Source organism: Enhydra lutris, unplaced genomic scaffold (genome assembly GCF_002288905.1).
Source record: "Enhydra lutris kenyoni isolate GAN:26980312 unplaced genomic scaffold, ASM228890v2 scaffoldscaffold20, whole genome shotgun sequence".
Classification (NCBI taxonomy): Eukaryota; Metazoa; Chordata; class Mammalia; order Carnivora; family Mustelidae; genus Enhydra; species Enhydra lutris.
Genome location: NW_019154104.1, coordinates 7,583,054 through 7,655,142, shown reverse-complemented (window position 1 = coordinate 7,655,142; position 72,089 = coordinate 7,583,054).

Below are 72,089 nucleotides of genomic sequence, written 5' to 3'. Positions count from 1 at the left end.
GCAAAGAGACATACCGTCTCCCGAAGTTCCAGGAGTGGAGCTCTGCTAAGACCTTGATGGTAGCCTCCTAAGTCTCCGTTTAGATGTCTAACCTTCGGATATGTAAAGAATACATTTGTGTCATTTGAAGCCACTAAGTCCATTCTGGCAGCACCAGGAAAAACCACAGGTAGGGAGCCCAAGGAGCTGGCTTGGCTGGAGTGGCACAGAGGTAAGCCAAGGAAGCTGGAGGCCCAGGAATTGACCTTGGTGTAGATGAAGAACTGTATTTGTGACATCACTCAGATAGTCCTCCTACACTATCCTTCAACTCCAGGTGGTGAGACTGAAACTAAGTGGAACAACTCATAAGGAAATAAACTTTGAATTTCAAGGCAAAACAGTAACAGACATTTTCCACTTAGTTTACTTAGGTAGAATGTAGCAACTTGCCAGGGAGGCAGGATATTATAATTAAACGCTAAATTAAACGGTGGCATCACTTCATTCCTGAAAGCTTGATAAAGCCACACTTATCTCGTTGCTAAATATACCAGGGAGCTACAGAGGATAAAAATTTGGCCCAATCTCCCAACTAGAAAGACAGACAGCACAGGGCAGATGCTACAAGGTAGATTTATTAGAATTTATACATAAATATGAGAAAGTCTAGAGTCTGAAATGTCAAAAGTTCCACCAAAAATCTGCCAGCGAACCTTACACTTTCATCAGTAAAAGACCTCTTGCCTATAGGCTGCACTTCTAGCAGACCACCATAATCACACACATTACACTGGACATCAATGGGCCCCAGGTAGGTTGTGAGGTAGGAATCTCATCTGGTAGATTAAAAATTGAGGTCAGAGATAAAGCAATGAACCCAAGGCCACAAGGCTAGTAAGAGACAGAGTGTGATTTCCTGACTCACTTTAGTGTGCTTGCACGTCACGTGCTCTTCCTGGAACAGCCGTCAGAACAAGTTTCACAGTACAGACCTAGCTGCCCTGTAGAAAGTCACAAAGATCCTTGAGTAACAAATTCCTAAACAACTCCTTCTCCTTCACTCCCATCTTGGCTTGCTCTGCAGAACTTCTACCCCTGTTTTCTATTGTGCTAATGGATCAAGGAAGGAAAGGAAGACCTGTCACCATTGCTTGGGGTTCCACGTTCCTATGAGTCACCTTTTAAAAGCCCGAGGGACTGGTTTGCCCCTAGGAGGATTCTTCAGAGGTTTTACTGAAAGTCTGGCTCTATATAAATGTGACGTTTTGTAAAACATGAGGGTCTCTGGCAATTCTTGCTAAAGAACCTCTGTTGAGTTAGAAATTTCCACTGGTAAACAAGAGCCAATGCTCATAAGTAGAAGAATAAGCAAGAAAGACTAAGTCCCCTCCATCATTTACAAAGCAGGGAGCTGTAGCCACATCTCCCACTCTCATGGCTTCCAAGTTGGCCCTTTCAGATTCTGGAGCTTGGAGCTCATAGGAGAGAGGCAGAGGTGGCTAGAAAAGGAGCCATCTGTTTTTCCCTGTAAATGTGGCAGTGGGGAGTAGTGTTGTCCAGGGGTGTCTTTGAAAACAGTAGGGCATATGAACAGTTAATATATTATGCCTGCCTATCCACCCATCAATTCATCAACCCACCCCTCTGTGGTCTGATTTGACTCATCCATAGTATAATAGAGATAGTGATTAAGAGCACAGGCTTTGGAGCCAATTATATTTGAGTTTAAATCTTATCCTTGTCATTTAGGAGTGCTTTGACCATGGATAAATCACCTGATCCCTCTGTGTCTTTATTTCCTTCTCTGCGAAATGGAGATAAGAATGCTCATTTATCAGAGTTGTTGTGAGGATTTGAAATAACAAAGTACTTGAGAGTACATATTCATACTTAGTATTAAATAAATGTTGGATATTATTACTATGAATATTACTTTTACCATTGTGTCCATGGTTTGTAATACTTTTAAATACGGACACATCCATGTATTTGGAACTCAGTACAATCTCCAGTATTACGCAAATATGTGTTTCACATAAAGATAAAACAGAGTTAAAGAAATACTTATACACTTATTTGAGATTAATGAAATCACATAATTTCTCTAGATGGAATGAATCACAGTATTCCTCCCTCAGTAATGTATTATTAATGATGATCTCCTTGAGACACATTAAAAGTAGATTCAGGACAGAGAGAGAGAATGAGAATTTACCCAGTGCTGATGCTTCAATTAATCAACTTCTGTTTCTGTAAATAGCCCTAAGTGAAAGAATCAAACTATTATGTTTTGTAGATGAATGATCAGCAAATGCTCAGAAACTCATCCGTCATGGTCTAGTTTTGCCGCCTGACAAGAATAATGAAGCCAGCATATTCTGAATTCATAAAAAGTCTGGGTTGTGGTTTACATAAAGTCCACATTTAATTAGGGTAGAACCAGCAGAGAGATTGAATGCCTCCCTGGCTTGGCAATGGGGTGGAAGGCTTTCTCATCTGTCCTTCTCAGATGCAGGAACTGAAAACCATGCACGGGGAGGTTTCCAAGCAGAGGCTGATTGTGTAGTTCTTCCTCAGGATTAAAAACTTTTTTTTTTTTTTTTTTTTGCCAGGAGTGGACTGTATTTAGAGAAGTCTGATCTTGTTGCTTACCATTCCAAAGATATGTCGAAAAAGACAAGGTTTAAGAGTTGTTGGGGTTTCTTTTGATTTCTTTTTTAGTGTTCAGTAAGTAGAAACCTAACCCTTAAATATTTTATATATCAAAACTGTATAAGACACAAGTATGTAAAATTTATTCCAGTTCTATAAGGAGATTTGGGGATGGGAAATAACATAGTAGCACTATACTTTTTTTGCAGTTGTATTGAAAGTGACAGTAATGTGGTTTTCTATTGGCAAACATAGTTTTGTTTATCTAAATGCTGAACATCATGTACTAGAGCCCAGAAGGATTTCTTACCTATCTTAAAATAAAAGATATGAAATTACAAGCATAAAGGAAAGAGATTGGTATCGGTGAACATTAATATGGAGCAGGCCACCAAAGCCATAACTGTATTGGTACATGAAGCCCCAGACTGTACAGCATTTCTGCAAAAACTAATGTCAGCCCTGTATTTCTTCAGTGAACACCACAAACTAAAAAGAAGTCTCCATTATAAAGAAGGTTGAGCCAATTCCCATACAGTAATCGCAGATAAATTAAATAGATCAGGAAAGATTGATACAAAGGAAATAACAAAACCCAGTAAATGTGCGTGAATATCTGTATAGACAGCCAAAATACTTGTGAAATGCCATTCATGGCTGTGACATTGAGGGTGGGTGCACTTCCCCCAGGGGAGGCGCCAACAATATGGTCCCCTAGTAAATGCCACTTGTCAATTGATCTATTTACAGAAACTTACTTACTCCTTTTACTTTTCTCCAAATGCACTTTTAACTTTTGATAATATTTAAATGTGTTTTAGAGTTAAGCTAATAATTAAATAACACAGGAAATACATTTTGTGTGAGTCCTAATTCCTGAAAATTCACTGGAAATAAAGCAAACAATTACAAATAACCTACCACCATGGGGTATGTGCTCATTTGTCTTTATAAGGATTCACCCTTGGCAATGAATTGACTCAGGTGAGCTGAGTGGGTTTTCTGGATTTCGTTTTCCATAAAATTCTACAGCAGCCTTGCCAGCAGCAGAACAAAAGAAAAAAGTACAACACCTTTTATTGTTTTTTGTTTAAATTTTGCATATTTCTTTATCACAGAGGGCACAAACATAATATACACTATGATTTGTCTCCTATGTCTTGTTGAGACCTTATTAGCTTTGAGAAATTTGTTTCGTGTCTCCCTCTCCTGCCTACCTCCTGACTTTTCCATGAAGAAGCAAAACACTCATGTTAAGTTCTCTGAATCTGATTAGCACCTGCTGCCATGTGGCCCAGCCCTAGGTGCATCTATGCGAATGGTGGCTCTGGAGTTATGTGGCAGGGAGCTACCACTTGACAACAGAGATTTGGGAAAATCCAATGACAATATAGGCCTCATTCTGCCCATGCTTGATTTCTATAGCTATATGATGGGGCCCTTTCTCTTTTTTCTTAAACCACCTCTGAACTTCAATTGAGCAGAGTCTCCTCTCATAAACTAAAATGAAACACTTTTGAATGGTATCTGGTTTTCATGATCCCCCTGAAATACAGAAACCCAGACTTTGACCAAGTCTCTCTGCTTTTCATGGCAATACACTTATTTGAATAAGTTCAGTATGAATCCATCATCCTTTTTCTGGGACGTAATTGGACAAGTAGATTGTAGAACCAGGCCTTACCTAGAGTGTCATATTTGTGAATGATGCTTTTTTAATCAGAAGTAACAAGCTCAGATTAAGGAACAGTGATTGACTTCCTATGTGGAGTCAATATCTCCCAAGTTCCCAAGAAAACTGGCTCAGAACTTGCATAGAGGGACCTAGTCTCTGAGGGGGTGGGGAAGGTCACTCAGGCAATCCAGAGGCCTTCACAAATTTGCAAGACCTCAAAGAGAGGAATGCCTCCAGATTTATAGTAACTGCTGCTGAAATCTGATGAACGTCTCAGACTTGGTTTTCTAGCTTTGGAGAGAAGACTAAATAATATAGGCCTTTCACAGTTCAACCTGATCAGAGTTAATTCTCAGGCTTTTGTGGATTCTCAGTACCATACAGCTCTGGATTTGAAAAACAAACGTGAGGAGGCCTGTATTGTTAATTAACACTCTTGCTGAATCTTTGTAAATAATCAAGCCAAATATAGGAGAGCAGCCTCTCTGTGTGATCAAGGACACTCTTTGCCGATTACTCATGATCACCACCGACAGACGAGACTCTGAGCAAAAATATCCCAAACTTGGAAATAAACAAGAGATCACTCGCCTTTGCTCTGGGCAGTTCTAAACTCAACTTTCTATTGACTGGGTTAGTTTACAATTCTACAGGGCCAGAAGTTACCTTGCAGAGTCTTGCTGGTAGAGGTGCAAATAATTTCTGGCCAGTGAAACAGAAAAATCCAATGGTTTTATTAATTGTCCTGGGACATATTAATCAGTTTTGACTCTAACTAAGCAATCTTATCCTAAGTTGTTTTATTTATATAAGGTGTTGTCCATGGGTCTACATATAACAAGATATATCCTGTTTTGTATAAGTTTTATTTTCTAATGCATTTTTTATTTCAGAAAAAATTTGGATTCATGAGAAAGTTGCAAAGATTGTACAAAGAGTAACCATATACTCTGCACACAATTTTCCTCATAGATAATCCCTCACATTACCAAGGTACATTCACTACAACTCAGGAGTCAACATTGGTGTATGACCATTAAGTAAATTCCACATTTTACCTAGGTTTTACTGAGGTTTTTTTTTTTTTTTTCCCCCCCTGGTGGCCTTTTCTCATTCCTGGATTCCATCTAGGATACCTCAGTCTTGCCGTCTCAGCCAGTCTGTGACAGTTTCTCAGACTTTCCTGGCATCTGATGACCTTGTCAGTTTGGAGGAATACTGTCTGGTATCTCACAGTACATCTCTTCATTTGAGCATGTTTGATATTTTTCTCAAGATTATACTAGAATTATAGGTTTCAGGTGGACGACCACAGAAAGGAAGTGCCAAGCTCATATCACATCAAGGGTGTATGAAACCAACATGACTAATCAGTGATGATATTCAAACCTTGATATCCTTGCTGAGACTGTGTTCTGTTCTCCTCAGGTTTCTCTGCCCTACAGTTATTTCCCATACTGTCCATACCCTTACTGTGCAGACAGCAGCCATTAAGCACAGTCCACAAGTTTAAGCTGCACTTCCCGTGGGGGATTGTCTATGCAAACTAATTAGAATTCTTCCATATGGGAGATTTATCTCTTCTCTTCCATTTACTTACATATTCAATCATTTATATATCAATTTAGACTCACGAACATTTATTTAGCATTTGGCGCTAGATCTGACACGACGTTATTTATTTCATTGTTGCAATCACCCTTCCTTTTGAGTTGACACTGAGTCCCACTGCCATCACCCCAACCTTTGTTTTGTGACTGCAGCAAGTTTTTAACTCTAAAGCTCAGGTTTCTTATCAGGAGAAGAAGGAATCATAAAGTTGACTTTTCAATGCTGTATGAGAATTTATGACAAACAGGAATGATAATAACAGCTCCATTCCCGGAGCACTGATTACATGGCAGGCATTATTCTACACACTCAAAACGAACTAATTTCAAACAATTAGTTCCTATCGAGTGCCTAGCTTAGTGTCTGGCACTTGTGTTCAAAAACTGAGACCGCTCATCAGGGGTGATTCCAACTAGGCAGCTCCTAAGGTAACACACAGAGTGCCTCCCTGGGTGGTTCATGCCAGGTGGCAAACCACAAATGACACAGAGAAGGTGGTGTCCATGTCACATACTCTCGCTGATTATTCAGGCTGTACTCAGAGGTCTGCCTTCTCGTTGACAGTTTCATTAGGTGAGATGTCATTATTGGTGTAGTCAGCATCCTCCGAGCACCAAAGCAACTAACCTCAGCAACCTTGAAGCTTTGGTCCTTATTAAAGATTTTGTGTTTAACTGCGGGCTCAGCCTGGAGCTCACAAGCATTTGGAAATCCGAATGTCTGAGAAGTGGGCTGGACTGAGCCAAATGGCTTCTTCCTCCATTTTCTCTGAGACTTTCATTTTTAAAAGACATTTTTCTTTGAAGCTTTTTCTAAGGAAAGTTTGTTTTTATGAGATAACTAACAGCCAGAAATAATATAAAAAAAAAGAAAGCTTGCTCTCATCATGAAAACTTTGATGAATGAAGAGCAAGGGTTCCCATTAATATCATCCATCATCTTTATAAGGGATAAAATTAGAAAAATTAGGCTAATAGGTATAGTGAGAGCCTCATTATTTAAGTACCAAATACTAACAAGAGTGTTTATACCACCTCCTATCTGAGGTGAATAAAATGCAGAATGAACAAGTCTGCTAAGTCCTGCAAAATTCACCTAAAGCAACATGCGCCTTTGGCAGAAAACTTGAAAGCAATGTACAAAAAGAGATAAAATTACATTATTTGCTGCATTCCAATACAGAAATAATGGCCAGGAAGCCGCCAAATAAGAAATGCCAGAGGCTCCCTTTGCTCAGGTGAAGTCGGCAAAATTACACACGAGGTTTCAAAAGAAAACTCAAGGTAACATGCAGACCAAAAATGATTTATTCTTTTCAATAAGCCCTTTGGAGGCAGGGAAATAGGAGTCGGCTCTGGTTTGGCACAAGAGTCTAAAAACACTCACACCTGAGGTCTGCAAAATGAGGAAGATAATCACATAAGAATGAGAAACTGAGAAGTTGCCGAAGACCTAGAGAGACAGGAAAATACAAAGAGGTGATTCTGTAGGATAAGTTTCCTTCCCCCATTTCCATTGCTGCCCGCTCAGTCCCACCCATTCCAGCTGGCTGCTCCCTGCTAGGCCCACAGCAACACATGCACCTGTATCAAGAGCTCTGTTATAAATGACATACTAACTAGTGTTGGCAAAGGAAAGGCCTGCAGTTTCCAGAACCCACTGGAGGAGGATTGTGCTGAATCATTCTGAAGCACCTCAAAGAGGATGGAGAAAGGAGGTGCTTTAACAGAAGGCAGGAAAACTTCCAATTGAATGGGAAAGTCGAAACATCAGAGCATAGGGTTGGGGATAAGGCATGATGGCCGAAAGCTAGGCCTCTCTTGCCCATGTGGCCATAGCCCTGATGGAAGACGTGTTGGAATGCTTGCAAGGGCTGGGATAGGCAGATGAAAACATTAAGGCTATACAGAGGTATTGCTGCATGGGCCTCACTCTCAACAGGAGCCAGGAAGATAAGAAGCAGGGGCAAAGATGATGAGCAACCTAGGCCAAAGACCCAGGAGTCCCCCAGCTCTCAACACTTGATAAGCCTGAGATTATCATCAATCCCACAGAGAAGGAAAGGAAATCCCTAGCATGACTCAGGTTGTTTCCCACCAACCAGGTGACAAAGGGCCAAGAGCAGAATAAAAATGTTTGCAGGGGACGCCTGGGTGGCTCAGTGGGTTAAGCCTCTGTCTTCAGCTTGGGTCATGATCTCAGGGTCCTGGGATCAAGCCCCGCATCAGGCTCTCTGCTCAGTGGGGAGCCTGCTTTCCCTCCCTCTCTGCCTGCCTCTCTGCCTTCTTGTGATCTCCGTCTGTCAAATAAATAAATAAAAATCTTTAAAAAAAATGATTTCAAGAAATAAAGAATGTGACATTCCTTGCACTTTAGTTACGAATTGAAAATTGTAAGGTAAGTTTTTATACAATATACAATTCCCCATTGGGATTATACAATATATAATTCCCCATTTTTGTTTCTGGAAGCAGCCACCTGGAAAACAGGGGAAAGAGAAAAGGGGCTCATGACTCATTCATTGCTCCACCCTCTCCCCTTCTTCTCACGTGGTCTAGCTCTCACTTGGGATCTGCACAGTGGAACCAAACAGCTCAACTATATTCCTGATGGCCCTGTGTTCCGAGCTTCAAACTTTGATGCCAGTCCCAATGTTAAAATGCATAGTCATAATCTTATTCAGACATTCACTCATTGTGTATCTCCAGCATGATGGATGTCACCCTAGATAGTGACATTACACAAACAAGTACTCCCTACATGTCCAGTCCAGTAAGGGCAGACTTTGAAACAGAGATCTCTACTCTAACCACTGTGTACTACCTGTGCAACTGCAAAGCTGTGTGCTGGGGGAAGCTCAGGTTTCCAGGGTCAACAGACTGTGCTTCAAACCTTGGCTTTTCCACTTACCAGTCATTATACCATTAATCAACTCCTTTAGCTTCTCTGGACCTTAGTTTCTGCATCTATAAGATAATAACAATGCCTACTTATAGAGTTGTTGTGATGATTAAATAAAGCAATTATTTATTGAGTGATCATTAAGCACTGCTATAAGAATGATACATTTCTGCAATGCATTTAAACCACACAGTATCCTAGGAGGTACTTACTACTATTACCCTCATTATACAGACAAGGAGCCTTAGGCACAGAGAAGTTAAGCAGTTTATCTAAGGCCAAACAGTTTGGTAAATAATAGAGCCACAAACATTAGAGTTAATGTACCATGAAAAAATTAATTGAAATAAATAGTAAGTAGTTTCATGGACATGGAAACAAAATTTTGTAGCAAGCCAAAGAAAAGAATAACTGGTCTACTAGCTGATTAGGAAGAGGATAACATTTAACCTGGGTCTTGAAGGGTGACTAGGAATTTGTCAAATGAAGATACAGAGGAGAAAAAAATTTAAATATAGATTAGAGTTTTTGCCAGTCATGAGGTATAAACTAGCCTGAAATGGAGCTGTAGATGGGGAACAAGAAGCCAAGTGGGGACAATGGAGAGAGCTTTCTGGGATGAGGGGATAGAACTAGAGAGTGAGGACTTTTAGCTCAAGCCAGGCTCACCTTACATATACACAGCTCAAACTCTATATGCACAGTGAGAGCTCTAGGATCATCCTCTAGGCAATGGGTGGCCATTTGAGTCTGAGCAAACAAGGCGCAAGGGCCTATAGCTTTATAGATGAGCAACTAAGAAGAGAGGGCAGAACAAGTGGAACTTAAGAGACCCTAGCAGTGACAGGAAGACCAGCTAGGAGATCATTGCAATCATCAAAGTGGGATGCGATGATGTCTTCAAAAAATGCAGCAGCAGTAGGAATGCAAAAGAAGCAATAGAGTGAAGAGATCTTATGAGATAGAATTAGAAATTGTTGGTAACAAATTGAATGCATCTATTTACTTACTCAAGAAATAGCAGGTGAGAACCTACTAAGTGCTAGCTACTACGGATAGATCAAGGAACAGCATAGGAACCAATAATTGATGTGTTTAGTCATGGCCTTCTGACATGGAAGACAGCAAAAGCTTTTAACAGACAATGTAAAAATTGAAGGGAAGCAAAGTTGGGAATGGAAAGGCTTCTTTGGGCATGAGTTCAATGTGTCAGCCTAAGCCAAGACTGGAAAGATGAGATTAGGGTCACCTGAGTGGCTCAGTCAGTTAGGCATCAGAATCTTAAGTTTGGGCCCAGATCATGATCTCAGGGGTCATGAGATCAAGACACTCATCTGGTTCCACACTGAGCAGGAAGCCTGCCAAAGATTCTCTCTCTCTTTCTCTCTCCCTCTGATCCTCCCCTCCAAAAAAAAAATAAATAAATAAAATTTTTTTTAGAAGAAAGATGAGTCTAAAACTGAGAAAATAGCTTGAACCCAATAATATAAATTCAGGAGTCCTAGCATTTTCACAAAGAGTGTATCATTTGACTTCAATATTCATTGAGTCATTTGGATTAGGCCAAGACTTGTTATCTCCATTCACAGGGTATGCAGACCTTTCAAGGCAATGCTTCATCTTGGCAATTGGCATCCTTCTTTCAGGGACAGGGCCCATGATATCCAACACTGAGTGACTATTACCACAGGGATTCTTCTCTCAGGGAGAGTGAGGATCTCAGGTTTTGTCCTCCTTCAACCCTCAGCATGCATGATATGCCCTGGAGCAAACATGTCTCAAATGGATGTCTACATACAACAATTTTTTCTTCCAAATTGAACAATTTATTGCTTTCACTATGTGTTTTGACATTTTAGACTTGCTTATTGGGCTTCCCTGACCCCTCTTTATATAACTAGAGCTATTATTATTACAAGGGTGTTCTCTGATAAAATACACAGTAAATCTTGCTTTCTGGAACCCTGCAGTGGAATCTGAACCTGGTAAGGAGCAGCCGGGAGATTTCCCAGGAAATCAAATGCCATTTACACTGAGAGCTGAGAAGTATGTTTGAATCTGACTCTTCTTCTCCATGCCGACCCCAGTGGTTCACTTCACTTGTAAAAATGCATTTCCCTGTCAAATATTCCCAGAACAAACTCAGCTGGTAGATGATGCATCTGTAAAAATGTTTACTCACCCAAAGTCTTTGCTGAGGGCTACAAATATACTTGTTAGCATCTTGGCACACACGTTGGGTCCCTGTGTATACTCGTTCAATCACACCACAAACAAGTATAAAACACCCACTACTTTCAGAGCACGTCTATGTGTTGGGGGGAAATTGTAATAATAATGTCTGATATGGATGGATGGATGGATGGATCACATGTGGCTGAGTACCAAGCACTATGCCACATGAGTCACTTACATATGGCCTTTACCCTCACTGTATCTTTCAGTATCATTTATTTCTGTAGTGTTTAATAGTCTCACTTTTATATCCCCTTGGCACAAGACATGGTATGCACCAAATACTAGGTAAATGATTTCGGAACATACAGGTATCCCCACCTTTTGAACATTTGCGTCAGGCCATCTCACTTTTATGGAAGTCCTACTTAGGGCTCTATTTTCACGACCCAAAGGAAACCCAGAGGATTTTTAGTCTTAAAAAATAAAAAGGTGAAAATAGCATTTATCATTTGCTTTGCAGCAAGTAGAGCCCATGATGGAGGCAGTGTGTACCTCAAGCAGCAAAAATGGCATCCTAAGCTCCTCCCCCAGGAACTAAGCTGGGCAGCTCAGCCTCAAGCCACTAGAGCTCTGAACTGCCGTAAGCATCTGCCTTTGCCTCCATTTATTCTGTGCCTCTGTTAGCAAGATTGTCCCAAGATATCAGAAAAGCCTAAGAGAGGTTATTTTGGGGCTCTGAGAATGCTCAGCAATTTTCCAATGTAATTAAGGGTAACTGCTTCTTCACTTTACACCATTTCTGTTTATGAAAGGTTTATGAAAGGAATGCTCTCCTTTCAGGTAGCAAGGACACCTGTATAGAGTAAATGGAGGAATGGAGCAGAAGAGGAGTCTCTTTTGCACAGAATATTTGCTGGTCGACAGTATCTCTTAGCCTTGGCTCAGAAAGAAGCTGACAATCAGGCTGTAAACACAAAATGAGCACAAATGAAACTTCAAAAACACCCTTACAAAGCAACATGGTACGTACATAAGTGTAGTTGGCAAAGGGTGAAGAGTAATCTAAGGCCCCAGGAGACCAGGAGGACTGAAGAGCTTGGAGCCAGATAAGGACGACCAGAGAAGGTTGCATGGAGCAGACACGAAAAGCCGCCGGATTTGTACAAAGCCTCACGGAAGTGGGAAAAATGACCAGTGACCACAGTCTTATTTCTTGGCTAATGCTTCCATCCCTGTGCCAGCACATACCCTGGAGATCAATAACTCCTTAACTGTTGTTCTCACATAATTGAAAAACTATAGGGGAACTTTTGGCCTACCTTTAAGGACGAGTCATCACTTGACAGCTCTATAGAGAGAGGACTTGAATTTCCTCCAAAAAGCTAGTGCTGACACCCAGCAGCCCAGAGTAAGCCTTTCAGTAAAAACTCAATAACCTCTTTGCTATATACTTCATGAAAGAGGAAAAGTGAACACTTTTTCTGACAGTTACTTAACCTCTTCCAGCCAGAGTTGCTCATCAGTAAAACAGGAATGTCCTCTGTCTCTCAGACGTGCTGTGAGGAGAAACTAAAATAACCAAAGTTTCATAGCTTCCAAGTGAGAGGTATTCCTGATTTTGTATTATCTGTTTTTGGAGAGATTTAGGGTGATTTTCAAGATTAAACGTAGGGCTATGACCAATTCTAAAAGTTGTAAGAATCTATATCAGGGTTTCTCAACCTCCATGCTATTGGTATTTTTAACCAGACAGTTCTTTGTTGTGGAGACTGTCCTGTGCATTGTAGGACTAGTAGTCCCTGGCCTCCACCCACTAGATGACAGTAGCAGTCCCTCAGTCATGACAAATGTCTCCAGACATTTCCACACATTCCCCTGTGGGAGGGCAGGGGGCAGACAAAAGTGTCCCCAGTTGAGAAGAATTAATCTACAATATTATAAAGTGTTAGTCCTTTCTCTAGCTTTTGCTGTAAATGGTAATATAGGACATTTTGTAAAGTCTCAATAAATAGAAACTAAACATGAAAATGACAGATGGATGGATGGACAGATGATGGACAGTTGGATGGATGGATACATCAATATATGGGGGACTGAGGGACTTTGATATTTAAACCAACTGAAAGTAAAATTATGACATAATGCCACACTCCATGCTAGATGATAAGAAAAATAAATGCTGTCCAGGAAATGCCTCAAGGAAAGAAATGAAATGCACTGGGAGAGAGAGAGAGAGAGAGAGAGATCCAGGACAGCCAAAAGCCAAGTCTCACCGTGATGACATGGGAAAATAGTCTAATTAGACTGTATGTTATCATCAAAGTAGACACTATTAGCATTTATCTTTGTCACCTCAATAGCAACTGGCACCTAATAAATGTCTTATTTCTGATAAAGAAACATCAAGGAATTTGTCCAAGAGGTCCATTTGAAGAGTAGGGCCAAAGGAGTGTCCCAAGTGATGAGAACAGCACTCACAACCTGTGGAGGAGGGAACGTGCACATTTCACTTTGACTGCACAATCCTGTGCAGTCTGTAGCTCAGACATCTACAAAAGCACAAAGCTAGTGGTCACGATTTTAAAAGAATGCACTCTGTCTTTATATTTATGTAATGCTCATTAATATGTAATTCAGCATATAGAAGGTATCAATACAATTTTGTTGAACAATAACAAAAAAATGGATACACTGAAACCACAAGACTCTAGAATAAGGAATTTTGTTCAAAGCACAGAGAAGGCACTTAGCTCAGCAGGTAGTTAACTGGCAGTGTTTCCTACCCATAAAAGATAACAAAATCTAAAATTATATGTAAATTAATCAGTTCAAGAACAGTACAGCTATTGGCAGAGTGGCATGTGAGAGTACTCTGAGCAAGATTTGAACCTCACTCTGTTACTTAGAAGCATGGGACTAAATGTGGGCAAACCCTTTATTCCCTCCAGGATGTTCTCTTCTTGTGTGTCAGTGAGAGTACCTTCCTTAAAGATTGCATTGACAGTTGTGATGTCTGCTTATCACTTTGTGCATTCAGTTGTTTGTTTGTTTGGGGGTTTTTTGCCTCTTTTAGAGAACAAATCCTTACTTCCTCCCCAAATGCAGGCTCTTCACCAGCCTCACTGGCCATCACCTCTAGTCATGGGATGGAAACATAACCCACAGGCCCAAGAACTTTCAAATAAGAAGCGAGAATGTACAATTTTAACTATAACAATGTGACACAGCAATGTCCAAAAAATCAACATTATTATTTTGATTATCCATAAATACCAACTATAAAAGTCATATATTTGCACTTGACAAATGTTCATTGAGTGCTAATTCAGTGTGTGGCACAATGTCATGTATTTACACACACTTTCATTAATTTCCAAGACAACCACAAGAGTAAGAAATTATTAACATCTCAATTTTTACAAATAAGGAGATAATTGGAAGGTTGATCAATTTTTCCAACTTCATCCAAGAGAGAGGGAGAAAGAAAGAAAGAAGAAAGGAGGGAAGAAGGGAGAAAGGGAGAAGGGAAGGAAGAAAGGAGGGAAGGAAGGATTGGGTGTTTTCTACTATGTCTGCTGCTAGCACCTAGGATCAGTGACATCCCAGAGGCGATAAGCACACTATGTGCAGAGATCATGGTTTCTAAATATTACTCTCCTTGGAGAAACGGATGATTCCAGGGCTGGGTCTCATTCCAGGCTGAAGCCAGAAAGTACTGAAAGTCTCAAAAAGTGGTGCCAAAGGAACACCGAAGTCAGCTTGACCAGGCTCTCCTAGCCAATCTGAGATATTTTGAGATTAAAAATAAGAAATTAAAGTTGTTGTATATCATGCTTTAAATAAAATAGTCCCCGCTGATATAAATAAATGAGTAAAAAAATTGAGTGGAAGGAAAGCTCTTTCCTACAGCCAACTAATAAATATGAATAAATTAGACAAAACTCCTTTTGGCAGCCATCATAATAATCATTGATTCAAGGAGAAATCATTCAATGAATGCTAAAACTAGCAAATAAAGTCTTAATACAGAAAAGTACGTCTGCACAGTCTTAAAGCATATCTCCCCAAAATACTTTTTACATAGAAAGGGAAAAATAGTTGCTTTACCGTGGAGAGACCTAGCAGATACCACCTTCAGCAAGTGAGCAAGTTAACATCACCTGTAAAGGAATCAAGTGGGATGATGTACCATATTATAGGGACTCCTGAGAAGAATACAGCATCGCTTCTGTGATATTTTTGCCAAAAATGCAAATCTGAATATAATCATGAGGAAATATAAGACAATACCAAATTAAGGGACATTCTACAAAATATTATATTCAAAAAACTGAGAAGGTCAGGAAGACAATATAAGACTGAGGAACACTTCCAGTTCTAAGGAGGCCAAATAGATATGAATACAAATACAATACATGATTCCAAATTGGATCTTTTGCTATAAAGGACACTACTGGGACAATTGGTAAAATTTAAAGTCTATAGATAAGAAAGTTATAATACATCAGTATTAATTTTCAGAATTTGCTGTTTATACTCTGGTGATAAAGTGGTGTCTTCATTTTTAGGAAATATACATGAAAGTATTTAGTATTAATGGGGTACTATGTCTGTAACTTATTCTCAAATGCTCCAGGAAGAAAAATTATCTGTGTGTGTGTGTGTGTGTGTGTGTGTGTGTGTGTGTGTGTGTGTATTTCTAGAGAGAATGAAGAAGAAAGAGAGATCAACAAAGGAGATGTTATAAAATGTTAACAATAAGTGGGGAATCTGAATACAGAATATGCAAAAGTAATCCTGCAAATTCTTTTGTAAAGCTTAAATTTTTTCAAAAAGAATTTTAATTGACATTACTATTAAATCTAAGATGATGGCATATTTTCTGAAATAAAACTTCAATAAGGGATTTCATAATTCTTACTGGAAGCATCACATTTCTAACTGATTATATAAAATATTAAGAATACCTTAAGCAAATACAGTATATTAATAATGATAATAAAGACAGAGAGCATATTTACTTTTAAGACTTCCTTATTTAGACATGAGGGTCACAAAAATATTTTTTTTTATTTTTTTTCATTGTTTATACACCACACCCAGTGTTCCATGCAATACGTGTCCTCCTTAATACCCCCCACCAGGCTCGCCCAACCCCCCATCCTCCTCCCCTCCAGTTTGTTTCTCAGAGTCTACAGTCTCTCATGGTTTGTTTCCCCCTCCAATTTCCCCCAACTCGCTTCTCCTCTCCATCTCCCAATGTTCTCGGTGTTATTCCTTATGCTTCACAAGTAAGTGAAACCATATGATAATTGACTCTCTCTGCTTGACTTATTTCACTCAGCATAAGCTCTTCCAGTCCTGTCCATGTTGATACAAAAGTTGGGTATTCATCCTTTCTGATGGAGACATAATACTCCATAGTGTATATGGACCACATCTTCCTTATCCATTCATCCATTGAAGGGCATCTTGGTTCTTTCCATAGTTTGGCGACTGTGGCCATTGCTACTATGAACATTGGGGTAAAGGTGGCCCTTCTTTTCACTACATCAGTATCTTTGGGGTAAATACCCAGTAGTGGAATTGCAGGCTCATAGGGAAGCTCTATTTTTAATTTCTTGAGGAATCTCCACATTGTTCTCCAAAGTGGCTGCACCAACTTGCATTCCCACCAACAGTGTAAGAGAGTTCCCCTTTCTCCACATCCTCTCCAACACTTGTTGTTTACTATCTTGTTGATTTTGGCCATTCGAAGGTGGTATCTCAATGGTATCTCAATGTGGTTTTGATTTTAATCTCCCTGATGGCTAATGATGATAAACATTTTTTGATGTGTCTGTTAGCCTTTTGTATGTCTTCTTTGGAGAAGAGTCTGTTCATGTCTTCTGCCCATTTCACAAAAATAATTCTTTTTTTTTAAGACTTTATTTATTTGACAGAGATCACAAGGAAGCAGAGAGACAGGCAGAGAGAGGGGAGGAAGCAGGCTCCCTGCTGAGCAGAAAGCCCGATGTGGGGCTCAATCCCAGGACCCTGAGATCACAGCCTGAGCCAAAGGCAGAGGCTTTAACCCACTGAGCCACCCAGGTGCCCCTTACAAAAATAATTCTTAAAGACACTGCAAAAGATAGAGGTGTCTGAAAGTGGTGATGTCTTGCTGGTCATCCATATTTTTCAGCATAAGAGTTGAGAGAAAAATGCATGCAAATTGTACACTTGATTTAAGATATCATTTAAAAAATGAAGTACTTTATAGCAGCAATAATAGGGAAATAGAAAAAGCAATAGGGATGTGGTTGTAACCATTGCCCTCCCAGAAGCTTGCCAACTAACAAAACCCATCTAAGAACCCTAAGGACAGAAAATATCTCCTCATAATAAAGTAGGGTTTCTCAACCTCAGCATATTGACATTTTGGACTGGATCAGTCTTTGTTCTTAGGTGCTATCCTGTGTTCAATAGAATGTTTAGCAGCATCCCTGACCTCTACCAGTAGCACCTCTTAAGCCTTGTCAATCAAAAATGTCTCCAAGCATTGACAAAGGGGCCCTGGATGAAGGAGGTCAAAATCCTCCTTAGTTAAGAACCACAGAAATAAACCAACACATTTTTGTCCAAAGTGTCAGAAAGAACACCCCCCCACACCTCCCTAGGGGATTTGTCCATTCTCACATTCTAGAACGCTCGCTCATGTGTTTCTAGAATGTTCTAAGTGTAACAGAAAAAAGTCATTAAGCCCAGTAAAAGAAAATGTAAGGGGTTCTGGCAGAGTTTCAGCTGAAGTTGTTGCTAAGTGTCTTCTTATCAGAGTTAGAACTGAGATCGGGAATGGACCACAAATAGTGACAATAACCACCTGCATTTCTAAAGCACCAGACATCTGAAAAGTGATTTCCTATGCACTGCTCCCTTGAATTCCAGTGATTTCATGAAAGAGGCTATTATTCCCTCTATTTTACAGATCAGAGTCAGGCTCCCCAGAATGGACAATAAGAAGCAAAACAAGGACTTGGTCCAGATTTTGTACTCCCAGTTCAGTGTTCTCTCCAGAGTGCTGAGCGGCCGTAGGAGGCTAATACGGGTTATTATTGTTATAACAGGCAAGACGAATCCAAACCAGTTCAATGAACTGGTCTTGACAGAAAGCCTGGAAGTTCATGCTTTATTTAGGCCATTAGCAATGCAGCCTGTTTGCTTCCCTCATCAGAAAGAGGTGACCTCCAAAAAATCAACAGTGTGCTTTCCTAGTGCTCCCCAGGCCTCCCTGAGATCATTGCCTTAGACATTAATCCACATCCTCCCCACAACCTAACACAGAGAAATGCAGTATCCCTTTCAGTGTTCGTATTCAGTGCTGTTTTTACTTCTCTTTTTATCAGGAAAACTTATGGTGGAAAATGGGGTGGGAGGGAGTTAGTTCTAAAAGCCCATGAGTGCCAATAACAAGGATTAAATTATGTGCCCTCACCTCCTCTATGATTTTCCCCCTCCCTTGGTTTACCCCTGTCGGATTTCTCAAGGCTGCCCTGTAAAAATAAGTTGTCAACACTTGAGTTTGTGTGATGCTAAACTTACACCCTTAGCTCTCTGATTACCAGTAATAAAGCAAGAGGATATATCCATACACGCATGTGTGTTTTGAGTTTGTTCAAGTGTGACAGAGGTTCTGTAATGCTTGGATGGGAGCCTTATTCCTGTCTGCATGGTTTATTCCTGCTTTTTGATGTATTTGGAAGGTCTGTTTGGCTAAGGGTTTATCCTCCTGCAGTGGTATTTGAGCCTGATTTGCCAAGCTATCACTGCCTGTCAAACTTTCTACCTCACTCCCTCTACCCTCAGATAAATCAAGTGATGTGATAAGCAAACAAAGTGTTAACTGAGTCCTCCACCCAGAAACGTCCTTGTGAGAAATGGCAGACAGTTTTCTCCAACTGAGGCAACAGGGTGATGGATTTAGCATGAACACACAGAATGTGAGAATGTTGAATGACCATCAAATTCCTATCCTGGAGCAATTGTAGGGTTTTTTCTTTTCAATTCTTTGGAAGAGTATTTGATGAGCTCAAAGAAACCCATTTAACAAAATCATGATTCTAAGCCAGCTTGGCCAACATAACATATATAATAACTAAGCCAAATTATAACTTTGAAGGAGATAATATTTGTGATACAGATATTACTAAGTCAGCAACTTAACACTGTGAAGGAAAACATCTGCTATGATCTTTTCCCAAATAATTAGGAATATAAAGCCCACTCTGTGTCAAAATGGTAACAACTGGTTCTCCTCACTACCCATCTCATTCTCTTTCTCTGATAATAGATATGGTCCAAAGAGAGAAACATGTGATCCAACCCTGGCCAATCAGAGGGTTTCATAGTCTTAGCTCCAATGTTTGGTTCAACAGTGAGCACATGACTCAAGCTCAACCAATCAAAGTACCTCCTCCAAATTATTTAAATCAAATCTAGGGGGAAAGATCCCTGAACTCCTGGGAACTAGGAACAGGAAATCTGGAGCTACCAACAAAAATGTTTTTCATTTGGGAAAGATTAGCAATTCTCCAGTCTTCCTTTGATTTTGTGAGTTTCTATAATATCTTTCTAATAAATCTTCCAGTTACCTGTTTGCCTAGCTTGTCTAAAGTGGGTTTCTTTTTTATATTTTTTTAAGATTTTATTTATTTATTTATTTGACAGACAGATATCACAAGGAGGCAGAGAAGTAGGCGGAGTGGGAGGGTGAAGGGGGACAGGCTCCACGCTGAGCAGGAAGCCCGATGTGGGGCTCGATCCCAGGACCCCGAGATCATGAACTGAGCCGAAGGCAGAGGCTTAACACACTGAGCCACCCAGGTGCCCCTAAAGTGGGTTTCTAAGGTGGAATAGGGAGAAGTTGGTAAAGCTGTATGAGGAATAAGATCTCATATAATGTAAACATGGTCACTATAGTTGATAACACTGTACTGTGTAATTGAAATTTGCTGAGAGGCTAAAACTTTTATGTTCACACACACACACACACACACACACACAGCCAAAAGATAAATGTGATAGATAAGCTAATGAACCAGATTGGGAGATTCCTTTCACAATGTATATGTCTATCAAATCACTGTGACATGCGCTTTAAATATCTTATAACTATATACACCAACTATGCCTCCATAAACTTAAAATGAGGGAAAGAAAGTTAGTTTTTGTCACATGCTTTCAAAAGGCATTTAAAATAATACTCTTGCTACATCCAACTATAGCCATCCCACTACTGAATTGGCTGAATGTCAGTTTTGCATCTACCATAAAACAGGGCATGATGAAGAAGATCAGAAAGGGACGGTGAACAGGATCACACAGCTGGACATAAGACAGTACAGAGTGATAGCCTTTAATTTATAAAAGAGAAAACTGAGAGATACAAGAGTATTTTCATGGGATTTGGAAGAGAGTAAACAACTAACTGCTTTCTTCATTTTTAATGTTTAAAGAAAGCAAGATTTTAGGGGATAAACTCTAGTCCACTTTTACAGATATACCTACAGGGAATAGGGTGTTCTAAAGCATGTTTTCAGATCAGCTCAGTGATTATCTGAGTTCAGTGACTATCTGATGCCGTGCCTGATTCTAGTCTAGGTACTGGTGCACACAGAGACAGGCATTATGCCTGCCCCTGGACTTCAAAGTCTAGGGCTTTGAATCTTGGAGCCACAGAATAAATCAGAATATTCTTTCCATGGCCAAAGAAAACAAGAAAGACAATTGTTTTAAAAAGACTAATGGGCTGAAGGGGTTTTCCATAAGCAAAGGCCAAGAATGTACTAGAAACCTTCTAGGTGCCAGGTTCAGAGTGGTCCAAAACATGTAAGCAGTGACCAAAAATAAGATCATTTCTTAGAAACTGGGATTCATCTGAAGTAGGCACAGGGGCTGCAAAGCAAGAAGTTAGAGGGCTTGCAAACAGGCATGTGTATTTGGCAACATGCCTGTTTCTATCTCAGATGATACAGAAACTAGAGGTAGATAACATGGGGGCCCATTGCTCACTTCCTTCAAGCCAGCATCTGCATAACACTGTAGGAGCCCTGGAAAAGAAAGTTGTCCCCTACAGAGATCACAGTACTCACAAGAACTAAATATTTTGAATTAAATGCTGAAATTATAACACCCACGGGGAGACATGTACACAACATGGAGCTGAAACTGAGTACCTTCCTGCACTGAAGGAATCACCGCCCCCTACCAAGGCTACCCCAGGTTTTGACGGTTCACTAGAGGGACTCACAGAACTCAGAAAAGCCATTTCTTACAGTTTATTACAACAGAAGGATATGGATTCAAGTCAGCCAAGGGAAAAGGTGCAGAAGGTGAAATCCAGAAGAGACCAAGAAAATGGTCCACGACAAGAGCAAGTCACCAGATAAAAGACAGGGGAGAATCCGTCCTCTGGGACCTGAACGAATAGCAATCTGAGAGAGAAAATGAAATGAATAGATAAAAATGATTAAGACGGTAAGGAAGGGATTAGAACCCAGAAGGAAAGAATTGAAAGATAGGAAAATTGCATGAATTTTGAATAAAATCAAAACCTCAAAATAATTACTTTGGAATTTAAAAAATCAGGGGGCAAATTAAACAGCACTTAGCTGAACTGGTCTGTGTACATTTCACTCTCAAAGCCTTTTTTTAATCACCCCTGCTTAATAAACAGTCAGTCTCAGATGTATAAGGTTGCATTCACCTGTATTGATCATTGGCTTCTCAATTATTCAATTAATCTGCCTGGTGTGCACACCCTCTCCAAGGTCTGTTTGCCTCTTGTGCAGACAAGCTTCTCAACTACCTCTTCTCTGGGAGGGAGTGAGCCATGGATCAGTCCTATCCAGTCAGTTCCCAGCAGGACACTAGATGAGAGGCAGAGAACAGTGGAGGAAGGAACCAGCTGGGGGATTAGACAGCCTCCAGCCATCCCAGAGACAGGTCTGTGTCTCTAGAGAATTTGCTTGGAAGTACATTCCCAGAATGTCAGACTCCCTGGTATTCACATGTAAGTACAAAAACATCTTCAAAACCCAGCCCTGATGGTTTTCTGCTCCACTGCTCAGCCTCCACCTGTGCAAATCACCCCGCAATGATATTGTCTGAACACTGCCTGATCTTATCACCTTGTTCACAGGGTGGACGCCAAGGCACTCACATCCCAGCTGATGTATCTCCAAAGCACGAACTTTATACCAGGGTAACTAAGCGATCCTGAAAATTGCCCCAATTTTTAAATCTCGCCGAACTAACCCATCCCGTGGGCATTTTCATTCTCACCTAAATGTGAAACACCAGGCTTAAGAAAACAATTATAAATGCTTGTGTCCAAGAAATTCATTGCATACAAATTCCTATTTCTCTACAAACTCCTCCTACCTTGTCCACCATCCACTGTGCTCCCTCCTCTCCTCCACTCCCTCTGAAATCATTTCCATTTATATTAGCCTCTCCTAAGCCTTCTTTTTTAGGAGTACATAAATTTGAGAGCTTAACTAAATTGAATATGTCCCTTTAAATAAAGTTATCTCACCCTGTAAAAGTCAGCGCAAAGTGACCCTGTAAGTCTGGCTCGCACCCCTGGGGTGAAAAAGCCTGCTGTTCAGTGGGGCTTCATGGCGGCTTCCCCAGAAGGAAAGCTCTGGAAGGTACTTTAGCGTGCTACATGCAAAGGCAGCAGCCAACGGATCTCATCATTTCTAAATGTCAGCCTCAGTATAATCCTTCTGACCCATTCCAAAGCTTATAGGTCACAGAACATTTTATCTGGCAGTGCCTTTTATATCTTTTTTTTTCAGGTTTAAAGTGGTATCCATTTTCCCTTCCATCCCCCTCTGAAGGAAACCTGGCTCTTCTATACATATGGTGAGTAAGGCATCAAGGAATTCAAGCAAATGATAAAAATATGTCTGCAGGGAAATAAATTTCTCTTTCTGAAATCAATCATGTGCTATTCAGGCAAGCAGGGAAAACAGCCTGAAATACCCCTTATCTCACGGCTCCACTCCACTCGGTCATCTTGTGCAGACACTTGAAGGCCAGAGGCTTTCTCCCTCGGTCTTCTTTCTCCCACAGCGGAAGGCAGGGGAGGCTGAGATCTGCGGGCAGGCGGGTCAAAGGGCGTGATTAGCCTGAAACAATTGGCTGGCTGTCATTTGGAAGAGATAACCGGAGGGGCCCATGATTCCATGCAGAGAGTGTGCATAGCAATCTGCACCGTGGGAAGAAGCCCCGTCCGTTTCCCTGCAGTGCAGGAGAGAAAAGGGAGCTTGTACTACTCCCACCTCCCATCATTGACTCATGTCAACACTGGTGCCCGTGGCTTCCTGCTTTGTGCAGAACAAGGGTATTGTTGTAAATGGCACCTATAAAATCTCTTTTAAAAAGGAGGGACGTGATCAGGCAGAGCCGTGGTTCTTAACCACATTGTGGAAACAGGTCGCCATAATCTCCCAGCGCCATATTGTAGCAGGCTATGGGCCAGGCTGCCCCGGGGACACACGCGCCCTGCCATTTTCTAGCTGAGTGATCTGCAAATATCCCAGAGCCTCTCCAGCCTGAGAGATCATGCAGGGTTGTAGTTTGGATGAAATAAAATGTGCATGTAAGGGGCGCCTGGGTGGCTCAGTCAGTTAAGCGGCTTCCTTTGGCTCAGGTCATGATCCCAGGGTCCTAGGATCAAGCCCCACATCGGACTCCCTGCTCAGCGGAGAGCCTGCTTCCCCTTCTCCCTCTGCCTGCCAGTCTGCCTACTTGTGCTCTCTATCTCTCCGTCAAATAAATAAAATCTTAAAAAAAAAAAAATGTGCATGTAAGTACTTAACCCAGTGTTTAGCACATAATAGAAAATGTTATAAATGGTAGGCAGGGAAAGTGGCTGATTCTGAGAATCAGAGTTGCTTATAGACAACTGTTTCCAACTGCTAAAATGGTTCATTTAAAATTTGGGAGTCATGGGACGCCTGGGTGGCTCAGTGGGTTAAACCTCTGCCTTCAGCTCAGGTCATGATCTCAGGCTCCTAGGATCAAGCCCCACATCAGGCTCTCTGCTCAGCAGGGCGCCTGCTTCCCTCCCTCTCTCTGCCTGCCTCTTTGCCTACTTGTGATCTCTCTCTCTGTCAAATAAATAAAAATAAAAAATAAGTAAGTAAATAAATAAATAAATAATAAAAAATCTAAAATTTGGGAGTCATTACCTGGTGCCAAAGGTACCAAAGTTCTCTATTTCTGAGAACTTCATGTCAGATGCTGAAACTTGCTTCTCATGATATGTTTGGGTGACGATGAAAGGAACAAATGGGGAAACCAAGGCAGAGTAGAGTGAATTGTTATTGACCTAAGTGGTCCTACTACGTAAGACCAAAACTTCTGGGTTGTTTCTAATCTTGAAATAACTGTTTATCCAAGATTAGTTGAAAAAGTTTTAAGCCTGATTCTACCCTTTATCTTACATCTATGATTCCTACTGATTTCTAAGAAAAGAATACTTGCTTAAAATTAAAGAGAAGTGTGGTGGAGAAAAAAAAATCTGAACAAATTCTACCCTTAGCTGTACTCCCACAATGATGGCTGATAGCTTCATTTTTAAGGTTTCAAATGAAAGGTATTTAAAGCTAAAAAAAAAAAAAAAAAAAAAAAATCCTGAACAGAATACTACTCATTTTGCCTTGTATTATATAATCAATTAAAATTAAGAATAATTGCTGCACAGAAGCTTTTCAACTTGATGCGGTCCTAATAGTTCATTTTTGCCTTTGTTTCCATTGCCTTTGGAGATGTATCTAGCCAGAAGTTTCTGCGGCCAAGGTTGAAGAAGTTGCTGCCTGTGTTCTCCTCTAGAATTCTGATGGATTCTTATCTCACATTTATGTCTGTCATCCATTTTGAGTTTATCTTTGTGGATGGTGTAAGAAAATGGTCCAGTTTCATTCTTCTTCATGTAGCTGTCCAAATTTCCCAGCACCATTTATTGAAGAGACTGTCCTTTCTCCATTGGATATTCTTTCCTGCTTTGTTGAAGATTAGTTGGCCATAGAGTTGGAGGTCTTTTTTTAAAAAGATTTTATATATTTATTTATGAGAGAGACAGGGAGAGAGAGCATGAGAGGGAAGAAGGTCAGAGGGAGAAGCAGACTCCCCATGAAGCTGGGAGCCCGTTGTGGGACTGGATCATGGAACTCCGGGATCATGACCTGAGCTGAAGGCAGTTGCTTAACCAACAGAGCCACTCGGGTGCCCAGAGTTGAAGGTCTTTTTCTGGGGTCTCTGTTTTATTCCATTGATCTATTTGTCTGTTTTTGTGCCAGTATCATACTGCCTTGATGGTTACAGCTTTGTAATAGAGCTGGAGGTGTGGAATTATGATGCCACCAGCTTTGGTTTTCTTTTTCAACATTTGTCTGGCTATTCAGGGTCTTTTCTGGTTCCATATAAATTTTAGGAGCTGAGATGTCCATGGACAGATGAATGGATAAAGAAGATGCGGCATATATATATAATGGAATATTACTTAGCCATCAGAAAGGATGAATACTTACCACTTACATTGTTAGACATGGAGGGTATTATGCTCAGTGAAACAAGTCAATCAAAGAAAGATAATTATCATACAGTTTCACTCATATGCAGAATATGAGAAACAGTTCAGAAGATCATAGGGGAAGAGAGAAAAAACTGAATGGGAAGTCGTCAGAGAGGGAGAAAAACCATGAGAGACTCTTAACTCTAGGAAACAAACTGAAGGTTATAGAGGGGAGGGAAGGGTGGAGGAATGGGGTAATTGAGTGATGGGCATTAAGGAGGGCATGTGATGTGATGAGCACTAGATGTTACATGCAACTGATAAATTATTGAACACTACATTTGAAACTAGTGATGTACTATAGGTTGACTAATCTAATTTAAACTAAAAAAATATTAAATTAAGAATGGTTATTTGAAAAGTGCCTAGTATAAGTTAGAGACTGTGCAAGGCACTGATCTATAATCTCAAGTCTTCACATAACCCTACAAAGTAGATACCATGCTGCCCATGTTAGAGATACTGAGACTCAGAAAGGTTGTGCAACTTTCCCAAAGTCACACAGCTGGTCAGTGATGTGGCCACGCCTTGAATCCAGGTCTATCAGACCCTGAGTCCATTCTTTCTCTTTATTTTACCTTTCTGTCCCCTCCAGAACAGCCATGTGAGACATCTTAGGGAACTGAGGTAGAATTTGGACAGTTTGCAAGCTTGTACCAATGCAAGACAAAACACCAATGTGTTAGATAAAATGCATACTTTCATCCAATCTTTCAAGTCAACATGACTGCATGGACTTGGATGGTCACATCTGAACCCAGACAAATGAACTTTCCAGGCCCAAAGTGCATAATTGCAAAGCTGGATAAGAACCTCCAGGCCTCAGCTGAAGGAGCTGGTTATCATCTGGTTGGTATCCCTTCCCAGCCCTGCTCAACCCCAGGTGAGAGAGAAAGCAGGTAGGGACTCTGGATCCAACTGACAGCCTTTCCATTAGTTTGCCCTTCCCAAACCCATCTCTCTGTTCTATCATAGGCTATTCGAATTATCTCCTTCACTGTCTGAATGAGCTTCCATTTATTCCAAAAGACTATTTTTATGAACCTTTCATCCATTTAATAGCTTTTTAATCCTTATCCCTTTTGAAATCTTTTTACTCAGCTGCCACCCTGCTTTCAACCACTTTCAGCTCTGTCCAGCCTCTCAGCTATAGCCCCAGATGCCACTTGCTCCACAGCCAAAGCAGTGCGTGCCCGACCCTGTCCACAAAGCCCAGGAAGGCTTCCCAAACAGAATGTCATGAGCTAAGTGGCTCCGTTTTGAATCGCAGTCTTTCTTTCCTTTTAAAGTGCACTCAGGCAGAGTTTTAGTGGACAGGTTTAGGAGCCAGGAGAGCAATACACCCACACAATCCAAAGTCAGTACCATTGTCCCCACTTTGCACCAGTGAGGAGACTGGCCCTTGAGAGGTTGCATAATTTGTCCAAGGTCACACAGCTCACACAAGTCTGAGCTGGGGATCAAAGTATGTTCTAAGCCTTCTTCCAAGTATGTTGTGCTGCTGTGAATAGGGAAATAATTTCTGTCAAGTACTTAGAAAGAAGAGACTCAGGGTATGTTGATTGCCTTAATGAACTGTAACAAGGAGATTCCTGTGATCATCCATTCCAATGAGTTTTCTAGGGACCACTGGAAAAGGTCGGAGGGCAACACAAAGCCTCAGAGATCAGACTTTTGGAAACCAAATCTAGGCTCTCTACCACCTATCTGGTGAGCTATATGACTTTGGGAAAGTTGGCTACTCAACCCAAAAGTAGTTATTTCCTTGTTTATTTAATGGCTCTCCCTACCAGAATGTGTCCCCAGCAAATGAGCAGCTTCATCTGTTGTTTTCTTTCCACCCAGACCAAAGCCTGGCCCTGAATTTGTATTTAATATATATTCATTACCTGGGTACACACTTTCTTTTCTGCCACACTTCTTTCAAGGTAATTATGTCAAATGTGTTTGTCTTACTGTCCTTCCTTGCACTGCACTCCTTCCCTCACAAATCTGCCATCAGCATCAGCATCAGCATCATCTTCATCACTGTTTCCATCAGGAGTTTCTGGTGTCTCAGAGTTCTAGTAAAAGAAGGACGTTTGTGATTAACTAATCACACATTGAGTGAGGTGCATAGTTACCATAATAAAAATGTCAATGCTATCCAACACTGAGAGCTTACTTAACCCTAAGTAAGAACTCAGGCAGGTCGTCCTCACCACAAGAATCACCATTTTACAGATGATACAGGTAAGGTGTAAAGAGCAGAGGTAACTTGCCTGGGGTCACAGAGAGAAGAGCCAGCAATTGTAACTGAAACTTATTGATTCTAGAGCCTGATCTCAACCACGAGGCTATAGAACTTGACAGAAATAGGATGAAAATGTCTATCTGTTCAATGAAATATGATGCTCTTTTGAAGACCTTGCCTTGAATCCTATGTCATGCTTGAAACCCATGGGAAGAGATGGCAGAATTTAACACAATTCCTCTGGCTCGGAGACCAAAACATTCTGCCTCTTCAACCAAGTGTGTGGACAGAGAAAGTGCCTCTCACGTAGCTGACTGCTTGTACTCAAGCTGTGCTGGAAGCCTGGGGACTCAGGAAGTTTGGAGGCAGAGCTGGCATGAGCAGGTGGCAGTCTTCTTCAGCAGGCAGGTGCACATGACAGCTGTGGTGATTCCTGAGAAGGAGTCGGAGGTCAAAGGCCTCTTTTCAATTAGTTCATTCCAGGCCTGCCAGCTCTCGGTATCTCCGCAGTTCAGACAGACGGTGCCTGTTTGCGAGCAGGATGCAGAGCCTCTACACCAGATATAGCCACCAGCCGCTCCAACAGAGGCCAGAGAATCGCTATCCCCAGGCATCCTGTCACCTCAGCAGGGCCTCAGTCTGGGCCACTGGACAGCAAGTGGTGGACAAGCAGAACAATCTCAGAGGCTACTGGTAATGTTCCCACAGTCCCAATCTAGGGTGGAAATGTCCGCTCCTTAATCTCCGTTCCAGAAGACATAGTGTTCTGTTGAACTGGTTAGGACACCATTTCAGCTGCTGAAACAGAGGCCAAGATACAAACGACCGTTTCTCTCATGTTTAAGTCTATACAGAGCAGTCCAGGCCTGCACAGGGCTCTGTTGTCTCAGGGAACCAGGTGCCTTACATCTGATGCCTGGCTTCTTCAATATGCACATTCTCTTTACTCATGGTCCAAGATGGTTGTTCCAGTTCTGTCCATCATATTCATATTCCAGCCAGCAGAGAAGCAGAAGGGGGAAAGTAGAAGGGGACATAGAACATGTCTGTTCCCTTTAAGGCCTTGATCTCCTGCTCATATACCATTGGACAGAACTCCGTCAAGCAGCCACTAGGCTGAATGGGAAGACATAGAACGTAGTCTCTAGCTAAGAAGCCATGCATTGGGGCGAATCTTAGAAATTCTACTACAAAAGAGAAAACATGGGGAAGCCAATAGACACTGAGGAAGCTAGCATTCTCTGATACAAGCTTACCTTTCTGCCAACCAAATATTTATGCATACTCTTCCTCCTAGGCATGGAGCATCATCAACCCCGAGAGGGGCAGCCGGAAGTCATGCCTAGTTCCCACATGCAGCTCAAATTTAGTAACTCTGGGTACTAGGCAGCCTCCCCATTGGGCCTGTTGTGGATGCCCTCAGTCGGAGCTGCCTACAAGTCATCATCCCCATAGCAACAGGGTTGAGTAGAGTCAGGTCAACGGCAATAAAAACTCCCATTCAGAAAAGGGATGAGTGAAAAACAAAGCAGCCCCTTGTCGACAGTGATTTTCACATCCTGCTAGACAGTGAAACAAGATCTTTGGATAGGCTATTGGCAGTTTCTGGTTTTCTGGGGGAAACACCCTTGACAGTGGATGAGGTCCTCCATGGCCTCATATTGCACGGGTCCTGGAGAGTGTTTCTCTCTTGGGGGCTGAAGAGGTTCACTATTCCCTAGTGGTCCATTTAAGAACATCTGGGTCTGAATAATCATATCCTTTGCATGTAATTTCTTTGGAAATACTATTTCTCAAAATTGTCAGGATGTATTTTCTTCAAGATGCTTCCACAAGTATATGTAACCACAACCAAAAGTCTCGTCTGGACCTGCTTTTTGTGTATTAAAAACTCTGGGGTTTATATATTGGCCTTTATGCTCTGCCTAATCCCCTCTTCCCTCCCCTTTATGGTGACTCTCTTGAGGCCACCTAACACAAAAGCCCCGGGTAGGAAGAGGGTGCCATCATCTGATTTTGTAGCTGGGATGGCTCCCTCATCTGGCCAAGAGCACTTACAGAGACCCCTGAGCAAGGCTTGGGGCAGTGTGATCTCCTCTACTGCTGTTTCATCATCCACCTGAGTTCATCTCTTGATGGCCATTCAAAGCACAGGAAGGATCATCCCCCACACACCAACATCCTGAGTTTTTCCAACCGGTTCTACTGAAGTCATGTACTCCATGGGCATTAGGCCTGCCTTCTGAGATGCTGCAGGTGATAGTTTTGCTAAATGCTTTTCCAGGCCACAACAAGCAGCACCAACTCTCTGCCTGGAAATAGCTGTGTCTTTACTACCCAGTACTGTGACAACAGTGCATCACATTTTATGTCTTATGGTGGCAGCACCCCACATCTGAACCCCAAATTCTCCATTAGTGAGGATACCAGTTTAGCTGCTGCAGCAAGACTAAAATAATAATGGGTTTACAAAATAGTTCATTTCTCTTTCTAGGACAGTTTGACCTTGCTAAGTCTGGGCTGTGCAGCTGTGGGTGGCAGGGACCCAGGCTCCTTCTGTATGGGTGCTTCACATCCTCAGTGTTTTGTTCAGAACTTGTGGTCCAATGCTGCTGTTCCAGCGGCTGCTGTGTTCCAACCACCAGAAAGGGAAAAGAACATGGAGGGACCATGACCTTTATTTGGGGTTTAACATGAAATTGCCATGCCTCCTTTCTGCTCACATTCCATGAAGCCAGAAATAAGCCATGTGGCCATCCCTGGTTTAAAAGGAGGCAAGAAGTTAGAGTCCTTGGTGAGATGAGCATGTGAGCTAAAGGTCTAATACTAAAAGAACAGAAGAAAACAGTCTAGGGACAGGAAACAAGGTACAACCTGTGGCTTCTTCCACAAGCCCAGACAGACTGTCTTCAAGACTGATTGCCTCAAAAACTGGATAAAGTTTCAGAAAGCTTTTGATTCAGCCATCCAGCTACAAGCCCAGGAGCTGAGAAAAGAGAGGATAGCAGGGTTTTGCTGGTGAATTCTGGGCTTGCAACTCATAGTCTTTTTCTCCCCCAATGAAAGTCGTTCAGAAATTAGCAGAATCCCAGAGAAAGTTCTAAACCCACAGCCAATGTAAGACAGAATTTCTTGAAAACACATTAACTCTCCAACATTAACAAATCCTGAGGGTAGAGACGCCAATTCTAGGATAGAGATAGGCTGAAGTGTGCTTAAAAATAATAATAATAACAGGACAGGGTGAATTCTGCTGCAATGAAAGTGAGCGCGTCTTTATCAGAGTTGACAGAGATCATTAAAAAGTGAAAGCAGGAACCCAGTATATTGATGATCCCTCTAGAACTTGGCCTTACAACCATAGGCTGTATTCAGTGGAGTCTGTTTTTTCCTGTCTCATGCAGTGAAATTCAATCTCATATAAGTTTTTATTTGTTCAAAGTGATAGATAAGCCTCCTAAAGTATGGTTTAAATCAATATTCTATTCCCCAGGTTAACTGAAACTGTGGATTCATTTAATGAATAAATGCACATGCAACTTTATAAACACATAGCCGTAATTTTTACAGAGAGGACACCCAGAACAGGACTTTGCTTTGTAGAGCGCACCTGATTAGGATTCTAATAATGAAATGAGTAACATATGAACATGTCCAACATTGCCTAATGAAATATCTAACATTGTCTGGTAGCAGGCTGGTTTTATGAGCTAGCATGAAAACAGGAGGCCTGAGGAGATTAAAAGGAAGTTGAATCTAACAACAGAAATAGTCAACATGTACTGAGTGTTAAAATATGCCAGGCTCTGTTTTAAGCATATCTATATGCTTGACAGCTCATTGGATCCTTTTAAAAACTCTAATAGTGAGCTACTACTATTGTTCCCACTTAAAAAAAACAAAACAAAACAAAACAAAAAGGCACAGAGAGGCTAAGTAATTTGCCCAAGATCATACAGCTGTTAGTTGGTGGAGGCAGGCTTCCAACCTGATCAGTTAATCAAGAAATTTTGAACATGTTATCACCCCATAGGTAGAATCTGGATCATAAAGAACTTACAGCTTAGTTATTTGGATTGGTAGTAAATTAGAACAAATCAAGATATCTCAGTGTTTAGGGGTTTGTATGTGCTAGATACTACAAAGAATTTTTGACACCAGATGAATTCACTGTGCTCATTCTATCTCTCACCTTTTCAAGTACATTGTCCTAAAACCATACCTGGTAGAAAATGAAAACTTTCAAATAAATTGCCTCAAGGTAACAGTAAACCTAAATTTGTCTAATAATCCATTTCTCAAATTCCCTAAAATGCAATTCTGAATGATTATCAATTATGGCTAAGCTATTGTTGGCAATGTAACTGATTGACTTGAAGTATTCTGATACCTCCTCAGGGGTGAGGATAGGAGGAAACAGTTACTCAGTAACTTTCAGTATTATTCATACTACTGTTCTCTAGAATTTAAACTATTGAGTCAGTTCCAAAACTCAAATAAGTTCCAGGTTCCAGACATGAGATGTGGTCATAACTGAGTAAGGGTCAGCAAAGTGTTTCAGTAAAGAGCCAAACAGCAGTTCTGCCTTTGTAACATAAGAGGAGCCATGGACAGATGTAAAACGATTGGGTTTAGTTGTGTTCCAATAAGACTTTATTGACAAAAACAGGCATCGGGCCAGCTTTGGCCCACAGGCCAAGCGTTTGCAGATCTCTGCACAAGAAATTTACTAGAACTCTTCAAAGGCACAAAATGCCACACAATCTCCATGTGGGGGAATTCACTTACAAATGGCCCAAGGATCCTTCTTAATTGTGTCTAGTGTAATTCTGATGTCTGTCGTCATTTCCTATTGTGCCTCTGAATGTGCTCATGCTTGTCAGCAGAGTCCAGTTTTTAGTTCAGAAAATGCATTTGTCATACCATCAATACGTGATGTGATGCAGAGGAAATTATTGCTACAACATGCAATCCATCCAAAAACAAAACACAAGTACCTGCTACGTGCAAGGTGATCAAAAACCTTAAGTGGTTACTTTGCTGCCAAGCCCTCTGCCCTGCCAAGAGGTTATAAGCATATCTGACTCATCTAAAGGTAGTGTATCCATTAGAATTTGTGTTTGACTGACAGAGAGAATCAATTGGGATAACTGAGCCCTACCATCCTTAGGGTGTGAATTCATCCCTAAGGACACAAGATGGACACAAGCCATGATTCCAGGTAGGAAAGGAAGGAAGGGTAATGAGTGAAAAGAGGTATCCCAAGACAGGGCTCCCCTGGAAGTCGACATGATGACTTCCACTTATTATTCTCCCCTTTCAGGAAGGGAGACTGAGAACTGCAACCCTTTTGCTGGGCTCAAAAATCAGTATATTTAAAGAGGGACGGAGAATAGTCATGGGATAGGCCACCAGCCATCTCTGCCATATAAGTTTGACACAAAGATTATTTTCTCTCTCTTTTTTTATGATCTATTCACTCCTAGAAGCCAGAGTCAACTGAGTAAAGTGAAACTCCTCTTTCTGCTTAGCATGGTTACACACAACCTCATTCCTCCCAGTCCTTTTTGACTTCTATTTTACTCTTACAAATTACAAACAGGAACTCCCTCCCAGGAAATGATGGCCAAGCCAGTTGGACATGGGGCTCATTTACTTTGGGTAAAAGTGTTCTGTGAGTGTTGATTAGTCTTCACTCCTCTCCCTCCTCACCCTCACCAGGAGATTCACTCTCTGCCTTGTCTTGCTGCTCTGCAGGAAAGCTGGCCTCTGCACATCATGTGATAGGGCCTCTTTGCTCACTGGTTTCTGCTTGGGATTGGCCAATGGGGGCAGGAGACAAAAAAGGTTGGCTATAGATACTCCTTGTCCTGTTCTTTCTTGCTCAGGCAAGGCTTTGATATCAGCTACATCTATGACAAGAGCTTCTATATCAAAAGTGGGCAGCCAACCTCCTTAGACCCTGTTTCCTCACCTCCAAAGACCTGGGGTGAAAGCTATCCTGATATTACTTCCCCATATTTCTGATTACTGTATGCTTCAGTTTCCCTTGATAGTTCCTAAACCCTGTCCTCCCCTCTGGAAAGAATCTCTGTATTGGAAAGTCTCTTTTCCTGTCAGAACCATGGCTTCTATACCTTGCACCTGACTTGTGAATCTATCCTCCCAAAGTTGGAGGAAACTTGACTGAAGATGGGTAAGTTGGGATTGCACCTTCTATATTCAAAATGCTCAAGACATAGGGGAAACCTTAAAGATAACTGGAGACTGCAATGGGAGCATCCTGACACCCCTAACACGAATACCTGACACACTTTATCTCATTCTTCCCAGCCAAGTCCAGGGTCATCTTGTTGTCAAAGCCTCTGCTCACCACCTATTCCCACCCTTAGGTGGCCTTTTGTGTGCCTTATAAATATCATATGTCTGTTAGATTATAATTATCCATTGACATATTTAGTTTCTGTCTACACTATGTGATTCTGAGGGGCAGGAACCCTGCCTTGTACCCTTGTCTTGAGAGCACCTAACCCAGAGTCTGACACCCTCCTCACTGAGAACATGAAGAGGCAGTGCCACAATGAGTCACGAGAGTGAGCTAAAAACAACAGTGACAACAATACTGAAAGAGCCATTTTTAAATGTGTGTGCTGATCTGGATAACAGTAAGATTTTGAGTCATAGGAGGATGGTGTGACAAGTGGCTGATCGGAGAGTCTGGAAGAGAACAGGTCATAAGGGAGAGGAAATCTGACTCATTAATTGTGTGCAACATGGGGATGGTAAGGTACCACAGTGAAGGAGGCCTTCAGAGCCCAAAGACTGATATCCAGGGACAGTACTGGAGATAATGGGCTGGAGAGGGGGAAGTCATGTACAGGGAGGCAATTAGAGAAACAGGGAACAAGGGAAACACTTCCAAGGACAAAAGTGAAGTGCAGGCATGGGCTCCTCAGTCACCCCGCCTTGTTCCCGGTCAGCATTCTGTTTAACTCACAGGGTTAAAATCCACAGCCCTCATCAACATCAACTCCATTAGATCAAAGACCAAGCTAATTTGCTAACACTATTAAATACATAAAGCCATCAGAAGTAATTTAATGCTTATCAGATATGCTTACTCCCTAATAAACCCTCACCTACCCCTTATTTCAGCCTAATGAGCAAAATGGATTCAGAAAATGAATATATAATGAAAATTCCTTCCCCTTATTTCCATGAAAGAATTAGAAGGGGGTTTAGACAGAAAAGGGGATTGGCATTTAAGGGGCATTTAGCTGCTTCGTTGATTTCTATTTCATTTTGGAGCGTGTGATGCACAGCTGAGGTTTGTCAACCTTATGTTAGCCCAAGTAATTCATCATAGTTAAATATCATGTATTCGAGCTGCAAATGCACTCTACCATTTGGGATGCATCGAGTTTCCTTTCCTTTATAAAGGGAAGAACAGAGTACCAGCTAAAGAAAGGAGCCAGTTTATCCATCAGAGAGAGCCCTGCAGAGGGGGAGATCAGCACAAGGCTGAATGCTTCCCAAGGCACCCGCCATCTTGTGCAATTATTTCACTAGCCTTCCCCCTTGCCAGCTTTCCCTCGAACCATACAAATCTCTCACTCTTCTATAATGGCCCGTTTTCTCAAAGAATCCTGAAACCGTAGCCCCAAACCCCTCACTTTTCAAAGACAAACCCTTGTAAAATCCCTATGCCTGCCCTTGGGACATCCCCAGTTCTTCCAGCCTTCTGAGGTTGCTGTTCATGGAACACTTGGATGAAAATGACAAGATCCTGTGTCGATGGGCACTCCCATGGATTCTTCTGGGTCCTTGGAAGTACTCACTCTAAGTTTCTGTCCTCAGAGAAATGGGGTCTAAGAAACGGTTTCTCTTCCTATGGGTGATCTGTCCCTTCCTGACATATCAAGCCCATTGTGCCTCTTTCTGGTCATTGCCGGAGAACCACTAACATGAGACTGCTCACGCATCCATTCCCTCCCTAAATACAAACCAGATTACCTACTGGGAGCGACATACTGTGCGAGACCCCAAGTATACAGGAGCAAGCAATGCAGCCATGGTCTCTCCCCTCACAGCGCACAGTTGAATGGCAGAGATAGCCATGCAGCCAAGATCCCCAGTAAGAATGGTCACATAGTGATGGTAAGAGCCAGCAAGTAAGAAAAGAAGTGGTACACTACCAGGACCCTCTTTTAGTCTGGATAGTCAAAGAAAGCCTCTCTGAAGAGCAGACATGGAAGTTGAGGCCTGATGCCTGAGAAGGAACCACCAGGTTGTGTGTGCATGAATGAGGGTAGGGGGAAGTGTTTGTGGCATGCAGGGAGCAGGCACTGAGAAGGGAAGACTCAGAACCAAAAAGCGGCCCAGGCAGCTGGAACACCATGGGAAGGGGATGGGGGTGAAGGGGTGGTCAGGGAGGACTGTAAGCAGGGAGGGACTTGAAATGATTTTATTTTTAAGGTCAATCTGATGACTCCACGGATCATGGATTGGGGTGGACATGGTACAAAGAAAAGGGTGTGTGTTGCTGACTTTTACTTGAGGTTTGATTTATCCTAGGATGATGATAGCAGTCCAGAGAACAACAAACCACTGAAAGTGGACTCGTGCCCCACAGCTGAACAGTTCCTCCTGCCACACCACTACTGACTGAGGCCTCCTTGGTCAGCCTCCATCTGGCTTGTCTCCTTTCTCTCTCCCCAAATGTCTCTCCTCCACCCTCCTCTCTATCCTCCATCTCTTTTCTCTCAGGCTGCTTTCAGAAACTCACAAGTCCTTTTTTTCTCCTTTTTTTTTTTTTTTAAATGCAGAGTGATTCAACTCTCTTGCCTTCTCCTTCTAGATCTTGCCTTTAGTAAGGGTAGACTCAATTTCCACACTCAAGGAAGTTCATCAAAGTCTTTTCCTAAATAAAGATCCACTTCTCCTGAAATTATTATCCCACATACTTTGTTATCCATTATCCATGGTCCCAATGATGTTATATAACAGCTAACTACAAAATAAGTGTCCGTGGCTCACACATCTGTAGGATCACCTCAGCCTCTCTTGCTGATCTTGGCTGGGCCTGCTCACATATCTGGGAAGTCTAGGGTAGCCTCTGTTGGAAAGATAAGACAACCTGGTTCCACATGCCTCTCATTCTCCTTGGATGAGTGGGATATATCCTTTTCATAGAGATGACAGAAGGGAAACATAAGCACAAACACACAAGCACATTTTCACTCTCTGCTTACATCAAGTCTGGTAATATCCCATTGGCCAAAGCAAGCCACATGGCTAAGCCCAGCATCAGAGCAGAAGGACTATAAAATGACATGGCAAAGGGTCTAGATGGGGACAATGGGATTGGGGCATTAATGCAGCCAACCTATCACATCTTAGTTTCAGCAGAAGAAGGCATGCTCGGTTTTGGGTTTTGGTTTTTAATTATTCTATAAATGGACTCACATCATTAAAGTGACTTGCCCCAGGGCATATATCTTGATAAGGACAGTCACAAGCCAGAATTCAGATCTTTAGCCAGTCCAGTGTTCTTTCCACTTTACCATGTTACTTCCCTAGAAGCTAGCAGCCACATATGCCCATTTCCCTGCATTCCCAGTAGGCTTGGCACTAAACAGTTAAAGACTCCTGTGCTGGATCCAAGGGATTACATCAAATGATTAGGAGCAGAAGGAAATGCACATCTAACTTTAAGCCTGTACTACCACCTTCATAGAGGATTTTAAACAACTCGATAATTAGAAATTGGAATTGTTTACCTACTTTTTCTTCTCTGAGAGACTGTGATGCAGGCTGAAATTATTACACCTATCCAAAGTCCCCATAAGGATAACACTTTCACATTTTTACTAAGTATACATACATCTTTCCTATTTATGCTCAAGAAGTCAGTATAAACCTGTTTTTCTGCATTTCATGCTGAAAATGCACCCCTACTCCCTAATCTGTTTAGACATATGCACTGGATATGGGGAACCTGACAGCAATTCTCCATAGATTTTTCTCCTTTCTCCTCCTCTTCCTCTCCCTCCCCGCTCCTCCTCCTCCTCCTCCTCCTCTTCCTCCTCCTCCTCCTCCTCCTCTTCTTCTTCTTCTTCTTCTTCTTCTTCTTCTTCTTCTTCCTCTTCTTCTCTCTCTCTCTCTCTCTCTCTCCCCCTCTCCTTCTTTTTTCTCTTGACCTATCTCTGCTTTAAATCAATTCTCAAACAGGAGAAATATCTGGAGATGTTTTTGGTCATCACATCTTGGGTGGTGGTTGTTATGGCATATAGGGGTAGAGGTCAAGGATGCCACTAAACACCCTTGTGAAGTGAAGAACTATCTTCCCTTAAACAACAGAGAGGTGATAAACATAAACCACAAATGTTAATCCCAGATTTCATCATTCATATGTCTAGTTCATCTCTTCCCTTTGAGTCACACAGTAGTCCCAGGAGGGCAGAAGGATGCAGGATGGGTAAGTGGGGATACATAGATTCTGGCCCTACACACACCTGACATTGAATGCCAATTGCGCCAATGACCAGCTGGATGATGTTGGTCAAACTTACTTACGTACCCGCTGTTGCAGTTTGCCTTTTGGAAAAATGGGATTGTGGCCAACTATCACACAGGGTGGCATGGATACTAATTTAGACAATCCATATAAATTGTCTGGCCCAGAGTGAGCATTCAGTAATTGTCAGTTCCCACTCATTCATATTAAAATTCCTCTTAATTTCAAATCTGGATCTTATATCCTAGTTCTTTGGGACTAGCCAAGTTAGACTTTAGTTAGAGCCAAGAAGTACCTAATGAGAAAAAATTTCTGTTAACAAGTTCCTTGGCTCAAATTTTCCATCCCCAAGGGATCAGGCTAGTCAGACAGGGCTTACAGGAGTATCTAAACCAAATTCTGCCCACTTCTTACTAATAAGCTGTGGTGCTGTATATTCTGATCACTTCCATGTTAATCAGCTGAGAAACCCAGTGGTCCTTTGAGGAGTAATGATCTCAAGAATGGTTAAATTCACGTCTAAAAACAAGAAGCTGGAGGCAAATATATTCTAACACAGCCACAGTCCATGCTGCATTCTGGAAAATGACTGAGATTATGGTTCTTGGACATAAGCCAATGAGCCAGTGTTGGTGAGTTCAGGTCAGAGGCAAGCTCACCTTTATTTCTCCCCGGGGCACTTCAGCCTTCAGTGGAAATATAAAGAACCCTCCAAAGTTAATCTCCTTCCAAGTAGAAGTTGTCTCCTATAGGTTAGTAGCATGGTAGGTATCAAATTCAAAAACTCTTTTCTTGGTTTTAGTAGGAATGTGTCTGATGTATGATTTCAGGCTGTTTGAGAAATTCCAACCATCTTTGCAAACCAAACTGAGACTTCCTTCAGGCAGTTTGGCAGAATGCATCACAATGTGATGTACATGATTCCTTTGACCTAGCAAGTCTACTTCTAAGTATCTCTCTTGCTAAAATATTGAGGCAGATATGCAAGGATATTCTCTATAAGAATAGCCACTTATAACATTATTTTAAATAAGGTAAAATTGAGTAACTTGAATATTCATCAGTGGTAAATATGGTTATGTACATGATGGCTCAGCCATTCAATGGCATACTAAACTAAAAAACAACAAAGTTCTGCCAACTACATATACATACTTGGAAGAAGGGCTATGAAATATTGTCACATCCCCAAAAGCAAACTATAGAACAAAATATACAGTATAAATCCATTTTTTGTTTTGTAAAAAAGACAGAATTGCATCTATACAAAAATGCTAGGAGCCACAAAAAGCACTAAAAAATTTTAACAGTGGCTAAAAATGAGAAACAATTTAGAAAAAGAAGGAAGTTACAGGAACTTTCTTTTCTATACTTCCATATTGTTCATTTTTCACAGTAATGATATATTCTTTCATAATTTAAAATGATAAGTTCCCTCTTTCTTTCCATTTTGCACACATATATACACAGATAACACATACACATGCACATAAAAAATAGAAAAGTATTTCATAAATACAGAAGTTAGACCTTTAATTGATCTTTAAATTGATTGAAATTAGATCAGGAACACAGAAACTGTATTAATATTGCAGAAATAAAGGTTCTAATGCTGAAAATTTCAGGCTTACCAAATAGTTGGAAGAACATAGGGAGAAGAGGTCATCGGAATCACCACAGAAACACCAACCAGAAGCACAAAAGTTGTTCTCAAGAGTTCACTGTGAAACATCTGGAACCTTCAATATCCTCTAGAAATCTCCCCACCAACTTTTTCAGTGTACAGCAGCAAAGAGAGTTGTTCTTAAAGAGCTTGTTATGAAGTTCCGATATGTTATCACATATCTGGACAGCAACTGCTAAGGAATCTTAATGGCCTCTCCTTATAGTCTACCTTGTATATCTTGTATGACTTCCTCTCATTGGCAGAACCACACAATGAAGGAAAATGTAGTTCCCAGTTTCTCTTCTCTGATACAGAAGTCACCTTAGAAGGGGGTGGCAGTGATGCTGAGTTGACAACAGATATTCCAATGGCATTTTTCACAGAAGTATAAGAAACAATCCTAAAATTTATATGGAACTACAAAAGACCACAAATAACCAAAGCAATCTTGAGAAAGAAGAGCAAAGCTGATGGATTACACAGACCTCAAACTATATCAAAAACCTATACTAAACAAAACAGTATGGTACTGACGTTAAAAAAAAAGACACACATAGACCAATGGAACAGAATTGAGAGCTCAGAAATAAACCCATGCCATATACAGTTACCTAATATTTGACAAGGGGTTCAAGAATTCTCAATGGGGAAAGAATAGTCTCTTCAATAAATAATGTTGGAATATTACTCAGCCATCAGAAAGGATAAATACCTACCATTTGCATTAACATAGATGGAACTGGACGGGATTATGCTAAGTGAAATAAGTCAAGCAGAGAAAGTCAATTATCATATGGTTTCACTCATATCCAGAACATAAGGAATAGTCCAGAGGACCACAGGGGAAGGGAGGGAAAACTGGGAAGAAATCAGAGAGGGACATGAACCATGAGAGACTCTGGATTCCTGGAAACAAACCGAAGGTTCCAGAATGGAGCAGCGTAGGGGGATGGGGTAACTAGGTAATGGATATTAAGGAGGGCATATATTGTAATGAACACTGGGTGTTATACGCAACTAATGAATAACTGAACACTACATCAAAACCTAATGATGTACTATACATTGGCAAACTGAAATTAATTAATTAATTAATTAATTATAAAAATAGTGTTGGGAAAACTAGATATTCACATGCAGAAGAATGAAACTGGACCCCTAACTTACACCACTCACAAAAATCGACTTATAATGGATTAAAGAGACTTAAATGTAACACCAGAAATAGTAAAACTCCTAGGGAAAAATTAAAAAAGAAGAACTCCTTAGCATTGTTCTTGGAAATAATTTTTTGGATTTGACACTAAAGCACCAGCAACAGAAGTGAAAATAAACAAGTGGGACTATGACAAACTAAAAAGTTCTGCAAAAGAAATGACAAACAAAATGAAAATCCAACATATGGAATGGGAAAAGATATATGTAAACAACATATCTGATGAAGAGTTAATATCCAAAATATATAAGAAACCTATCAATAGCAAAACAAGCCAATTAAAAAATGGGCAATGGACATGAATAGACATTTTTCTCAAGAAGATACACAAATGGCCATGTGCAAAGGTGCTCAACATCACTTATTATCAGGGAAATGCAGATCAAAACCATAACCTCATACCTGTTAGTATGGCTAGTACCAAGACAAGAGATAATAAATGCTGATGAGGACATGGGGAAATGGGAATCCTCATACTGCTGGTGGGAATGTAAATTGGTGCAGCCACTGTGGAAAACAGTATGGAGGTTCCTCAAAAAAAAAATTAAAAATAGAACCACCATGTGATCTAGCAATCCTACTTCTCTGTATATATCCAAATGAAATGAAATCACTAACTCAAAGAAAACAAATAATCAAGCATAGTCCACTCTTTTGTTTTTTCAGCAATACTGTATACCACTTTATCCATATTTAACTTCTGAGAGAAGGTAGTAACAATATCATGCTTTTGTCTTGAAACTATCCTTGGTAAAACTAAAGATGTACTCATTCTTTCTCCTACAGGGAAGACACATGTCATATATCAATTCAGTTTGTTTATTTGTAGGCAGTATTTATTCTTCTTCTAATAACTTATAACCTTAAATACCAAAACATGAGTATGTAGCAATTAAGACACTTCATGTTCAATAGTGAGGCAATAGAAGAGGGGAAAACAAGAGTGAATAATTATAATAAATAATACAAACTGAAAATATATCAAAGCAAGGAAGTATCAAGCAGCTTAGAAAATATGTATAACTATTCCTTGTATAATACATTCCTTGTTTCCCCAAAGGGTTACATGGTCACAGTCAGGTTTTATAACTTACTTCTCTCACTGTCCATTCCATATGCCCTTTGTCCTCACTCAGCACCCCAGCTAATCATGGCACTTTACCTCTCAAAGGGATGCAAGCCTTTATTCATGAAGGATCTATGCCTGTATAAGCTTACTATAGTTTTCCATTAACTTTCTTAAAGATGTTATTTTTTAGAGCTGTTTTATGTTCGCAGCAAAATTGAGAGAAAAGTACAAGGGTTTCCCATATGCTCCCCACCCCCACACCTGGATAGCCCCCCATTATCAACATCTCCCACCAGAGTGTTATGTTTTTTACAACTGATGAACCTTCATTGACACATCATAATCACTAAAGTCCACAGTTTATATTACAGTTCATTTTTGGTATCCCATTACATGATGGCAACCCTAATTCCACCTGGTAATCACATCATCATCTCAGCAAGTGCAGAGTACTAATCCCTCCCTTGCCTGTTGGTTAAGTAGCATAAATAACTCAAAAGGCCAGGTGGCAGTCTCAGTTCTCAGTTCAGTGGAAGTCCTATTGTGTATCTGGTAAAAGTGTGTATCTTTTGGGAACCAACACTGCCAAAGAAGTAGATCCCAAATTGCAAGAATGGAGACAAAACTTCATTACGGAATCATTAGGAGTAACAGTGATAGAAGTCACTACCACATCTTCACTTTGGTTCCCAGATGCATGTATTTTGTCTATGAGAGAGCATTATATTTTATATATTACGTGATGGTTCAGAGCATATTCTGTACCTTGGAGAATCTCACCTGGTCTTGAAATGTGTTTTCACCCATCAGTGTTAAAACCAAATGTTCAACTGGCCATTCTATTGCTGTATTAAGTCATCTTCTTTGGAGTCATGAATATGTATATAGAAGATGAATGAATTAAGTATATGTATACATATAAGCATGTATAAGGCCAATGAACTTCATGGGTATAAACCCTTTTTTATTTTTATTTTTTTAAAGATTTTATTTATTTATTTGACAGACAGAGATCACAAGTAGGCAGAGAAGCAGACAGAGAGAGAGAGAGGAGGAAGCAGGCTCCCCACTGAGCAGAGAGCCCCATGTGGGGCTCGATCCCAGAACCCTGGGATCACGACCCGAGCCGAAGGCAGAGGCTCCAACCCACTGAGCCACCCAGGCGCCCCCTATAAACTCTTTTTTAAAGTGAGATCCTGGTCAGGAGAGAAACTGTGTAGAATATCATTATGGTAAATGAGTCATTTCAAAAACCCACACATGGTGATGCTGTCAGAAACACTGTGGAGAGGACAAATTGCTGTCCCTTCAAAAAACAAAACAAAACAAAACAAAAAACAGAGCCACGTCAGGAGTCTGAATTTAGTTTCTGGTGTTGGCAGGTTGGGCACTCATATTTTGTTGCCACATGATCATTGAAAGCCTCTTCATTAGTTGTCCTCTGTTTAGCTTTCATATGGGCACTAATATATTCATATTCTGTGCCCATTCTGAGAGGTCCATCCACATATCTCATCCCCCAGACATCCTTGTCACCAGTGTTCTAACCTGGTTTGTTCCAAGTCCTTGACCACCAGCCAAACCATCACCCACTACCCAGGAATCACTATAGCTGCATATCACTTGCCACCTTTCCTTCCAGGCTAAGTGAGTAGTCAGGTGCATGGCTCAAAGTTCTGCTCACGGGGAGGAGCTCCCTTTCATTCTGTTCTTTAGGAATACCCTTGAGTAGGGCTCTACTGGTGCAACTATGCACTTCTGTATATCATGCCTTTTGTCTATCCAATAACTATGGCATACTTCTTTCTTGCTGAAAGAGACCCAGTATTGTTCATGTATTCATAGCAGTATGCTTAAGATAGGTGGCCCTGTTCCCAGGGTAAGAGTCATAACTGGTGTAAACCCACCCAGGTAAATCCATTCCTATAAGGTAGTGATTGAGTTAGAGGTGGTCACATGACCTCGTTGTGGGCAATGGGACCTGGCAGGAAGTATATGACTTTTAAGAAAGATTCTTTTCTCCTGACAAATTGAAATACATGGGGAAAAAAATGTCTCCTTTATGTGTCCTTGTAGATATCATAGTTTAAAGTAGTCCTTTGGGCACCACAGCTTATAGCCATGAGAGGAAGGCAAGAAGGTGGAAGAAAGAGCACAGATACCACTGGTCTGCTGAATTAACCAAGCCTGAGACTGCCTCCCTTCTCAATACGTGGTATAATTATCCCCCATTAGTAGGTCAGCTTAGTCAGGTATTCTGTTATAACTGAAGGGACATCAATTTAAAAATAATATTTTACATATTCTGTATACATGTTCTATTACCTTGTCATGAGGGCTTTCTAGAAATTCATGATTAGCAGCTCTGTATAATTTGAATACCCTTTTGGACAATAGGTATGGGAGTGGAAAAGTAGAAAAGAACCAAAAAAAAAAAAAAATCAGGATAAATTTTCTTCCTGTAGTGATTAGAAAGAAGAGAAAGTTACCCAATCTATATCCCTAAACATACACACACACACACACACACACACACACACACACTCGCCTTTATGTCTCTAGGTAGAAACCGGGAAGAGTGAGTTTCTTTAGCTTCAGGACCAGGGTATGAAGCAAAACTGAGGGCCAGGATGAAAAAGAATGAACTGAGGTACACATGAGTGGCTCAGTTGGTTAAGCATCTGCCTTTGGCTCAGGTCACGATCCCAGGGTACTGAGGTTGAGCTCCACATCCCTCTGCCTACTGCTCCCCCTACTTATGCTCTCTCTCTCTCTCTCTCTCTCTCTCTCTGACAAATAAATAAATAAAATATTTAAGAGAAAAGGAAAGAGCTGAGAAATGTGGGCAGAACCCATGCAGGTGTTTCAGGTCAGTCAGAGATTTGGAGTACATGGTTTACGTGGAAAAAAAAAAAAAAAAAAGGACGACAACGCCTCAGTAGGAGCCCTGGATGGGCTCCACACAGTGGTTCTGGGTTAAGCAAGGATACTTGGAAAGGCAGCTGTCAGATTCAGTAGCAGTTCACCCTGTCCTGAGCGTTAGCGTTTGCACATATGGAAGAGATAACAGAGGATGCCCGCCACTGGGAATTTTATTTTTGCATAACTCCTAGATCGCATTCCCCCAAAATGAACTGATGAATACTGTTGTACAGTTCATGAATTTATCTTCCTTGAATGAAATCAATATGTTTTTGCAAAGGACTCTGCCATAAGTTTGCTGGTGAACATTTGCATCCTGCCAGGCAGACAGGACAGGGGGAGCCTCCGCAGTGGGAAGAGAGCGATCTCTGCTGCCATCTTCTGATGGTACGCGTGAGAGACAGACAGAGGGAGGAAAAGCAAAGAACAGGCACAATGCTATTTTTTCTCTCATAAATTAAGATATCCGGGGGAAAGCTCTCGAACTTGGCACTGTCTCCTTGGAAATAATAGAAGCAAATTCCTCACTCAGCCCCCCAGCACCTACTCCCTACTCCCGGCTGACCTGTGCAGGATGGTCCCAGGCTGTTGCTGTATTGACTCGACAGAACTCAAATTTGAACTCTGTACCTCTGGGAAGTATAACCTCTCTGGTGGTTTGTAACTCAAGCAGGAACAGAAGCTTTGCTTTCTTATCGTTGATAGAATAAAGGTATCGTTGGCTCAGGTGCCCCAACACGGTAAAAGGAATGAAAGTCATTATAATCAGGTCATTATTATTAATGTGTTCCCAAATGTCCCTCCAGGCTGTGAAATCTGGGGATGTGCATGGCATATTGTCTTAAGTGTCCTCCTTAAAATTTTTTTTTTTTGGTACAACTGGCCTTCCTTTCCTCTAAAAGGAAATCATTCCAAAAACTAAAAGTTCTTCACTTGTGAAAATGGGTTATATTTATTTCCCATATAAAGCGTCCCTTCGCTTATTTCATTTCATCCCTTTGCTCTGAATGGCTGGCACTTCTCATCTTTTTCAGTTAATAATTGCTTGGGAAAACTATGTCCATTTTATTATTTCAATTTCAAACCATCAGGCAGGGCCTTCCATCCCATTAATTATTTTGAGTTCTTTCTCTAATGTAACATTTTCCTAGTCTTGACTTATAGAGCTGAGCATGGAGTTTTAGGGGCTTTCTCCTCAACACTCCATGGAGAGGGCCAGTGGCTTCCAGGGCTGATTTTCAGATTTCTCTGCATTTATTTGTAGCCCTAATCATAGGCAAACAGGATATCCATATGATGGTCAGTTTCCACAGGGCATTGTCCTGACCTACCTCTCCTGTGGTATGTCACTAAGTTACTTTGGTACAAAGCCTGTAACTGTTTCTGCCTTCCATTTGGAAAGAGGTTTGGCTGTGTGTGCTTGGCCTCAGCAGAAGAATGAGATGGGCTATACCTGGGACATGAAGGCTTTTCTGTCCAAATCCTCAGGCCTAAGAGGAGAGGCACAGAAAAGACATATTGAAGAAACCTGAAGGACAAAGCTTTCCCAGAGACCAGGAAGTTGGGAGGAGTAATGGGAAAGAAGGGTGGTAGAGGATTTACACATTGTTTGCTAGCTCCAAAGACTATAGGTCCCAGAGCAACATTGCTTTTATGATGTCTCCGTCAAGAGTACTGGTGGTGTCACCACACAGAAATCTTGTGGAAAGATGACAAATGAACAGAGGTCTCCCCCCAATGCCATGGGACTATCCAAGCCCCCAGAATTTTACATGAACCAGGAAAAAGTGGACAACAGATCTCATGTTATCCTTCTCATAAGCCCAGTGAGACAGGAATTTGATATGCACATTGAGTGATAGAACATAAAGTTCCATTTTCCATAAGACCATGTTTATGGACTGAAATTCACATCACCACACGAAGTTCCAAGTTTGGTATGTCCTCATTTGACCTTGGGAACTCACATGAATTCCTAGTCCGTCTCTTTCCTCATTGCTGAAATAAGATGATAAAACCTTTTCTGCCTTATTCTCCACTCTCTCTCTCCAGTGCTCACCACACAGGCTGGCATATAGTTGATGGCCTCAAAAATATTTGCTAAATAAGTATTATGGAATGAATACAGGCATGCATGCTTGAGTATCCTGGCCAGTTTTATATTGCCATGAAAACTACATGAAATAAAACAGATAAAATCATTTTGTACCCTCTAAGTCCTTCATAAATGTAAGGAAGTATCATTATCATTCCTTTCTTGGTTTTCACCCTCCACTGTTGGTAGTGAAAATTGATTACCTATTAAGTACTGAGTGAGAAGGTTAACTTTAATAATTTCATTTGGCTTGCATACAGAAAGCTCTGTTCCTGCCATACTTTCAATAATCATGGGCAGATATTTCAGATGCTGGCTCCCTTCTTCTGCCCACTCCAGCCAAGGGTGCCAAATCCTTCCTCCAATATATTGGATCTGAGATCTTGCAATGTCAAGTCTGATCAAGAAAATGTCAAGTTTCAAGGGAAGGTAGCGGTGGCTATATCTTTCTCCACAGCTCTTGGTGACTATGGTGTCCTATATTAGCAAATAATTCTTATGAAATCCAGACACATGATAGCACCATGTTATTGTGGACCCTCTGAGTGATTTCCCTGACAGCAGTAATCTGTTTCCAAATCTAAACAACATTAGTGGGGTAAAAATGGCCAGCAAAGAATATTAGTAGTGCTCTGTTTTCCTTAATCAGATGGTTCCTAGCACAGAGATATCAAAAGAATAACTAAATGAAAACAGAATATCTTCTTGCCTTATATAGTAAAATTCCTAGAAAAGAATTGGAAAAGATTCCTCTGCATATTTGATCTTGTCTTTTATTTTTCCCCTATCAGGTAACAATGATCTAGAATGGATGGTGTTTTATTTAAAGACATTTAGGAGTCGAAATGTTAATTCATCACTTACTTGCCCAATCTCAGAGCTTAAAGTCAATCAAATATCATTTCAGTGCATACTTTGTATAAGAAACTGATTGGTTTGTTAAATCCTTTAGAACAATACTAAAAAAATACAATATGATCTCTGAAGTCTGGCTGAGAAGAGAAGGCACAGAAGCATAGACACACAGACACAGACACACTGGTTCAATTCATAATAAGGAAATACACCCAAATATTACAGTACAATGGTTATGAAACACGTGAGAACTATAGAACAACAGAAAAGGAAAATCTACAAGAGCCTGGCATCCATGAGAGTGGAAAAAAAGAAGACAAATATCAGGTCATAAGAACAGAGTGCCCTCCTCTCACTGAGAAGATGGAAGTAGCTAATTTTTGTTGGGGTATCAGCTGTAAACGAGACCCTGTTGGAGGGAATACATGTGGTATCTCACCAAGACCTCATACATACCCCTGAGGTAGATACTCGATGTCAAAACTGAGGCTCAGCAAAGTTAAGTGATTTACTCAAGATGACACACCTGTAAGTAGCAGAGCCCAGACTCACACCATGGGTGCATAACCCTAAAGTTCAAGTCCGTGAGTCCGTTCCAAGACTAAGACATTTCAGTTACAAAAGTGGTCAAATTCTTATACTAAAGGGAAAGTTTTAAACAATAGGAAGAATGTAAGTGTGTGTGTGTGTGTGTGTGTGTGTGTGTGTGTGTGTTTGTGTTTGAAACTGTAAACGTCCCAGTTATCATAATTTTGGATGTTCAGAATTTGGGAGAAGTGAGTGACTACTCAATGTGCTGTCAATCTTTCACTTATGCTAATTTCTTACTCTACTTTTACTGGAGTTTTCACCCTTGCTGCATTATTTGGACATGCTAAAAGATAGTATCTAAGGATAAGTAATAGAAGCACCTAATTTGAATTCCGTCTTTACGTGCTGGCTTTCATTCAGACTCACAGAAATCCACTCCAGACAGCTAAGGTCACACAAAGTCTCAGTGTGTTCCACCTTGACCCTGTAAAATTTAGCCCAATCTGCACTAATTTAGGGAAGTAAACCTTAATTACCCTGTCAGTAACCTCTAGTTGGAAAGAGGCTCACCTGAATGGAAAAGAGTCCAAGGGAGAAAAAGGGCTTCCCCAGGTGGGTTGATGCAGGAAAGTTCCAGATGGTGCAAAAAGAGTCAGGGCCTAGGGAGCAGAGGCAGCCATAGCACACCCTGCTTCACAGAGCAGGAGCAGGGTCATGAAATGTCTAAACCCATACATAGTGCTGAAACACAAGTCCTATGATGTAGGAAGGTCTATGACATTAATGACATATGAGAAAACACAGGAGGAAACATAGATAATGCTACTTTGGAAGGAAATTTCCAACCAAAAAAAAAAAAAAACCTATGCCAATTACTTTTCCCAAAGTTGGCTCATTCATTATGCAATCAAATAAACATTTATTTAGCATATATTTTGTGCCAGGAGCTATATTGGACTTTGAGATAAAAATAAATGAAAGAAAATCTTTGTCCTCAAATTGCTTAGAATGTTGGGTTGGAGACAGACAATTTTACTAAGGATGGTTTGGAGGTGTTCAAGACAGGAAGCAGAGAACCAGTTGATGAACTGACCTGGCACAGCATTGGTAGATAATGAGGGGAGGGTGAATTTTTTTTTTCTTAGAGAGAGAGGGCACAAGCTGGGTGAGGGGCAGAGGAAGAAGCAGACTCCTCACTGAGCAGGGAGCCCAACACAGGGCTCAATCCCAGGACTCTGGGATCATGACCTGAGCCAAAGGCAGATGCTCAACTGACTGAGCCACCCAGGTACCCCTTTAAAAAATATTTAGGAAATAAAAACCATCCATAGCTGGTAACTTAGTTAATATGGAGGATGATTGTTTTATTTAAAAAAAAAAAAAAAAGGAGAGAGAGTCAAAGTTGTCTCTCACAGATTTCTAGTTTGTAGAAAAACCAAGAGGTAATATGAATTTCAGATACATATCCAACCATTAACAGTATTTAGTAAATACTTCTTAAATGCCTGGGAACTTAGCATCTTTTATCTAATCAAATCTACATAATAGAATATTTTTCTGAGATTTAGACATTGTAAGGAACCTATGATATAATGTAACCCAACTATTTCATATAAAGAATAGAAGAATAGAAGAAAAACCTACATACCCTGTGCCAAGCACTTTGTTAGAAGCTATGTACTTTATAACTAACCCTCCAGATAACCTGCCAACATGACTTCTAGCATTCCATTTACAAATGAAGAAATGGAGGCTGGGAGAAACTGAGTGTCTCATTCACAGATTGACAGATACAGAGTTAACAGAGACTAGATTCAAACCCAGGCCTGCAGACCTCACAACACACATCATTCACACAAGGACAGGTCAGCATCCAAACCAACCAAGTCACAGTGTTGGACTGTGGACAAAACAAGCTAGCATTCCTTCTCAGATCTGTCCTTTAGCCCAGTGAACCTCTATATAACATCAAAGCAAGATTTCATTTCAGACTTGTTCATTTCAAAACCACATGATCCATTGAGAACACTGTTCTCCACAATTTCATATTTAGTTGTACAACCAGGGGTGTGCTGGACACATCTAGTTCTGGCTCCCAAGAGGCAGCTGTGCACACTTCTTCCCAACTCTGTATTCCACGACATCATGATGGTAGCTTGAAACCAGCCACGGTCAGAGTTTTGATACCACAGAATCGAAGTAAGCTATAAATTGGGTTTGGATTTTTTTTTTTTTTTTCAGTTTTAGGAGAACCAACCAGTTGTGAGACATTCGCCAGCACACCACTGTGTTTAAGCATTTGTATATATGCATCTGATACACAAAACTGAGGGTTTTAAAATCACTTCCCAAATTTGAATGAATTCAGACTTAGCCCATATATTTTATCACCTTTGATGAAACCCATTAGATTAGCAGAAAACAGTATTATTATCTGATGCTTTGTACACAGTGAAATTAAGTATACTTACACTCCATTTTAAAATATATAAAACCTGTCGTAGGATTACTTTTATCGGTCCAGATTTCGCTTTCAAATCACCCTTGTGAGTTTCGTGTTTCTACCTAATAGCATGTTTAGGGGCTTCTTTGCTTTATCTAGATTTATGAGGCTTAGGGAGAGGAATCTGCAGTGATTTCTTCATGGTGAGATTCTAGCATCTCCACTTAACAGCAACTAAATGGTCTTAGAATCACATATACAATTACCATTATAGATGACATTTACATATGATCATGTAGTTGGTGTGATTTCTCAACTGCCAGGATTGAATGACTGTAACAGCTTTTTGAACAATATAGACCTAAAGAAGTACAAATGCTTTACCTGGAAACACATAGTTAATTGCTGGTGGCTGCATCAGTTTCACAGGGAAATTGTCTTTCAAAGCAACTAATGCTACCGTCAAAACAATCTTCCCATACCTCAAGATGAAGAACTGAACTATAATTCTTCCTTTCACTGGAAAAAAAAATGCACATTTTGATGAACTATGTAGGCACACATTAGCTCAGAATGGTGGATTTGAGGAAAGCATGAATATTAATTTGCAATATTTTGAGAGGGACATGTTTATGGCAATTGGATGATTACTTACTGGTAATTGTGTCATAATAATGTTAGTAGTTTATACGCAATCTCAAAAACAAATAACCCAGGGAGCTTAGAGCTGCAATATCATCAGCAACCCTTCAAAAGCAATCTTTCTTTGAAGACAAATCATTGAAAGAAAACCAAATGAAAACTTGCGAAGAGTTCCAAATCTCAGAGGTACTGGGCTCTCCTTGGATCAGCAGGTATCCAAAGAAGGCTGGTCCTCCCTGGACCCTGCCATGAACACAATTTGGACCAACCCTCCAGCCAAACTCTGGATGCTGACAAGTGCTATTGATTTCCCTAATCCTTCCAGGGATAAGGAGGTAGCCAGAATGGAAAAATGTTGTGGTTTGGGGACAGTTTTGTAGAACCTGGAAGATATTTTAAATTGGGAATTTCAACACTATACTTTCCAATCCCTGTAAGTCATTTGTGTGTGCAGGTAATTTTTTCTAAATCTGAGAAAGTAGAAGTACAGCTGTTAAAATAATAAATATTCTTTTCCTGAAAAGAGCATCTTGATTGAGTTAGAGGCACCCTGGGAAGGAGCCCACAGCCTGCCATCTTGCATTTGAAAGGACAGACATCATGAATCACAGACGCAGGATACATGAACCTGTGGGAGGGGGGCTGGATTTTCCTCATGTGTTGTGAATTTCCTAAATCCATGCTTTAAAGAAGGTGTACATGATACCTTGAGAGCAATCACCTACGGATCACCTTCTAACCCTACTTCTCTTGTACACAGATTCCACAAACACGTATTTGTTGTGCATTAACACGCTCAATTCTTATTGACTCAAGCTACTCACACGTGGTTCCCTTTGATCATGGAACTCCAAGCCCACTGTTTCTTTAGACTATTTCATCTCCTCCTCTACCTTTTTTTGAAAAGATTTTATTTATTTATTTGAGAGAGACAGAGATAGTGAGAGAGAACACAAGCAGGGAGAAGCTGAAGAAGCAGGATCCCCGCTGAGCAGGGAGCCCAGGACCCTGGGATCATGACCTGCACAGAAGGCAGATACCTTAACCAACTGTGCCACCCAGGCACCCTCTCCTCCCATTCCTTTTAAGCACATAGTAGGCACACAGATCCACGGTCTCACCATGTTAGTCAAGGCCTGCTGCCAGAACAAAGGGTCACAGGCTGGGTATATAGAGGCTGGTGGCTTAAGCAACCAAAGTTTATTTTCTCATAGTCCTGGGGGCTGGAATTCCAAGATCAAAGTGTCAGCAGGTTTGGTTTCTCCTGAGGCCCTTCTCTTGGGCTCGTAGATACATCCCCATATGGGCTTTCCTCTGTGCTTACATATCCCTGGTATCTCTTCCTCTTCTTGTAAGGACACCAGTCATATTAGATTACAGCCCAACAATGAGGACCTCATTTATCCTTAATTGCCTCTGTTTTTTTTTTTTTAAGATTTTATTTATTTATTTATTTATTTGAGAGAGAGCATAAGCAGGGGAAGAGGCAGAGAGAGAATCAGACTCCCTGTTGAGCACGGAGCCCGACGTGGGGCTCAATCCCAGAACCCTGGGATCATGACCTGAGATGAAGGCAGGTGCCCAGCTGACTGAGCCACTCAGATGCCCCCTTAATTACCTCTTAAAAGGCACTGAAGGGTAGCAGAATATGTACCACAAAAGATGCCATTTTGGCATAAGGATTATTTTGAGCCAAGAGCAGTTGAAAAGAAGCAGACAGAAGAAAAGCTCTCTGCCTTCCACCTATTTGCTTCAAAGCAGGACATAAATATACAAAAATGTCCCTCCTCTCTTCCCTACCAGGAATGCTAATTCCCAAAGACAACTTTGGACCTTATCAGTGAAGAAGGCACTGGCTTACATCTGTACATCAAATCCTACCATCCTTGACAAGGTTTTCTGGTGCCTCCCTGTAACTGGCCTCCCCATACCTTTCTTCCTTTTATCTTTAGCTACAGATGATATTTAAGCCTGAATTCTAAACCTTAGAGAGTTATTCACTCTTCCGCATGCTTTCATGAGTTATACATGTTAATAATCTTCTGTTTGTCTTTCTCTTGTTCATCTGTCTTTTATTACAAGAGTCTCACCCAGGAACTTAGAAAGGTAGGGGGAAATCATTTTCCTCCCCTACAACCCCATCTTCAAATACAGTCACACTGGGAGTTGGGGCTTAAATATATGAATATTTGGGGGAGGAGGGGAGGACACAATTCAGTCCATAACATTCAGTTCTTTTCTTCACTGTGGAGGCAGTGGGGAAGGAAAGAATATTGAGATACATATATGTGGATAGATAGGTAGATATCACAGTGATAATGGCATAACATGAAATACCAAGATTGAGAGTTAAACAAAGGAGGGTTCATATTGGCCACCTACTTGCTCTGCAATGTCATATAACGCCCATTGGTGCCCAGTGATATAAATTGCATAAACTCTCAAAGATTCTGTTTTCCCACTGATAAACTGAATCAGTGAAGACATTTACTCACTAAATATTAGTTTAGTGCCCACTATTTACCAGATTCTATTCTTTTTTTTTTCAGTGTTCCAAGATTCATTGTTTATGCACCACACCCAGTGCCCCATGCAATACGTGTCCTCCTTAATACCCACCACCAGGCTCACCCAACCCCCTATCCTTCTCCCCTCCAAAACCCTCAGTTTGTTTCTCAGAGTCCACAATCTCTCATGGCTCGTCTCCCCCTCCAATGCCAGATGCTATTCTAAGTACTGGGGATATGGCAACGAGCATAACAGACAGAAATCAATCCCTTCCCCATACACACAAACCCCTAGAGCCTTCATTCTAGCTGTAGAGACAGAAAATATAGATAAAAAATGTTGCATGGTGGTGATTGCTATAGAGAGAGCAAAGCAGAGGAGGTAGATAAGGAGTGGGGGAAGAATATAATTTTAAATAAGGTGGCCAAAGGGGGTCATACAGGGATACAGACATTTGAGGAAAAGCCTCCTAGAGGTGAGGGAGTAGCCCATGGCAAGTTGTGGAGGGGAGCATTTCAGGCAAGGGGACAGTGAGTACTGAGTCCCTGGTGTATTGGAAAAAGGGCTATCTGGTCAGTGTGGTAGCTGGAGAGGAGTGACCCAGGGCCACAGTAATAAGACATGATGACAAAGAGGTAGAATTATGTGGGTTTGTGTAGGGGGAAGTCAAGAGGGGAGCATGGATACAGAAATCTTAGGTCATGGTAAGGATGATACATTTTTCTCAGAGACAGGATGCCCTACAAGGGTATGAATCAAACTTGCTTTATTGAGAATAGACTTCAGGGAGGGGCAACAGGTAGAAGCAGGGAGAACAGGCAGGAAGGCATTTGGACAGTGCTGAACCAAGGCACAGAGGTGGACATAGGGAGAGGGGACTGGGCTCCAGATACATTTTGAAGGTAAAGGTCAAGAGGATTTGCTAATGGATTGGATATAGGAGTATGAGATGGAGTGGAGCAAATAGGATACAAGGGGAAAAGGGGGTGCAGGGTGGGAAAGGGGGGGTTGTTATTTTCTGAGATGGAAAATAATAAAGCAAGTATCCAGAAGTAGGTCTTAGACAATTTAGGCTTGAGGTGCCCATTAGACATCATGGTAGAGAAATGGGGAAGACAAAACACCCCCCTCATGGAGCTGCTGTAATAATTAATTGAAAGACAATATAGTCCAAATAGAAAACAAAAGAACGACTAAAATCAGCTAACACTTATTGAATGCCTTTGTGTCAAGTACTATTCTAAGTCCTTGTTATCTCATTAAATTCTCACAACAACTGAAGGAGAGCTATTTTTTATTATTTTTATTTTATTTTATTTTATTATTTTTATTACTTTCTTACTATATTTATAAGGAAACTGAGGTTAAAGAGCTCTCCAAAGTCACATATGTAGCTGATGTCCATACCCTTGACGCTAGAGTCTTCTGCCTCCCCTGGATAATGTGGACTATGTCAAGGTCATTGTGGTTAGATGTCAAAACGGAAAACCCATGCTCCCTACAGGCTGACTCTCCACAGAGATCCCGCTGACTTCGGGTATATTGTTTCTCAAGGGCATCTAGATTTTCATGGAGCAGGAAGCCCAGTGTGGTTTCCACCCAGCTGCAAATACTAAGCTACAAACACCAGCTTCTGCCAGGCCATTGTTGCAGCAGAAGTTCCATATTAAAGAAGTAGAAGAGCAGGACATACAGAAATGCAGAACAAAAAGAATACAAGAGAGAACAGGAAAAGTATGGGAGCACAGGCCACCAGTGTGAGGGCACAAACCTGCAAGGTCCTTGAGAGTCACCCAAGTGTCCCCTAGGAGGGCGTGTTTTTAAGCTACTGGATTCAAATGAACAAATGAGCCCACGACTCCAGAGGTGGAACACGGTGCTCTCCTTCTTCCACTTCTAAACAACAGGAGAAGGCCCAGTGGGAAGAGAGAAGCAGAGGCAATTTATCTTCATCAAAGCGAAAGTTCCCTCCCATCCTTCATTTTTTTTGCACAAAGCCTCACTCACACTCACACATGCAGGAGTCATGGAAGGAGGGTGCAAGGCATTCAGATTTGAGATCCCCATGCACAAAGCATCCTGATTCTTAGAACCCACCACACCTCCACACTCCCCAGTTCATCAGGCAGCAGTCGTGTTCTCATCCTCCCGAGCCATTGTCATGCCACAGGATCTCCATGTCCTGTTCATTTTTAGCAAAAAAGGGCTCCTGGAATTCAAAGGTCCTAAAAATTGAAGACAGAGCAAAGACAGAAGAGGGGTCCCTTTGCCACCAGTCACCACTAGGTCAGTCAGCTTCTGAGCTATATCAACCAGCATCCTCCATGATCTTGTCTAAGGATCCATGCCCCACATTCCAAGCATCTACCTTTGCCATGTTCCCTCACCAAGAATCACCACTGAGTGAATCTCTGTGGAGAAACATGCCTCTGATCATCTGATATGAAGCTTGGCAGACAAATGTGTGACCATCCTTGAGAGTGGCTTGAGTGGCAGTTTCAAAAACTCCCAGAAGCCCTTAGCTGCTTCCTCTTAGCTAGTTCTCAGGTACCCAACTGCTTTCTCCAGGTCGCTTGGGCAACAACCATCCTGTGGGACCTCAGCTACAGTCCCCTGTACCTGTAGGAAGTATTCATTAGCCTGTCCCCAGATTCCACAACTTACTCTCTATACCAAATCCCAGCCTCTGGTTCTCACAGAACATAGGTATGTGGGGAAAGTCGAATCTGGTATAAGACCCAGACCCCGAGGATGATCTGGGGGTTGAGTCCTTTGCCCTCCTGGTCCTTCAGCTCCAAGAGGAATCTCATGAGAACCAGAAATGACATTTGAGCTTAAGCCTTTTTTTTCTTTTTCACCTGATTATCCCTTCAGAGGAAGAGAAGTTCACATCACAAAAGCTGCATTTAGAGCACTAAGTCGGAGGTCAGATTGAAAGAGCAGGAAAACTTTACAGTTAAGTTTTAAGCCGTCATGAGCTGGAATAAGAACCCAGCTTTGGGAAGCATCTTCCATGCAAAAGTCCAGCTCGATTCTGAACGGGATTTGACACCACTTAAGCTGGAACTTGCAAGGGGGCAGCCTGGAGTCTTCTAGGGTGGGTTGCAGACTTCTCTTGGTATTTATACTTATAACAGGAGAAAAGCCTCTCTTATGGTTTCTAGTGCAAATCACTTGAGAATACTTCTCTAAGGATACTTCTTTCTGGATATGACATCTTTTTGTAGTTTACTGGGGAGGTGGTTTCAGGAAACTGCCAATGGAGAGAGTGAGGAAGTGATACAGGGAAGGGAAGAAAGTCAGTGAAGGGGTTGTTTTGAGCTGAGCCACCACACAGATGGATGGAGTCACTACCGTGGGCAGCTGCAGCTCAAACCCACCAGGAAATTCAGGGACTGGTGCAGAACACACTACCTTGGAGTCATCCCAGTTGCAAAGCTAAGAAGTAGGAGATGAAGGCTCCTTGCCTATTACTGGTCAGATGCTGCTTCTGAGACAATAAGGCACCACTCTTTCACCTTGCCCTGCCCACTGGCTGAGCATTCCCAGCAGCCAGAGGAGATGATCAGCAGCCTGCAGATGCTCACCACTGGCTGCCTTCAATACATTCCATCACATGACAGTGAGTACTAAGAACGAGGGACCCCAAGAGTGATGGACAAATGGATAGAAAGATATGTCTTTCTATCTTTCATGCTTGCTTGCTTGCTTACTTTTCTTTTTTCTTTTCTCTTTCTTTCTCTTCCTTTTTTTTCTTTTCTTTTTCTTTTCCTTCTTTCCACAGAAGTTAACCAGCAATACACATTGCTCTGTAACATGTTCTTTTTACTTTATGATATATCTTGGAATTTGTTTCAAATTCAGCATACACAGACCTTCGTTCTTTTCAACAGCTGTGTAATATTCTACTACGTGAGTAAATCATAATTTATTTGGCCAGTTCCATATGGCTAGCCATTTAGTTTGATTGCAGTTTTTATTACAAACAATATTATATATTGTTTTCTCATATAAACAAGAAAATCTGGAGGAGAAATTGCTGGTAAATGGCTACTTCTCTGGATATAAAAAGGACACAGTATTTGGTCCCCCCAACAATGCAGAGGAAGGTCCACTTCCCACTCCTTTACCACCTCTGCATGCTATCCACACTTGGGAACTGTGCCTTCCTTTCTTTGTTCCTTCCCACCAAGCCAAATTAGAATGTAATACAGTATACATGAGCCCATGAGGCAAGTATGATTCTGAGCCAAGAGCCAAGCCAGACGGAGGAAAGAAACCACTCAGGAAGATGCTATGTGATGTGGTGAAGGTAAGGGAACACTCACAGACCCACAGACACATTTACAAACATACATAGACACACCAATGTTTCCTGAACATTAGGCGGCTGCCTGGCCAAAAGCCATCTTGCATACATTTTAGAAACTATGATTTTAACTGGCCCTGGCTCTTATAGCTGCAAATGGCATTATCCTTTGTCATCCCCTGGACACCAGCTACAAGCAGCCTGATAGGAAAAAGCCACCCTCGCAATGGCCTGCTATCAAGTTGTGTTGATTCCCCACGGCAATCTGCCTCCTATGCCCTTTTATAGAATATCCCCTTCCCTGGGTGCTTTATCTATTTTAAACACGCAAAAAATGATATGGTTTGGGGGGGAAAGAAAGGACTTCTCTATCTTCTAGCACAGGTAAACTATCTCACCGATTTCCCCATGACTTATTAGAAATAAATGTCAGCTGTAATTGTGGAAGCACTAAGAACAGGTGTAATAGCGGCCCCACAGGTGATCTGTCCTGCTCAACCCTGGCTGACAAGGATGAATTTCCCATTCTTGTGAATCACCTTAATGCACTTGTAGAGGAGATTTGCAGCAGCCTTAGAACATTTGTAAGGCTGTGGTGCTGGAAAGCTTGCCTTCCAGCTTTGAAATATTTATCATTTCTCTTCCTGTTTGTTCTGAAAACATTAGGTGGCCAATGTAGAGGTGAGTTTTGTGTCCTTCTCTCTCCTTAGATGCAGAAAACTCTGCCCATGCACCATGGATAACAGCAACGGACATGCAACCCAATGAAATATGCCTTCTCTTGGCAGCTACTACAGAAAAGGCCACAGAAAGGAAAGGTCTTTGTGTGAAAACCTACCATTCTTGGTAAGACCTCAAAGCCTGAGTTCTGGGCAGAACTTCTCTGTTGAGACAAGGGAAGTGGGAGCTGAGTTGTGGCTCTAGGGTCTGAAGATGTCGCTGGAGACACAGGAAGAGACTGGGACTCCCTCCCATGCCCACTCCCTCAAAACCTTCAGTTGAAGTCTAAAATCACAGAGGGCTTGTTTTAGTCAATCACATCACAAATATCCTCCTGTGTGCCTACCATGGGTTTCAGGCACCCACCTGATGGTGGCACATGGGGTCTGGGTCAAGTTGGAGACTTCTCTGAGGTTTGGGATGGCACAGATGTCCAACTGCTGACCCCCACACTTGCGGTCTTTGGAACAGTGGCAGGTGACATAACATCTCTAACACTCCACTTTTTGGTCACTGTGACATGAAGGAAATCTCCCCTCATGGGTTGTTAGAGGGCTAGTTGTGCTGACATAGGCAGCGGAGCTGATGCTCAATGAAGGTAGCTCCTCTTCACACTACATCTGGTGAACAGAGAGAGATGTTCCCTGGTTCACATTACGGTGGTGGTGGTCATTACAGTCAGATAACCAGGTAACAGTGTCGAGGGTGGATCTGCCACAGAGAGCTATCCACATGAAGCATAGAATAGTCTCCTGCAAAGCTTAGAGGAAGACAAGAAAATGACCCATGTGTTGATAAGTAAAATATTAGAAGTAAGCAAACCAGCAGTCAAATATTGCCTCATGTGCTCTGTGTCCTCAGGCAGTTACTTAATCTCCCTGAGCCTCAACATCATTAGATTCTCACCTGTAAAATGGGGACAGTTACAGTACATGTTGTATGGGTTTGTGATGAAGACGAAATTAGATGAGGAATTTTACACACACACACACACACACACACCACTGCCTACCACATGGTAAGAACTCAATAAATGTTAGCCACCAGTATTAAGTCACAGGGAAGCCTCTCTGCAGATACACATTTGACTCTAAGAAACACAGTCAGTGTCACACAAAGGCACGGATACATTTGCTTCCTTGATGGGAAGCCAAGGAGAGAGGACAAAGCACTGGGCTTCGTCAAAAATGGGTTGACATCCCGATTCTGTTGCTGACCAGCTCTGTCACCTTGGCCATTGGAGTTCTCTTTTTCTGGTTGTCGGGTCCTGGTCACGGGTTGTTGGGTCCTGTAAGGTGGAGGTGTTTGTAAAGGACATGGAGTGGTGGAAATGGGAGGTGGTGTCAATGTTTAGACTAGAGACAAAGAAAGTGGACTTGAAGTCAGACAAACTCAGATTTGTTTTCCTGCTTTGGCACTCATTGGCTGTGTGGCTTTGGGCTAGCCATATAACCTCTCTGGTGAACCTCTATCTCTGTGTCTATTCCATGCACAGAATAATAGCTACCCTGTTGATCTCACAAGCCTGAAAAGTCCCAAACCTGAAAAATGAATACCGAAGAGTTTTGTCACTTAAGATGCCACACGGCTGTTATTTAGGGTCATGAGTCATCACAATCGGGGCATTTGTTTGGGCAGTGATTTAGGCAAGAAGGAAGAGCCGAAAGGCGAAGCCAATGCAGCCAGAGAAAGTAGAGAAAACACCAAGACACAAGTAATTTTTTAACCTGAGCTCTGACAGGAACCAAGGAGCTGTAGGATTGGGGACTGGAGGGATAGAAGAAGGTGGTTTGCCTCTCCATGATGGGAAAATGATCCCCAAGCTGCTGCTGCCATCAGGATCCTAGGAGGGCACCCAAGCCAGGGTCTTCAGTGCTGCTCCCCCATGGCCTCCTACAAAGGCTCAAGTGTCAGAACCCACCCATGTTTAGCATGGAGGGGAGTCCAGCTCTGGAGCCAGAGGGCTGCTTTTGAGCTCTGATCTGTCCTCACTCCCCAGGAAATGTCCTCAACAATTTCACGAAGCACCTCTCCATCCTAGGCTGACTCATTCTCTTCCATGAATAATGCTACCCTTGAGTTATGCTTCCAATGCCAAGACTCGTCTAAGGCACAAGCATTAGTGCCCTCTGTATCCCAGAGTTTCTGCAAAGATCATCAGCAGTATCCTTTCTGAGAAGGCAGAGGAGTCAAAGGGGAAATCTCTGAGATCATGACTTTGAGTTTTTGTGCTGAAATAAACACTAAATCCCATGTTAATGGCAACGTATTCTTCATGCTTCTGATATTAATCTGCTTTCGATATGACCCCTTGGAAAGAAAGTCTGGGCCAAATAATATCAGAAAGGGAAGTGATTCACTGTGCAAGTGATTTTCACCCTTTTTCTTTCCCGTAATGCTGACAAAACAAAGAAGGTGATGGGCAGGCTAAAGGTTCATCCCACTGGGCAGGCTGCTCTGCTATTTGAAGCAGCAGGATACTCAGAACCATCCATGAAGTCCCATTTCCAGGACTATTTTCAGCACCCAGGAGAAAGCAAAGGGCCTGAAGGCCAAATCTTGCGATCTTAAAATGATGGTTATTATTCGCCTCTGTTTGCTATAGCTGGTATTTTGTGTTCCTGTAAAAGCCTGCTGTGGAGGGATTTGATGCTTTCCTACTGTGGCCCTCCCTTCCAGCTGCACGAGGGGTGTCCACCCCTTCCCCGAATGTCACAAATCATCTATTAAAAGAGGGAGTGAAATGTTACCTCTCCTGCATCCCTCAAATCCCAGAGACACTGGAACTTGAGCTCCTCTCCAACCCTGGCATGAGGCTGTGGCTCTCCTGTCTGCTTGTGCCCTCCAACCTCTGGGTGTCCCCCAGCCCAAGCTGGGCTTTTCCACGTCACCCTCTGTAGCGGTGAGCAACCCCTTCACCCAGACAAAACTGGTCCCACAGACTCTGCTCGGACTCAGTTTGTACAGCAGCTCATCAGGAAAAGAATTTTATCTCTAGGACTGGGAGAGCTCTTATTAGATTATTAACCCCTTCAGATGCAACAGTCATTTCAGAACAAGCCCAGCGCTGTGGACACTGGACCGCCACCTCCCCTTCTCCCAGCAGCCCCCAGGAGACCTGGTTGAAGATGCTCTGCCCTCTCCTATGTGTGTCTCACCATTGAGAAAATGTGAGTCAACCCCGCCCTTCTCCTGGGATTGTGTCACCCTGAACACCTGGCAAGATGCCTCAGTACGGACATTTCCCGCTATCCGGACACAAGCTCAGGCTAGATGCCGCTTAAATCACAACTGCACTTCCTTGCCCGCACTCTGAGACAGCAGTTCCCAACTGCTTCTCCCTCCCAGAAAGCCAAAAACACGTTCGTCACAGAAATACCTGAGCATCTAGCAGAACGTCAGTGACTGCTTAACAGTTTCAATTAGGCTGTACTTCTTTTCAACATTGAAAGCCCTTTTTGTGTTATTTTTAATTATAAAGAAATGACACATGCTTGTAAAAAAAAAATCCAAACAGCCCAGCAATAAATAAAGTAGGAAGAAAACATTCTGCAAAATCCCCCACCTTCAAAGACAACTTGAGTAAATATTTCCATGTATATCCTTCCAGAATTCTCTATGTATATACCTTGTTTTTAAGTAAACTAACAAGAAGGCATATTGAAGCTTTCCTTTTTTGACTGTAGTGAACACTTTGAAACAACCTAAATACCCAGCAGTAAAAAAATAAAAATAAAAAATAAAAAAGTAGTGAAATTAGATTATGGGGTGTCTGTTCAAAGGGATCCCTTGCAGCCACCAGGAGGAAGAGACAGGTGCACATCCACTGACAATGAAAGATATCCACAGTACACTGCTCAGGGAGAGGAACCAGACATAGAACAATAAATAGTGTTTCAAACCTTAAGCATTTGCCTGTGTTCAGTTTATCTCCACATTCTTCATACCTCCACTGATCATTTCAGCTCATTTTTCACTTATTTATATTTGGGTGAATATGCAGCTACCAGAAGATCAGTATGAAGGATACCTAGGGTGCTCATTCTCTGCAGAGTTTCCCTGCCATTCTGTGGACCTAGTCCTACAGACCAGCTCTGGCCCCCCAGCATCTTCCTATGAGCCAAGGCCAGCCCGCTCCCTCCCCCACTGCTCATGAGCTGTTCCTACTGTCCAGCACATGTTCATTTTTATATCAGTATGAGAGTCAAGAGGTTTTTTTTTTTTCTTTTTCCAAAAAATATCTTTGGGAAATGGTAAGAAGGATGATCAGTTATTTAAAGGATACAACCAGATGAGCCAACTTGATGTGCTTCCTATTGGTGCTGTAAAAAATTACCACAAAAGAGGAAGTCCAAAAATTAAGATGTGTGCAGGGAGGGCTGGCTTCTTCTGGGGGCTCCAGGAGAGAATCTGTCCCTTGCCTCCTCCAGTTTCCAAACACCACTAGCACCCCTCTGTTTATGGCTGCATGACTCCAACCTCTGTTTACTTCTTCACATTGCTCTCCCCTCCCACTGAACCCTCCACCACCCCTCCTATAATGAGCATTGTGATTGCACGGAGCTCACCCAGATAATCCAGCACGAAGTCCCCATCTCAAGTCCTTCATTACTAAGGTCCTTTGCCATATAAGGGTGTATTCACTGTTTCCAGAGACTAGGGGAATAGAGGGCATTATTCAAAAAATGTAGGAAAATCAGAAGCTAGAAAAAAACAGAGAAAATATAAAGGGCTAAAATCCTGCCAAGGCTTTTCCTCAAAGACTTAAAAAATGTTGTGGATAAAAGAATTATCAAAGGCATTATAGTACATCCATATGTAATTGAGATACTATGCAGTTTGACAAATGAGTTAGGTCATCATGTGTTAACATCCCATGTCATGACAAGGCAAGATTTCGAGGTACAGGAACTGGGAAAAGCAATGCTAAATGTGTGAGGATATGAATTCTAGATATGCTATAAATGTCTTCACATGGTTATCGCCAGAGGGGAAAGTGGGATCAAATGGGGACTTGAAGGGGAATTCTCACCTGCTTTTTTTTTTTTTTTTTCAGTTTCAGAGGTAGAATTTGTGATTCATCAGTTGCATGTAACATACAGTGCTCATTACATCAGGTGCCCTCCTTAATGCCCATCACCCAGTAACACCTCCCCCCACTCCTCTCCAGCAACCATCAGTTTGTTTCCTAGAATTTAGCATCTCTTATGGTTTGCTTCCCTCTCTGTCTTTATCTTATTTTATTTTAATTTCCCTTCCCCTATGGTCATCTGTTTTATTTCTTACATTCCATTCACATATAAGTGAATTCAAATAGTAGTTATCTTTCTCCAACTTATTTCGCTTAGCATAATACCCTCTAGTTCTAAACATGTTGTCACAAATAGCAAGATTTCATTCTTTTTGATGGCTGAGTAATATTCCATTGTAGATATATAGCATGTCTTTTTATCCATTCATCTGTCAATGGACATCTTGGCTCCTTCCATATTTTGGCTACTGTGGACATTGCTGCTATAAACATTGGGGTGAACATTCCCCTTCGAATCACTATATTTGCATCCTTTGGATGTAAACCAATTAATAATGAAATTAAAGAAACACATTGATAATACCACAATAATAGTTAGGGGACTTTAACACCCTGTTCACAGCAATGGATGGATCATCTAAGCAGAAGATCAATAAGGAAACAAGGACCTTGAATGACACCTTGGACCAAGACTTAAGAGATGGACTTAGGAGAGATATTAAATGGACTTAAGAGATATATTAAAACATTTCAACCTAAGGCAACAGAATACACATTCTTCTTGAGTGCACATGGAATATTCTCCAGAATAAACCATATACTAGGTCACAAATCAAATCTTGACTGATATAAAAAGATTGAGATTTGACTATGCATATTTTCAGACCACAATGCTTTAAAACTTAAGCTCAATTACAAGTATCCTCACTTTCTGTTTATGCATTTGGGAATTACTTGAGAATTTACAATACTATATTGTCATTATGTATAATTTTTTAATTGTATAGTAATTGAAAGTATGGAAGAGCAATCCAGAGGGGGCAAAATGTCCTTCCCTTCCCTTTCTGATACTCCTTTTCTGGCCTCTTGGAGAAACTCAGTCAAGTGTACCTCAGGGCTACATCCGTGAGCAAAGGAATGGTCCCATCACGTTGGCTCCTTCCAACGTTGGCTCCATCTGTCTGGGGAAGGACAGATAAATATAGGCACTTCTCCCCAGAGGTAAGCATGTACCTGCTCAGTTCTCAGGCTCCAAGAAACTCCCTAGTAGGCGTCTCTTCATTATGTTCCATTTCCTGTAAGTTTTTACTTCAAAAGGCAAACTCTGAACGGAGCAGTCACCCTAGCCACTGTCCTAACATTCTGTGGTGTTCGTGTGGATCACTTCCTCCTTTGATATCCTGCTGCTGTTAGTTGGGTTCTAATTAGCAGCCAGTACATAACACAAAGCACGTTCTAGAAATATGCAGACAGTTTCTACAAGCAGCCTGCTTCCCTCTTATTATGTTAATAATGAAGATATTCCCCGTGGTACCATGAGATGGCGTCGCTGATAAAAGTCAGCAGAACAAGGGCACGTTCCAGGTATTCGCACTGAATAAACAGAGCAAGCAGAGGTGGAAACAGCTCCGACACAACCCTTCACACGAATACAAATTGGTAAAAACTGCCATTTAGAATCCCCTTGTGTTTGCTCTATGAACTGCGCACACTTCACTCCCTCAAATGTTTAAGACGAAAATGGTGCCTGAATGGGATCCAGATTATATTATCCCCTCTGCACCTGAGGGTAGCAGCAACCAGATAGCTTGCTTCTGCATCCCTTGACCTACTTTAGGGATCGTAGTACTGTTTGGTGAGGTCCCTCTTCAAACCCACACACAAGACGCTGGTCCAAACTGACACTTACATTTATTGAGCACCGTGGACTGTGGGTGCCAAAGCAGTCTTACACCTCACACCAGTGGTGATCAAGACTGTGTCTCAAGTCCAAAGACCCATTTATAGATGAAATTGCTGTCATGAAACCCTTAAGGTAGAAAAGATTCCTTTTTAGCATTTACTGATTTAAAAAATATATCATGAAAAAATCAATTCAGCAAGTCTATCAGTAATTTTGCATCTTATCATCAAAACAGTATTCACATATATTTGAAAATCTTTGACTATTTTTGAACTTACTTTTATGAAGTAAATGTTTGTGTCCCCTCCCCCCAAATTCATATATTGAAACCCTATTCCCCAGCATAAAGGCATCAGGAAGTAGGGTTTTAGGGAGGTGATTACATCATAAGGATGGAGCCCCCATGAATGGGATTAGTAACTGAAAAAAGGGACCCCACAGAGCTCCCTAGCCCCTGCCACCTTGTTAGGACACAAGAAGTGTGCAGTCTGCAACCGGAAGAGGACCCTCACCAGAACTCAGCCATGCTGGCACTCTGATCTTGGGCTTCCAGCTTCCTAAATAATAAGAAATAAATCTCTGTTGTTATGAGCACCCAGTCTATGTGCTTCGTTATAGCTGCCAAAACAGACGTAGGCACTTACTGCTTATCCAATCCACAGATAACAGATCCAAGGGTCTCTTGCCATATTTCCTTAGCCCTTGCTCCAAGAAGTTCTCAGTCCATAACTTGGGAATCTCAGTCCATAACTTAGGAATCGTAGAGTAGGCAAAAGAGAAAGTGGTCTGGTTTTTGCCCTAAAGATCTTAACATTTTGTAAACTACTAGAGTCAAGACCTTCCAGTGAAGCCAGTAGTAGATCACAGGGAGAGAGTGGATGGAAGTCTAGAAGAGGCAAATGCAGTGGGAATGGAGAGGAAGTGAACAGAATGGGTGAGACAATGAAGGGGTAAACCCTGCAGAAGTGGCCACCTGAACGCAAGGTGGAGGAAGGGTCTCAAGCAGATGCCATGGTTCCTGGTTCCACTAAGGGCCGAATAATGTAGCCCTTCACCAAAATAGGGCTGGAAGAAGAGTGTTTCTCAGTGTCTCCCTGTGCATCTATGTCTCTCTTTGGGCTTTCCAGAATAATCCCTTCTCACCAATGAGACAATATTCTGGGTACTTTTGCAGACACAGTGGAAGACCCACTTCACAATCACCCAGGAAAAAGTCAATTTCAACTCCCCACCATTTGTACCTAGGGAATCACAGCATATCACAGAATCTGGGAAGGAAACATCTTCATGGGAAGCCTCCTGTCAAAGATAATTTGGATATTCACATTCAATCCAAGGACTGTCCTGTTCACTGATTTCTAGCAAGGCCAATGTCTTATTTGTACATGAAGAATGAAAAAAACCTTCTCTCCAAGTACTTTGCTTTACTGTTTGCTCCATGGCTTGGAGCCTGCAGAAAAGAGGGCAAGGGAGTTGATCATAACACCATAACATCAGGTTGCAAACTCCACTAGCTATAGCAGAAATAGAGAGTTTTAAATATTTTAATGTAACAGCATTTGTGGTGTCCTTAGCTACTGCCAGGTACAGAGCTACATAATTCACATTCATTCACCTCCTCCTTGGAGAAACTTTCTGGACCCTCCAGTATAGAATAACCCCACCTCCCCAACTTACTCTTCACACATCCATGAGTTAGTTATTTTCTTCACAGTACCGGTCACACTCTGTAATGATCTTCTTTCCTGATTCCTTTATGTATCATACGTATCTACACTCCAGCCTGTAACCACTGTGACCACAGGCAGAGTTTGTTTGCTTATTAACCCCTCCATTCCCAATGCCTAGAAAAGCACTGGCACTCAGTAGACACCTTCTTTTTTCATTTAACTAATAAATGATTCCATTTAAACTTTGTCACAAATATAGGATAGGTACTACTACTAACTTGACTTTTCTGAACATGGACACTAAAGCTAAGAAAGATTAACAACAACTTAACCAAATTGACACAGCTACTAAGGGTGGTTAGGATTTGGACCCAACTCAGATTGGTGTTCTAGCTGGAGCTTTTAAGATGGTATTGCCTATATGCCTAACCTTGACCAGGGACACAGTGCAAGAGCAGAGATCAGTGTGGACAGCTCAGCATATCCCATCATGGCTCCTGAAAGAAAAAAGTCTCCGAGAGTATCAGCAGCATTATCTTGTTCTATAAAGGGCAGTACATTCAAGGCAGGGTCCATAGAGCTGTCTCTAAGCATTACACAGAAAGGGCTTTGGAAGCAGGATGAAAGCTCACATTCATAGCACGTTTCTTTCCCCAAGTCAAACAATACCCAGTGGCTTGGGATAAAGACTAACAAATCCGTATGTCCTGAATGGCAACTGGAAGGATGTATGGGAAGAAAATCTGAGTTAGTGTGGAGAAGGGGAAAGAAAGAAGAGAGTTATTGATCACGCTTAATCCTTAGGTCTTCTTAGCCACAGTGGGTAGGACTACCTCATTCTCCCCCACAGACTGACCACGGGATTTTGCACCCACCCACTTGATGAGGTTGATAAGAAGAGGAAGTTGGAGTGCCTGAGTGGCTCCGTCAGTAAGCATCCGACTCTTGGTTCCAGCTTAGGGCATGATCTCTGAGTCATGAGATCAAGTCCTGAATAAGGCTCTATGCTCAAAAGAGTCTGCTTCTCTCTCTTTCTTTCCTTCTCCCTCTGCCCCTCCCCCTACTCTCTCTTCCTCTCAAATAAGTAAAGCTTAAAAAGAAGAAGAAGAAGAAGAAGAAGAAGAAGAAGAAGAAGAAGAAGAAGAATTTAACCAACAAATGAAAGCTACTGTGAGACTGGCACATGGCCAAGGCTCCCTAAATGGCAGCTTTTTTTTTTAATTACTATTATTATAACTCTCCTGGAGGCAAAAGAGAAGGATGCCAGAGTAAGCTTGCTAATTCAAGGTTCCTATCTCTTTGGGTTTTCACACTGCAAGGGCAAATACCTTCATTTCAGTCAAAAACCTTTAGTGTGTTTAGGCTTGTTACCTCTGACAATGAATACCAGTTTCAGGTGAGATAGTGGGAGAGAAAGAGATATACATTTACATGTATGTGTAAACACATACATGTGTGACTACAGTCACTGGAGAGTGGCTGGAGTGAAGTCACCACAATACACAAGCTGAGCCTGAGAATAAAGTACATCTGATTGTTCACTGCCATTTACCTCAAGCCCCTTTGAGATTGCTACCTTGGGCGTAGGATGAGAGCAGTAAATAAGCTAGCTGTTCAGAAAAGGAGAAAAATCAGCGTTTACCATTCAATGGCGACGAACAGAATATCTAGCAATGGATTCCCTTTATGTTATCTGTTTGGCAAGAACAGAAGAGTATCTTAATGAAACCTTCCTTTTCATCCTCCACCCACCCCACCCCCAACCAAAGAAAAGGCCTCTGCAATCAGACCTGCCACCAAATTGCTTAATTTTGAAGTTGAAGGTGAACACGGACCAGGACACAGGTGCACTAGTCCCTCCTTCCAGCAGGAGGAGCTCTGATTGACCAGTCAATCCCAGATTCTATAGAGACCACCCATCTGTGGCTGGCTGGCTGAAGGTGTTATTATGAAGGCATACCCCAACATAGTGTTGAAATTGGGGGAAATGGAGACACCCACACATTTCTAAATGTTTCTGGCACAGAGCTAAGCCAATGATGATTCCTCCTCTGTGTTCTGAAGTTTGCATACCACATAATTGAATACCCCTTAAGAAAATTAAAAAGAAAGGAGGGAAGGAAGGAAGGGAAGAAACGAGGGAGGGAAGATCCAACCAACAAGCATTAAGTCAGGAGACCCAACTTCTCACCTGAAAGGATGTGGACAGAAAAAGGAAGAGAAGGAGAGGGCAGAAGAGAAGGGGGAAGACAACAAAATCCAAATTAAAAGGTGGCGTGTAAGTGATAATGATAGCTTTGGGCAGTGAGATAAGATTAATCAGGGGAATGCAAGCAAATTCAGGGGGACACTTGCCATTACCTTGCTGAAGTCCTTGATCTTTATCAACCAGCTAGAGTCACAGATGGAATAGGTTTGAAATATGGGATAATGAATCACCCTGTGGGTAGGATAGCCTTCATCCCTGATGTTATGGCAAGTGAAGGTTTCCCCAGAAATGCTCTGCAGCCCCCTTCACTCTGCAATTGTCATGACTTCCCTCCTTTGATCAAGATTGTGCCACTGTTTGGCGACTTGACTGTATACACCAGGCAGGCAGGATCTGGTGCGTAGGAGAGGCAAGCAGCGGTAGTTAATCATAACTAAGTGACCAGTAAATGTCAGGTCTTGAAACTCAGCACCTAACCTAAAAGATGCTCCAGCTCCGGCTCAAAAGAGGCTCTAAAGAACATTAGAGCTGTAGGTGTCATGTTACGCAGCTTGGCTAACAACCTCATCTAATGCCCAGGGGTCAGTATGGCAAGTTAAGAGATGGAAAGCTACAGAAGTCTCAGAATGGGCAGAGGGTTCATGCTCTATGAAGAACCTGCTGGCTGCTGTAAATGAAACCAGGTATCTGGAAACTTAGTAGGTGTTTTTGAAAATCAAGAAAGGATCTGGGGGTCCATGGTCAGAGAACTCAGGCAGCTAATCACACAGATCTCCCTTTAAATTGAGAAGGCAAGTTCATTCCCATCAAGTTAAATTGAACTTGAAATTGGGAAGTCATGGTCCTTTCCAAAGGCTAGTTTTCCCCGTGAAACACTGCGTATCATGAAGGGGGGGAAGCATCTGGGAATCTTCAATTCTCTATGATCTGGGGTCTAAGGAGTCACTCTAGTCTTCCAGAACTGAGGGGAGGGGGAGACCACAATAGTGAGGAAGCAGGGGAGGCGAATATGGGCTTTTCAGTCTAATTCCGACTTGTCATGCATACAGTTAAGAAAATGGCCTGTTTAGTGGAATGTGAAATTCATGAGGATAGTTATCTACTATATTCATAAGAGCAGCTAAAAGGTGATTAAATCTGCAACCATATTTAACTATGATGCCTTAAAAAGAGGAAGCACTTAAATACCTTTATGGGTATTTTCATTTGTAGAGTTTCAGAACATTGTTTGCATTACTCACATGATCACATCAGTTTTAAAATATATACGTAAGACTACACACCTAATATTAAAAATATATATTATTTCTATATTGCTGTAGCAGCTTCAAATAACTATAAACATTTATCTGGAGTCTCTCATGAGGTCAGAGGCAAGCTGTGAGCCAGGGTCTCCCAGTTGTCTAAAAGCTTGACTGGTCTAAGAGGATCCACTTCCAAGATGACGCACTCATACAGCTGACCAGTCAATGCTGACTATTGGCAGAAGGCCTAAGTTCCTTACCATGTAGACCTCCTCATAGGACCACTTTGGTGCCCTCACACCGTGGTGACTGGCAACCCCAGATGCTCATAGTAGACATGACTATATTTGCTTAAAGAAAGTAGATATGTGTTCTGTCATTTATCAAAGTCCTAAGGCAGGTGGAATGTGATTGGCATAGTAGCACCATGTCATTGGTGCCCTGTATACTTGTATCACTCTGTCCCCCCACCCTTATTATAAGAATTTAAGGTTACCTCCTCTGTTAGTATGGCTCCTAAAGATCCAGCCATCTGTCCACAATCCAACAGGAAGTAGAAGTTAGAAGGGAAAGGCAAAAATGGGCCCATGCAAATCATCTGCCTCACAGTTCTGGTTTCCAGAGTGTCTGCCCAATAACTTCTATTTCCACCTCATTAGCCAGAATGGCCACATGAAGTTGTAATGG